At 47.3% G+C, this 71178-nt stretch overlaps 1 protein-coding gene and 1 long non-coding RNA gene across 2 annotated transcripts; one reads left to right on the plus strand and one right to left on the minus strand.

Moving 5' to 3' along the window:
• Positions 1-30113: 30113 nt before the first annotated feature.
• On the minus strand, positions 30114-32600 carry HES1 (hes family bHLH transcription factor 1). The gene is made up of 4 exons (XM_004003033.5): positions 32257-32600; positions 32022-32117; positions 31705-31792; positions 30114-31033 (listed from the first exon to the last, which is right to left on the minus strand). Exons 1-4 carry the CDS (start codon positions 32362-32364, stop codon positions 30483-30485), a joined length of 843 nt encoding a protein of 280 aa, XP_004003082.3. The 5' UTR covers positions 32365-32600; the 3' UTR covers positions 30114-30482.
• Positions 32601-33652: 1052 nt separating this feature from the next.
• On the plus strand, positions 33653-38150 carry LOC121816684 (uncharacterized). The gene is made up of 2 exons (XR_006056345.2): positions 33653-33805; positions 34954-38150. It is a non-coding gene; the product is annotated as an uncharacterized LOC121816684 (long non-coding RNA).
• Positions 38151-71178: the final 33028 nt, after the last annotated feature.

The following is a 71178-nucleotide window of genomic DNA, read 5'->3' on the forward strand; positions in this document are numbered from 1 at the left end:
CACCCTACCCCCCGCCCCCGCCTCATTCTAGGTAAATAGTTAGGCCACTGAGTTTCTTTGTCTCAGGACTCTTTGAGCCAAAGGATTGAAAGCAGGAGTTCCGTAAGACGAGCGATCTCTCCCTTTCTGTCCTGGCTTTAGAGAGGAATTGTGCTTAGGAGGAGGCCGTGTGGTAGGCTGGGGAGCAGAGGGAAGGGAAGCAGAGGAGAGGAGGGAAGAACTGGCTGGAGAGGTTCTCTCAGACCTGGAAGGGAAGCAGGTTGGGGTTCCAGGCCCTTACTCCCCTTTCTCTGAGGGCCCCAGGGTAGAGGCAGAGCCTCAGGGAGCCCAGTGACCCCCATCTTCTGCAGAGGCCATGGTTCAGGAGCAGGTGACCAGACAGCCTGCAGGGACCTTGGTCTGTGAGCACATCAAGTCCAAGGCTGTGACGCTGCTCCACCTCTGCGGCACCTAGGGGGGTGTCCTGCTGCCGCTTCCAGGACAAGCCCCATTCACTTACGACCGAATGGGTAAATCCTCCACCAGCCTAGTGAATGAGACTCTCCTAATCAGAATCTGGTTTTAGAAAAATCATGTGGTATTTATTTCATGCCCCTGATTATGGAATAAAACCCATTGCCGGCTCCATACCAACTCCATATAGAACACAATATCTAATAAATGCCCTTGGACAAAATGTTACATAAATAACAACACCTGAAAGAGACATATTCTGAAAGAACCGGTTGAAATCAGGAAATCACTGTCCTCTTTTTGCCTCTGGCACTAATAAGCTCTGTCCTTAAGTAAGTCACTTTCTCCATCTGTGCCTCTATTTATTTACGGATTAAATGAAGGGAATTGGACTAAATTCCTCGTCCATGTTACTGCAAATTTAGAAGGGATTTGAGAAACATGAAATAGTCATGAAACCATATTCTTAACTAAAGTTATAGTTTAGAAGCGTCTCCACTACTGTTAATTTCCACCTCAAAAAGAACTGACTTCAAAAATAATTGAGAATTTCTGCAATTGCAAATGACACTTTTACATAAAAAAGTGACATTACGTCTATTACCTGCTTAATCAAATCTTGTTCAGGCCCTTATGGTGTCTTTGCCAGGACTTTGGTCTTCATAGTAATGTGTACACGGGATTTTCATTTTAAAAAGAAAAGAGCCTTTGAAAAAAAACACCAGTCCTTCCATAACAGGCTCATCTTTCACCAAGGCTGAAATAGTGTAAACATGACCACATGAGGCTCTGTGTTTATGTTTTCTCAATGATTTCCAGATCAAATTTGCTGTGTTTACAAGATGGAGACACTTTTTCTAACTGCCAGCACTGCAATTCAAATGGGGGCTGGGCAGGGGGCAGGAGGGGCTGATGCCCTCACTTGGCCCTCTCTGCTTTCAGTTATCCTGTGTCCCTGACAACGTGTCCATGGATGCCCTGACAGGATTCGCCTAGCTCAGCAGCTCCCTGCGGACACTGGCTTTCATACTTAAACTGAATCAGGATGTCAAGTTATTATTACTATTACTACTACTATTATTATTATGTTAAACTTTATGGTTCAGTCCAGAAGTAGGATCCTGACTATGGAAGTATTATTTTCCTTTTTTCCCCCATGCTGCTGCTGCTGCTGCTAAGTTGCTTCAGTTGTGTCCGACTCTGTGCAACTCCCATAGACGGCAGCCCACCAGGCTCCCTGTCCCTGGGATTCTCCAGGCAAGAACACTGGAGTGGGTTGCCATTTCCTTCTCCAATGCATGAAAGTGAAAAGTGAAAGTGAAGTCGCTCAGTCATGTCCGACTCTTAGCGACCCCATGGACTGCAGCCCACCAGGCTCCTCCGTCCATGGGACTGTCGGGCAAGAGTACTGGAGTGGAGTGCCATTGCCTTCTCCGACCACTGCTTTACTTTTCCCTATACCTCCCTTGGTTCTTACTTCTTTGCGTAAGAATCTCATTTTGAAACTTCTCTTAATTCCCTTGAATTGTGAACAGTGTTAACCTGATGCCCTGAAATCCCTGGGTGATCATGAGGCTTGCCAGTCATCTGTTGAGGTACCCAGAGTGTTCTGTAAAACTTTAAGCACAAAGCCCTTGAAGGCCTTACTTTGAACAAATACTGCATCCCTTTAGAACAACCATTTCACTTAAATCCCCTTATATTATTTGTTTAATGCTTTTAAGACATGATACCCGCACCATGGAGCTGGTGCCCCAACTAGCTGTCACGATGGGGGTGAGTGGACAGCAGGATGCACTGTTCCTCTGTCACTGTCTGCTGCTTTTTCACCGAGGCCACAGTGTGGAGCAGAGAGAGTGGCCTTGCCTTCAGCAGTTTGATTCACAGCCAGAAGCTGATCCACCAGCAGCTTGACTTGAACAGAGTCGGACTTTCAGAAACCCAATTTTCTCTTCTGTCCTCTTGCCTCACAGAGATCAGCTGAGGTTCCATGAGGCGTACCAGGCATGAAGGAGTAATGTAACTAAAACACCAAAGCTGTAAAGCATTCCATGCCCATCAGGCTCAAGGTCCTTGGGGCAGTGACTAGGGATGAGGGGCTGCTGTCTGTTGCTATGTACCTGGGGATGTTTATAAAAACAAATCTAAAAAATTTTAAAAATTAACATCCCTGAAATTCAGACATAGGTTTTCTTGGACTCTGCCATCACTATAGCAAACTCCCTCCCTCCCTGGGTTCCCAGCTGTCCCTCTGTCAGCTGGAGGGATGGCCTTGGGGGTGTCTAAGGAGCCTTCAGCTCCAAAGTGCTACATCTCTGCTCCATGGATGCAGGAAGATGCAATGGGATTAGCAAGGAGAGAGGGAGACTCTCTCGTTATACCTGTATAGAAGATTTCTTTGGAAATAGATAAGCAAATGAAAATTCAGAACTAATTCAGTTCTAGTGACCGTCTTATTAGAGGTTTTGATTTCACTCAAAATCTGCATTCCCTGACCACCTTGCCAAGATCATGCACACACCATGCCTAAGTGTGTGCTTGGTACACACATTCTTATTTCTACTTCCTTTCCTTCTCTTCTTCCTCTCTCCCTCCCTCCTTTCCTCCTTCTTCCCTCCCTGTATTCCTTCCTTCCTTCCTTGTTTGATCGCAAGTGCCTCATTATATGCCATTTTAAAATTTTTTGAAAATTGAATAAGTAAAAATATTACATTTTTAAAAGTGGGAGAAAATGACTTATAAAGAAAGTAGACTGTTTGCCTTTGTATTTTCAGTACTGTAATCTTGTTCCTGCAACTCACAGAGCAGAGAGCTCTGCTGGTCGTTAATCAAACAACGCCTTGACCTGGATCTGGGGGCTGTGGGCTCTGATGTTGGCTGCTGTGTGACCTTGGGACTGTTTCTTCTCCTTTCTGGACCACAGCTGCCTCATTCAGAAAATGAAGGATTTGGACTAGATAGTTTTTAAGGTACTTCCCAGATGTAAAGTTCTCCATATAGGTGTCTCTCACTTTATAAAACCCAACATCTGAAACAATAAATAAAAGCTATCCTCCTCAAATACCTTTTTACTTATGACACAGGCCAATAAAGGTAAAACAATTTGCATTATAAGAAAAGAATTTTTAAAAATAGCTGTTTCACTTTAGAAATAATTTGATTTATGTGTAGTATTTCAAATTCTCTTATACCTGTAATTGATAAAAATTTGTCTAGTTGGAACATTTTGGAGATGGTACTTTATCCCTAGCAGCTGACCCTGCCACATCCATCAGACAAATTCCCAAGAAACACGCCTGTAATGTTCAGTTGAAATCTCTAATGGGTGTGATCAAATCAGGCTTAATGTTCGCTTTGGTGAACAGTTACTTTGAAAGCCTGAGTTACTTTCTCATTATCATTTTATTTCTACCATTAGCCACATTTAAAAGTATAAATCACTACTAGCATCTTTCAGAGTGAAGGTTAACCCTCTCCCCTCAGAGCTGATTCTCTTCGAGAGTGAGGACATAGGGCATCTTGAAAAGAGGAGGGAGGGTACATGTGACCTTGGCTAAGTCGCTTCTCTCTCTGAGCCTCAGTTTCCTCACATGTAAATGCTGGCTTGGTCTAGGTTACTCTGAAGGGCCCTTTGGCACAGATGCAGAAGGATGCTGTCATCATCTCAGCAGTTGCTGGACTGTTGTGTGTAAGAAATCTATCCCTTAAAGCATTTCTGATGGCTGTCCCCTTCAGTTTATGCTGGGGTTTTGTGGACCAACTCACAGCATCCTTTAAAAGAGGGAAATGGTTCCTCAGAAATCACCATAAGGGAGAGAAGTGGAGAGTCAGCAAAGGACTTTGTGAACCATGCCCTCTCTCACTCACTCAGCTCCCAGTTTCAAGTGCCTCCTGGTTGAATTGCCTTGGGACAGGGTTTTCCTGTTTGGTCCTCCAAGTATAGGGACAAATCTGTGAGTAGGTGACTCTCAAGATCCCCAGGAATAGCTGAAAAGACTCCTAAAGTAATGCTTTAGGGAGGGGCTCTCTTTTTAAGAATAGAAGTTTTTTTAAAAAGTAAAGTCTGAGATGGAACCCAATATATAAAACAAATGAAAGTGGTGTTTACCTGGTATAAACTTATTGGTGGTTGGTGGTTGCTAAGCCGTGTCTGACTCTTTTTAACCCCATGGACTGTAGCCCTCTAGGCTCTTCTGTCCATGGGGATTTCCCAGGCAAGAATCCTGGAGTGGTTTGCCATTCCTTTCTCCAGGGGACCTTCCTGACCCAGGGATTGAACCCATGTCTCCTGCTTGGCAGGTGGATTCTTTACCACTGAGCCACCTGGGAAACCCATAAACCTATTATCAGTGTTTAAATGGATGACATTAATTATCAACTCAACAAGAGGCTGTTTGTCTCGACTAACATAAAATCTTGAAATTGGAGAATAGTGGTGCCAGGTGCTGACTTATCAGCCTCTGCATCAGATAAATTTCCTTAATGTATTTTGTTACATCATTTCTGGATAACAAATGGGAAATTTTTCTGAGGGTGGTTTTGTGTCAAGGGACATGCCTCAAGTACGTTGAGAAGCAATTTTTAAGTTCAGCCCTAAATGAGTTATAGACTTCTGTTAATGGTCTTTGATGTGTTAATATAGTATAATTCCATGTATTAATAGAGTATAATTCTTGCTTTCATTAAAAATATTTCTAACTCTACTATAAAAATATAGATTTGCCCGTAGTGCTTGTAGAATTTCTGAATCACTTATGTGGAATGTCTTTGGGCAACAGACATGGAGAATTCTGGAGGCTTAAGACAGCCCTGCATGGGGCTATGGGTGAAATATGTTCTCTGTCACACAGAAGCAGGGAGAAAGGGCCCACAGTGACCCACAAGGTGCTAATATGTAAAGCTGTGCTTTAAAGCCAGATTTGAAGGACTCACTGGAACTCAGCTGCCTCTGTCCTGCGGTTTTCTGTTCCCTGGGTGGAGTCTTGTATAATGCTCCCACCTCCCCTCAGCAGGCTCCAGACTTCACCTGGAAAGATGGATGGGGCCACGGGTTAGAGGAAGTCCAGCCCTTTCCCGAGAGCAACACGGAGGTGGGAATGGTGGCCTTCAGGTCATTCCAAGGAGAAGGCGAGTCCTAGATATGGAATGAGGTTCCTTGGAGCTGCCTGCCCCAGAACCCCATCCTGTTCCCTAGCCAGTCCTCTTCCAGTGCCAACTCTGGAGGTTCTGGGCTTTATTTTTAATAATAAAGCCCACATTTCCTTAATATTCCAGTGTGCCGAGTTGTATATGAGGCACTGTGGGGACAGGGAGATGAATAGGCTCAGGCCAGGCCCCCAGCAGCCCCCAGTCAACAGAAAGGTGAGCTTCTGGGCTGGTTCACCTCAGAGAGAAGCTGGGTTCATAGTGTTACTCAAATATTATTTTCAACATCAACTCAGCTTGTCTCAAAGATCTAATGGCACTAATTCATTTCCCAAGTCCAGGGAAGATCTACTGAAATGTTCCCATTCTTCTGCCCCACCCCCGCTCCCACCTCTGTAGTGTGAGAAAGCAGCTTCAGGACGTCTGCTAATGATTGATGATGGCTCGGCTCTCTTTGTGTTCCTTGGCCTGTAGGTTTAGGTCCCAGATTGTTTCAAAATGGCCAGCAGCAGTCAGCATGTGGTATCTCTGGAATCTTAGAGACACCAGATCACATGCTTGTAACATCACACAACTGAAGAACTTAGCTTTTTTTAAAAAAAGAGTTGTCCTATATTTGCTAGTCAAGGCTGAAGACTTTACTTCTTGGGCAGTGAGGAATAGCATCCCAAGGAAAGCAATTTTGCAGATGAGAAAAATAAGACAAATCAGGAGTCCTGCCTCGCCTAAGCCTGTTTACCATTTCTCCTTTCTCGAGGGTCTCTGACAGTGCAGGGGACTGGGAGGCACCCTTAGCACAGATATCCACTCCACAGATCCACTGAAAATCCAACTGTCTGCCAGGTGAGGGCAGGAGACTTAGCAAGTGATTCTCTACCTCCGAGTCCACAGGGGGATAGTTAAATCTGTTCATGGCAGGGAAGATGAGAAGAGGTCTGTGAACAATTTTCAGTATTTCAAAGAGCTTGAGGGGAATTCTCAATTTGCTTGGATACAGGCTGTAGTCTCATGAAGATGCCCCCTTCCTTTGCTCCTGGCTGTGTCATTGCACCGAGAACTGCTTCATGCAAACTGGAGGCTCTGCTGGGCCGAATAGAATTGTGATGAATCACCTGGGCTTTGACGGCAGACAGGTCTGGGGTCACGCTGTGCTCATCCACTTCCTGGCTGGATGACTTTGATGAAGCGCCTTGATCTCCCTGAACCTCAGTGTCCTCGTCTGTAAAATAAGGACGATAATCACATCCACCTCACAGAGCTGCTGGGGTTGGTCCAGAGTAAGCCATTGATTAAAGGCAGCTGTTATTGTTAGCCACTTTCATTAATGAAAAATGAGAAACAAATTATAATGTAATAAAAGTAGAACATTGATATGCAAAAATCGTTCCAAACTTGTAGCTCATCGGGGTTTGACAAAAGTTTGAAATCCTTTATACTAGGCAACTGTAAGGCTTTTGACTGTCAGGGAGACAGTGGAATGGATGCATGTGCATGATTAAAATTTAATTGAGAGAGTTTGGTTTCATCCCTTTGGGCTGACTATGCATATCTTCTGGTGTCATAAAACAAGCCCAGGACCATAGTGCAGGCCATATGCCCCACGGTGACCTCTTTCTAAGCCACCCCTGTGTCCTCTGGATGGAAAACTGTTGATTGAAAAGGGCAGAACAATACCCTCTGCCACAATGTCTGCAGATCCCATTCAACCAGGACAGCATTCTGTTGATTCAAAAGAAACACACACACACACACACTCACACGCACGTCCCAGCTGGTGACATCAGTGACCTGAGGGATTTGAGGACAGTCTACCTAGCAATGAAGGTTTCAATCACACTACCACCCAGTGGCGGGTAGAAGGAACAGTGAAGCCTGTCCTGGGATTTTCCTTAATTCTCAATAATCTTACTGCTACTCATTGTTCTTAGCTGGTAAAGAATCCACCTGCAATGGGGAGACCTGGGTTCGATCCCTGGGTTGGGAAGATCCCCTGGAGAAGGAACGGCTACCCACCCCAGTATTTTGGCCTGGAGAACTCCATGGACTCTATAGCCCATGGGGTCACAAAGAGTCGAACACGACTGAGTGACTTTCACTCACTCACTCTTTGTTCTTAGAGGTCTTTCTTGGCAATATGTGGAGACCTGTGGTTTTTCTTCTTTTAAAAAATACTCTGAACCTAAAAGTGCTCTAAGAAACAAGAACTAATTTTTTGAAAAGTCTGTGAATTCCCTGACAGTCTAGTGATTAGGACTCTGCACTTTCACTACGAGGGTCCGGGTTCAATTCCTAGTCAGGTAACTAACATCCCACAAACCTGCAGCTTGGCATAGCCAAAAAAACAATTGTGTAAAACGATTTCCCTGGTGGTCCAATGTTTACAACTCCATGCTTCCACTACAGGAGACACAGGTTCAATCCCTGGGCAGGAAGCTAAGATCCCACAGGACTTGTGGTGTAGCTAAAAAAAAAAAGTGTGTCTGTACTGTGTTGAAAACAGTACCATGAGATATAAAATTTTGTTCCCAACTTTTCATGCTATTGTTCCATGACTGAAGGCTAGAGTTTTGTACCTAATAATATGATTTCCCTGTCTACTGAACTCACATGGAAATTTCTCCTTGAATGCCAACCCTCCTCCCCTCTCTCCCAACACACAGCCCTCCCACCCACTCACTTTGCAATGGATACTCTTTGGAAGAACTTTGAGGTTTTCTTTTTCATCACACAAGGATGTTGACATGCGTAACAAGGTCTTTCTTCCTAAAGTTGAAGACTACAGCTTTCTGACAAATGGGATAGATTCATTTTATTTTCCTAAGACACTTGAAATGTAATAGTTCTTTGAAGAGGGAAGGAGGAACCCATTTAGTTTTCATCTTGACTGGAATGGAGATTAACAGTTCAGAAATAGAGCTTGCTAATTAAAATTAACTACATTACACAACTTGCCATGCAGCCCACTAGGAATCGTTTCTCTCCTGCTTGACTATGATGATGAAAACTTACCTTTTACCAGGATGAAATGAAATCATCCTGATCAGAGAGAAAAACTGTTCCTTAAGACGGGCTGCAGAAGTATTTGTTTTTATAGAAGTTTTTAAACATCTAAAGTAATACATTAAAAGAAGTTATTCTCCGTACCTAACTTTGTATTAATGTATGTTTACATATGGGGAGAAATTTCTCACATACTAATCCAAATTTAATAAACCAAATGCATTTAGATTTCTGTAGTTGGGGACTTCAAGATTGTAAATACCTGAATAGGTACACAATTTCTAAATAATTCTGAAATTACTGAAGCCATGCTCTAAACGCACTGTGCCCTTATCACTTGATTTATTGGATATGGTGATTACCATGTTCTAGAATTCCCCTCTCCCCAGTGGAGATGAATATATTGTTAACATGGTTACTGCTACATAGTTATATCGATCTGATACTGTTACTAAGCCTGACATTGCCTTTTAAGAAGATCCCCCAGAGAAATAAAGTGATTCTAAAAGGAGCAGAGGAGTGGCGGGAAGTAGAACCACGGGCTTTAATTCTGGAATAATTCCAACTCTGCAACAGAAGAGCCCAAGCGTGCCCTAAGAGGCAAATTCCACTGGCTCAAGTGATGATGAGGGACCCTCTCCAACAGGGAAGCCATCTGCCCTCATCTCCCAGTGTTTTGCCCACCCCTGGCTTTAGGACAACCTGTTAGTACAAGAAAGAAAGGTCCTTTAATGTTTTAACCTCACTGCTTCTGAAACTGCCCTTCAGAAACCCTACCTTTCTCGTTCTCTCTTTTCTTGGCAACACTCAAAGTCCTTTGTAAACATTCTCCCAGGAAGTCTCTGTAGACCTGTCTGATAAACATAGAAAGGAAGAGAGTTTAAACTCCTGTCTGACAATAGATTGGATGGAGAGCTTAAAAGATTATTCCCCTTCAGAGAAGTAGCCGAAATCACCAAGCTTGGAAAGATGTCACGGAGAACTAGAAGTGACACAGCCCTGGTCTTTCTGTTCAGAGCTTTATTTCTCTCCCCAGACCCAGAGTTCTTAGGAGCTTTGTGAGGAGGAGAAAGGCAGGCCCAGGCTCTTGATTCTAAATGTATGAAACTGGGAAAGCCAAGACACTGCAGCATTAAGACATGTGCTCAAAGTTCGTTGGAACTAGCTAACATATAAACCACTCCAACCAAACAGAAATAGCCCATTGGGCCACAAATGCAAACTGTCTTCTTTTTTAAAAGAACTTGTCGGCAACTCAAGTCCGATTTTTCAAATCCATCTAATTCCCTTTCTCCCCATCTCTTCTCCATCACAGGGCAACAGACGTGTATCTTCTATTGAGAAGATACAGATTTCCTCCCCAATTCAAGATTCCTGCCAAATCATACTGAAAGAAAGGATAGGGATTCTGATGGCTTCAGGAGGACTGCTCTCTCACTTCTTCTTGTCCTCTTTCCATTTTTTCTTGTTGAAATGTAGCTGCTGCTGCTGCTAAGTCGCTTCAGTCGTGTCCGACTCTGTGCGACCCCATAGACAGCAGCCCACCAGGCTCCCCCGTCCCTGGGATTCTCCAGGCAAGAACACTGGAGTGGGTTGCCGTTTCTTTCTCCAATGCATGAAAGTGAAAAGTGAAAAATGAAAGTGAAGTCGCTCAGTCGTCTCTGACCCTTAGCGACCCCATGAACTGCAGCCCACCAGGCTCCTCCATCCATGGGATTTTCCAGGCAAGAGTACCGGAGTGAGGTGTCATTGCCTTCTCCAAAATGTAGCTAGTTGCATCATATTTGTGAACAGTAGGAGTTTTCCATCCCAGGAGATATGTCAGAGGGGAGTGGAACCAGAAGACCCCTAAAAGCTCCTTTCATTTCTAAGGCCCTGGGGACCAGTCCCTTAACCTATCCCAAGGGATCACTTGTGGTTCAGAAGTAATTGGTGCAAGTCTCAAGAAATTGGACTTAGATATTTACCTCTCCTCCCATTCAGATGATCCAGTAGCCAGTGCGGATGCTCAGTGGGAACAGCAGTACATTGGGAGTTTGCTGGACTAGATTGTAGAGGATGCTGGGCTTGACGAGGTTAAAACAAAATAGACAGACAAATGAAAACCCTTCTCTTCTAGTGGTGTCTCTTCAGTAAGACCGTGACTCTCTGCAACTGCATGGACTGTAGCCCGCAAAGTTCCTCTGTCCGGGCAAGAATACTGCAGCAGGTTGCCACTTCCTACTCCAGGGGATCTTCTCGACCCAGGGATCAAACCTGCGTCTTTCCTATCTCCTGCATTGCCAGGTGGGTTCTTTATCACTGTGCCACCTGGGAGGCCTTGTCTTTTGATGAGAGGTTCTTAATTTTTTGTGAAGTCAAATTTACTAATTTTCTGTAATGTAAATACTAGAGTTTTGGGGTTATAGCTAAGAAATCTTTGTCTAACCCTGGGTCACAAGGATTTTCTCCTATATTTCTTCTAGAAGTTTTATAGTTTTAGGTTTTATATTTAGATTCAGATCTGTTTAGGATTATTTTTTCAATGTGATGTGAGGTATCAGTCAAAGTTTTTTGTTTTGTTTTGTTTTGCATTGTTCATCCAATTTTGTTCCAGCACAATTTGTTGAATAGGTCTCATTAAATTGTTTTTGCCTGTCTTCAAAAATCGATTGATTATATATGTCAGATCTGTTTCTGGATTCTCTCTTTTCCACTGATCTATCTGCCCATCATCACTATACCAATATCACACTAGCTTGATTACTGTAGGTTTCAAATAAGTCTTGAGATCAGATACCGTAATCCTCCAATTTTGTCCTTTTTCAAAAGCATTTGGTTAATTCTAGCTCCTTTGCGTCTCCAAACTGCATGTAAATAGCTTAATGTAAGACACACAGAAATGAATCTAAACTTTTTACACCTCACCTGTTATTAATTCCTTAGGAAAGATGATTCAGAGATAGATACCTACACTCATTATTAATTATATCTTTATTTAGAAGTATAGTGTATAGGAATCTTGAAAGATAAGTGTTTAAGTAACTTGAAAGAAGAGAGGGAGGATAGACAAGTTTCATGAAAGAGATGAAATTTATTGATATAATTTTGATAAGTAGGGTGTACATAAGCTGAGTTAGCACCTACAGAGAATAAAGGGTGCTCAGCACAAATTCCAATTAGCTTGTAAGAAAAAGTGCATGAAGAAAGTGGTTTGTCTTCATATTGTAAGGGGTCTTGAGACAGTAACTGAGGAGTTTGTGCTTTATTCTCAGGACATTGAGGAGCCATGAAGGTTTTTTTCTGCGAGAGGGTTTTTAAGAGGGAGAGGACTGTTATGGCAGTTGAGCCAATAGCACTAACTTAAGCATTTCAAGCTCACATCCTTTTACAGATCCACTCATATCTCACCTGCTTGCTGTTGGAGTCAGGAGGAGGAGAGAGGGAGGGCTAGGACTTGTGGGAGAGGTTGATTGGCAGCCGGGCTTTAATTTCAATGGAATGTTTTCACGGGCATCGCCTTTCCCTTCCTGAATGGATGGATGAGTGGAGTTTCCTTGGGAGTGTTTTTCTTGGGCACTTTCATTGGGTTTCAACTAAAAACACAGGATATTGGTATGTATCTTCACGGTTTAGGTTGAATTGCAGTCCACCCCCCAAACTTCCTTGAAGTTATCTTTTATCCAACCCTTCTCACTGTTCCAATGCCTACCAAACAGATTTATAGAATGTCAAAGCTAGAAAGGACCTCTGAGAACATCTGAACCATCCTTATCCTCTTACTTCCTCTGTTCTGCGAAGAAATGAAAATCAGAGAGTAACTCAATTCCAATACCATGAATCTGATCACACCATTTACATCTATAAAACCTATCAGTGGTAGCCTGAAATCTTCAGCTAGGGTGACCCAGCATCCTGATTTGCCCAGAATGGTCTCAGTTCTTGCTTGTGTTGTTGTTGCCCTGGTGCAGTTATTCATTGTAAACCCTTTCACTTCCCAAAGTGAACCACCTTGAATGATACATTAAATGGTCCTCCTAAGTAATGCTTTCCAACAGTCAGGCTGGTATGGAGACAGGCATGGGGGTGGGTGGAGTCTCAGGGTTACTGAGGGAGTTCTGGATGCCCATCACGCTTATACAATTTCTCAATCAGCAGAGAGAAGAGTAAGACTATTACATTTTAAAGGTTCAAGAAGAATATTGGAATTTAGTATAGAAATCACTTGCAAATATTGGGACACAATGCCCTTCAGAATCCAGCCTTCCTTATCCAGCCTCCATCCTCCCCTGCTCATGTCCTAGTGCTCTGCTTCCCTCCTGTGGTCCAGCTCCAAGGGAGGGACAATTCATGATGCCCTGACTCTTCCGTGCTGGTCTGGGGCTCTGTGCTTTTGAACACGTTTTCCCTCTGCTGGAAGATATCTGCCACCAGCCTCAGCCCCTCTTGTCCAAGTGATGAAATCCCATTCTCCCTTCACCGCTCAGAGCCTCCACACGCCTGTCTCCCAAGCCACACACAGAGCAGAAACTCCCCTTCTTCTGAGCCTTCCCACGCCCTGTGCTCTCTCCTTCCTGCTGGTTGCTAACACTCCATATTGTCTGTATTTGTTTTCATGCTTGTCTCCCTCCTGGACCGTGAGCAACTTGAGGGCACAGTGGCTGGTGCAGTCCAGCCCTGTCGGGGAAAGGGTGTGGTGTGGCGTGAGCATGAGGGCAGATTTGTGCATCATGCTTGTGTGTGTGCATGAGTCTGTGTGTCTCAAGGAGGTTTCCTGGAACCTTGGGTTCTTCTCAGGAAGCCAAAAACACTTCAGAACAAGTCAGCCTTTTTCCATGCACCTTCTTTACGAATTAAGCTGCATAAATCTCTGATCTATTTAAAAACGGGGAAAGGGAAGTCTGTAGAGACAAAAATAACTTTTTCAAGGTCACTGACTTGAGTGGTTGGCCCCCTGGGAGAGAAGCCTTGTGCCTTGGACCCAGTTCAGCCCAGGGTGAGGGGTGCCGGTGAGCTCGGCCTGCCTGTCTGTTCCCCTGGGAGGTACGGGCTCCCAGCAGTGAGGCAGGCTGTGTGGGTGCCTATCTCCAGACAGGGGCCTTTTCCAGGAGCTGGTCCAAGGCCACAGAGGCTGAGCAGAAGACTGTGTGTGGTTTCGGGTCAGGAGGGTTCTGTTCTCAGTGGTTTACATGTACAATTCCTAGAGCAGGGGGAAGACTTACACCTGGCGCTGAAGTTACACCCCGGGTCCCAAGTAGCTTGGCAAATGGTAACGCAACCACTGAAGCCGAAGAAGATGGAGAGGGGCATGGGGGAGAGGGAGGGGCTGAAAGAGAGATTGAGATACTGAGATTCTTAGGCTGTGGGGAGGGACAGAGTCTAAGCTTTTGTTCTCAGAATAGCATAAATCACCCTCATTCTCTCTGTTTCTACCTCTCTCTGTTTCTCTCCACACCCACCACCCTACTCTCATCCCAATTCAACAGCTCTCCTCTCCCCAACTCAAAGATTCTCTCCTCTTTCAGTCAGAAGTTGCAATGCTTTTGGACAGCCCTGGGTCCCCAGTTCAAAAATTCTCCTTTCCTGCCTTCACCACCTCCTTAATTACATACAGGAACACTCTTCAGGAGCAAGAAAAATGAGATGTGGCTCCCACAGGACAGAAGGGAAGGGAGTGGCTCCCGCCTCAGAGAGATGTCACTCTCCAGGTGGGGCAGGGCCCAGACCAGCCATATCCACGGGGCGGGGATGAGAGGGGCTCACCCCAGCTTCCGTGAGGTAGGTGTTCTCCAGTTCTGAGTCTCAATTAGATTCCATAACAGCCCCTCCTGGGTCAAAGAAATAAGGAGCCACAGGGAGGGGAGAGACAGCAGCTTGAAGGTGGCAGAAAAATGACAGCTGCTGTCAGGTAACTCGAACCTTGACACCTAGTTGCGTAGTTAGTCAGGCCTGGCCAGGGGCCTCACTCCATTAATTCTCCCTCCTCCAACATGACTTCCTTCACAGCTTTGACCTTCCTTTGGGGTCCAGTGCCCCCTCCTCACGGTTTGTCATGCCCACATTTGCCCTTCCACTTCTTGGGGTCACTTATCTCCCTCATCTACACACCCGACTATCCTCGAGTGTAAGGAGGTCAAAGGGTCCGAAAAGGCTTTAACCTGAGAAGTAAAAGAACTGGGGAGAGAGTGAGAGGGAGGGAGTCTTCAGTTTTATTTTGAAAGGCTGAGCCCCTAGTGGTGGGATCCTGGGAACAGGAACTCCCCCTTGTTCTCCAGGGAATCTGGCGAAAATCCAGGAAATGGATGGCTGCTGCTGTGGGGGCCACCAACAGGGGGAAAGGGCCTCCCCAGAGCTCAGGAGCCCAACATCAAGTTCTTGGGACCAGCCTGACAGTGCAAGACAGCCCAGTCTCCCTTCCTTCTCTTCTTCTCTTTCCCCCTAGAAGTTCACTCCAGAGTAGAGCCGGGAGAGAAGGGTACTGGGTAGGCATAGCAGGTGCTAAGATGGTTGTTGAATCAACGGTTAAAACATGAACCAGACAAAAAGAAGGGTAAACGGAGACAAAGGTCAGAATAAGAACTGGGCAGAGATTGGGGAGAAGGGTGGAGAAATGAGCAACTGAAAGGGGCTCTGTTTCTGAGGGCAGGTTAACGTCGACTTACAACCCATGGACCACAGCCATCTAACTGCAACATCTGGCATAAACAGTCTCGTAGTTCACAGGTCCATAGGTATTGACCCTCATTCAGGGAGCAGGCTTACTGGGAGGGCAATTCAGGGAACCCGGGTCTCAGAGTTGGAGGACTCCTGGAACTGTAGGATACAATGTTGCCATTTTACTGATACAGAAAGAAACTGTGGTTAAATGAGGGCAAGTGACATTACCAAGGTCACAGTGAGTTGGAGCAAGATCCATCTCCAGGTCTGGTTCTGACTCCACCTGCACCCCTCTAGGGGATTCAAAGAGACAGTTTTTCTTGGACATTAAACTGATTGATGGCTGTGACTCATTAGCACCTGAAACTGGTCAGACCTGGCCTTTCTCTGCCTTCACCCTGGAAACCACACCCAGCCCTGGGGCTTCTTCTAACCTCTTCTCTGCTCCCTCTGCTCTTGCCAAACTGCCTGGACTCTCCAGTCTTTCAAAAAAAAAAAAAAAGAAAATAGTGCTCATTTTGCTTGAATCACCTTAGGGGGCCCCCTTTTGAAAATTTTTAAATTTGTACCTGAATTCTTCAGAGATGGAGAGACTGGCGTCTCACTCACTCATCTGTCTCTCCACAGTGACACAGCGTGAGGACACAGTAGGTGCTCAGTAAGGGTTCTTTTAGCGTTGGAAGGAAGCACGGAAAAGATGAAGACCAGATCTCTAGATAGCCTGTGGAGCCATGAGCTTTACAAACTTTGCTGACGGATTTCCTTAGAAAAACCCTGGAAGCCATGGTCTGGCAAGGAGAAGTGCCTTTATGTGCCTGTTAGACAAGTAAAAAGTACTATTAGACCTTCATTTATACTCAGATATATGCAAAGAACAGAAGTAAGTTCTCAAAGCAATTTAGAATCAAGTCGATAGACAAGATTTAGGGAATGGGGAGTCCAGCTGGAGCAAGCTTGTGAACCCCTCCTGGTCTTTTAATATTACTTTCCAGAGATGTAAGCACAAACTTCCTTCAATAGCAATTTATGACTTAATTCACATCCAGTCTATTTCTGGAGTTCATATCTCACATCTATAAATAGTCAAGAACAGTTGTGTGGACATGTGGACATCATGTGAATTTTGGGTTTGATGGCTCTTTAGGAGTGGGATCTGCAAAAATTACATATTCAGCTACTTAAATGTTTCAACCAAGACGAAAAAGAAAAAATGAGGAATGACCTTCAACTGTACTTCAAAAATGTCAGCTCAGTTGATCTTACAAGGTCATAACCAAAGTCAAGGAGGACTTTAGAGGTTTCCAGCCTTGGCTTGTTATAGCTCATAGAGTTTTTTTATAATTTCAAGTAATTTCATAGGTGGCTCAAGATACAATTAAATTTACTTTAGCTTAAATGTTTATGTACACACGTATCCCATGTGATGCCTGATTATGTACATTTGCCTTATATCACTATTGCTAGCAGTTGGCTTGCAAGATGATAACTACCAAGAAATCAAACAATAAGTAAACAACTCATATCCAAATGTTGCAGGTCCCTGGAATTACTTTAAAAGAAAAAAATTATCAATTGAAAAAATAGAAAACATTTTTTTTTAGAGAGAGGAAAATTACTATTAAAGGAAAGTAGTAAACGGAAACAAAATCCCAAAAGCTTTCAATGCTTGATTACAATTGCTCATAGTGTTTAAGGATATGTGTTCATAGTGCTTAAGGAAAATGAAGTTACATGACTTTCATTACTTGCATAAGTCACTGGTGTAAGTGGGATGACGTAGATGAAGCTGGGACCTGGGTTTTAATTGTGTCAGTGAGGGCAGTGGGAGCTATGGAAGATTCAGATGGGAGGAGGAAGAAGAGGGAGCTGTGTTTTAGCAGAAATATTAATAGTTCAATGGCAAGAGATGGACAGAGTTAGACAAAGGCAAAAAATCCAATTGTGAGGATGCAGCAGTCACTGATGTGAAAAATACTGATGACACTTGAGCTGGGCTTGACACTGAGATAAGCGATGGTCTGAGAGAGAATTATCTAAGCTCTGATGGATGATGATAGCAGGTAGGTGCTGGGGGAAGGGAGAAATGAAATAACCCTGAGCCTGGCTCTCTGGGGGGTGACGATCGTTAGACCTTCCCATGCTTCTCTGGCCAGTATGGTAGTCATGGGGCACAGGCATCTACTGAGCACTTGCAATGTGGCTGATCTGAGTTGAGAAGTGCTCTCAGTATGACAAAGACACCTCTGTCAAAAACTTCAGTTCAGTTCAGTTGCTCAGTCATGTCTGACTGCAGCCCCACGGACTGCAGCATACCAGGCTTTCCTGTCCATCACCAACTCCCGGAGCTTACTCAAACTCATGTCCATTGAGTTGATGATGCCATCCAACCATCTCATCCTCTGTCATCCCCTTCTCCTCCCACCTTCAATCTTTTCCAGCATCAGGGTCTTTTCAAATGAGTCAGTTCTTTGCATTAGTTCCCCTGAACAGAAAGTCAAATACCCCATTAATAATTTTGCACATGGATTATATACTGAAGTAATATTTTGGATATATTGGATTAAATATTATATTATAATTAATGTTTCTTTGTACTTCTAAAATATGTAGCTACTGGAACATTTTAAATCCCACATTATTCTCTATTAGGCATCACTGATCCAGTGGTTTCCCTTTGCTCTTAGGGTTGGACACAGATTTGGCACTGAGACCGTCAAGGTCCCCTGTGACCTGCCAGCTCTCCTGAGGCTGAGTGAGGGCCCCACTCCCCTTGGCCAGCATGTTTCAGACATGTTGTTTTGCTGTTCACCCAGCACGCCGCTGCTTTTTCTTGATGCAGGCCTTTCCCTACCATGTCCCTACCTGTCATGTTCTCTCCTGAGATCTTGACTTGCTGAATCCTCCCACCCTTCACAGTCTTCTGTAGAGGACATCTCCCTCCCCAAGGCTATCTCATGCCCTACTTTAATTTCCTCAGAAGACTTAATAAATACAGAAATTATCTTGTTAATTTCTTTGTGAAATGTTTTGTTGTCTCTTTCCTCCTGACTATAGCTTAAGTCCTTAGAAACCAGGGACCCCCTTCTGCCTTATTGTCCTTTGTAGCTCAAGGCCTGACACACAGTGGGTATAGAATACATATTTGATAAATGATTGAACTGACAAATACAGAACCATGGACAAAGACTCCTGGCTAGACCAGCGTAGGGTATTGGGATGATGGCTTTCAGCATATTTCCTCCTATATGGTTCACAAGCCATAGCTCTCTCTAGACTTATTTCCTTGAAGGCCTTCGCATCTGTTCACCACTACATCTCCAGGGTTCCCAGACCACCCCTGGGTGCAAGGTGAAAGCTCAGAAGATATCTATGGAATGAACACATGAATATAAAACCAAGGCTGGTGCTCTAGACCCCACATCTTCCTGCAGAAAACAAAGAGATTTCATCAGTTTTCTTTGAATCAGCTTCTACCTTGAATATTTCAGGTGCTTTGCAAACTGTGGAGAAGTTTTTAGTAACTATATTCATGAAACAGCAGCAAATGACATTGGTCCTCTTTGTGGCCCTGGGCATTACAGTCAGCCATTTACAGACCTTGCCAGGTCGGCCAGCAGAGACATTTGTGACCTTCACTGACCAGGTCTGCAAAATCAGGTTGGGTTTTTTGTTTGTTTGTTTTTTGGTTTAACTGGCCTTCCCCGCTTCAGGAGTCCGCTCCTCAGTGAGATGTTCCCTGATCATTCATCCCAAATTAGGCCTCAGGCACACTTCTGTCCCTTCTATCACAGCACTTGATTTTAGTTGCTTCATAGTATTTACCATGAGCTGATGTTCTCGCTTTCATTTATTTATTTTCTTTTTTGGTTGTCTTCTCTGCAGTGGGATGTGTGCACTCTGAGAGCCGAGGCCTGGCCGGTCTTGTAGAAGCTCTGTGTCTGGAACAGTGTTGGCACAGAGTAGGTGCTGCATGAATCCCCAGTGAATGACTAACTAGTCAGCTGCAACCAAGAGCTGCTTTGTGGTTCAGTGACCCACTGGTCCCAGACAACCCCTCACTTCTGGTACTGCATCCCGAGCTGCAAGTGAACTCAACAAACTCTCTCTTCTGAAGGAACGCCTCAGGTAATACACGCTCATTGCAATCTAACACTAAACTGGGATGAAAAACACCAGTGGTCACAAACAGGAAAGAAAAGCCCAAGCAAACTATACCAGGAAATTTAGCAACTGCTTTGTGGCTCGGCGGACGTTTTGCTTACAGAGACTGCACTGATCTTGTTGCAAACAGCCACATTGTCCTGGCAGCTGTTATGGTGTGGCCGCCTCCTTGGCTGGTACTTTGGAACCTTTTGTTACACCCTTAGACACTTATGCCCACTGGTTTCTCTGGGTCACGGTGTGACTCATTCACCTACTAAAGAATGACTCCTAAACCAGCCCACACAAATATGATCTTCAAAACTGAATACTTCTCCTCTTAAAGTCTAGGATTTTCCTATTCTCTTTTTAATTTTTGGTTCTGAGAAGTTCCTGGTAGTTCACTTGTGCTGAGAATCACTAAGCTTTACATGTAAAGAAAACTTGCCTTTGCTTGCATAAATTCTGTCACTCAGCATACAGGAGGAAGGAAGGGACTTGCGGTTCTCATGCCCTGAGAGACTCAGTTACATGTCTAAGACAGCAAAGCTGGAATGAGGACAACAGATTTCCAGCAGTTCCAAAGCGGTTCTGGCTATACATGTAGCAAAAGTGCATGGGCCGCGGAGACTAGATCTAGGTTTATTTTTGCCCTTGATAGTCAGCAGGGAAAGGCAACCACAGAGACAGGCTTTAGGAAGTACAGCCCCATTTCTGTCCATTTCAAAGTCTGGTCCATTTCTGCAGAAAATGAGGGAAGTGTGACACTCCAGCCAGAAGAGGAGGGTCCCAGAGACCCACCTGGCTCTCTCTAGCTCCACTTTGGTCAAACCATCTACTCCCTTTGAGATGAATTGTCCACATTTGCTACGAGGGTTACATGTTCAGTCCTACTTACCTACAGCGATTGGGGATTAAATGAGGATGTTTGTGAAACTTAAATTCAAATTATTCAAATGTAAGTTGCTATTTTTATTAATATCCTCTTTCTTATTATACTAGTAATGTGCACCTTCCTGAATGACTTCTATACAGCAGCCATTGATTGTGCCACTTACTACAGGTAGAGAGAAAGTATGTTGCTTTTGCCTCTAACAGTCACAGAGTCTGAGCTGGGGAGACAGATAAAGAAACACTCTAATCCAGTGTCATCAGTACTGTGTTAAATGCTCCAGGAGTGGGGAAAAGGGGAGGCAGGGATCAGAGTTAGGATTTGGAGGCCTCAAGATGGGCTTCTGGAACCAGGTGAATTGAGCAAAGTCTTGAAGGATGCATAGGTAGGAGGTCTCTGGATGGAGAAGTGGAGGAGGGCGGGGGCGGGGGAGTGGTGCTCATGGCACTGGGGCAGCTTTGCACGCCAAGGACATGTGGATGGGGTACTGACCTCTTGTCGGCAATAAGGCAGGAGGCTAGGCCAGGAGTAAACCATGTAAGTTTCTCTGGTGGTGGAGGCAATAGGAAGCCTTTGGAAGTGTTTTCTCAGAGATGTGGTTGTTTGGATGTGTGGCTGGAGTGTGTGGTTGATGGTTGGAGGGAGGCAAAACTGAAGGTGAAGAAACCAGTCTGAAGGAGATGAAAGCAACGAAACTCCTGCACAAAGGCAACGACCAAGCGGAAGCCTTATGGTTCCTTGTGCCCCACGGGAGGCAGGGAGGAGACTGGTGGTGGGGTTGAAGAAGACACATTGACTGGGAAAACAGAGGCAGGACACCTCACAGCCTAAGGACTGTCACGTGGAGATGGCCCACAGGCAGCTGGGTCCACAATCTGGAGCTCAGGGCAGAATCTGGGACTGAAGATACCAGATTTGACGGTCTTCATGCAGATGCCAGTGGGTCTTCACGCTGTGGGTGACGGAGTCATAAGAAGAAAAGGGCATGGATAGATTTTTCAAGGACAGTGACCTTAATGGGTGGGTCAAGGGGGAAAAGTCCCATGGTGGATGTTGAGAAGTCATCAGAGAGGCTGGAGGAAGTCCGGAGAAACATGTGCCACAGGGGTGTAGGAAGGAGGGAATTTCAGGATGGAGTCTGCACATACTCAGAACCTCACAAGTGTTGACGAGGAGAGAACAAAAGAAGGACCATCTGATTTGTTCCCTGAGGGAGGGGCACTCAGGAGTCTGGCTGCACAGGTAACAGGGAGAGAGAAAGGAGGCAGGGGGCTACTAGCTAGATTCTAGGGTGAACAGGGAGGCGAGCAGCCCAAGGTGGAGAGACGGGTGCGGGGTGGGGGAAATTGGCTCTGAAAGATGGTAGAAAAATGAATGTATTTATATACAGCAGGGAAAAGTAAAATGAGGTTGAAAATTTAGGAATAAAAGCTGATGTTTTGTGGACCACCTCCCTGGTGAAGGGGAACAGGATCCACAGTTCCTGTGAAAGAAGGGAAGGATGGAGCCAAGTGAAGGCAGGCCTAAGGGAAGGAGAGCCATCAGGCCAGAGGACTAAAGAGTGGGCGAGCCCACGGCGCCTGGGGAAGGGAGAGCCAAGGGTGGGCAAGGGTATGGGGGCAGAGCATAGGTCCTCAATTTCCAGCCCAGGGACCCACCCCCATCCTCATCCCCCTGCTGCTTCCCATCCTACTCACACCTGGGGTGGGCAAAGTGACGCATCATCCATCTAGTAGGCTCAAAAGAAAAGCAGAGCCAGGCAATGGTGGCCACAGGGGGTTTATTCAGACGCTGCAGGTAGAGGGGCATTTATTTTAAAAAGAACAAGTTTCCAGAGAGAACACTGGGAAGGCTGAGGAGGGACTCACTCAGAGGAGGGAAGCACAGAGCCAAGATCTGGACTCCCAGCTGGAGGCTTTACACTAAGCATGCAAACTCGATGTCTTAAAAATGTTTTCCAATTTTCCATCTCTTTTACCTGATGTTCTTTCGCAGGCCTTTATCAAATGTACTAGAAAAGCTTTTGTATACACATATATAAATGTATGTAAAACATACATATTTTAGAAAACTTATGAATTTGGGCCTAGTTGAAAATTTTATGACATTTTGATTTCACATGTTTGACTTAGTATGAATAGAATGCTAGATTTCTAATTAAAAAAATAGATACACAACAATTAACAGAGTTTTACTGTATAGCACAGGGAACTATAGTCAATATCTATGAAAAATAATATATATGTATAACTAAATCACCTAGCTCTGCACCTGAAACACTGTAACTCAACTACTCTTCAATAAAATATACTATGCTAATAAAAAAATTAAGTTGAATTCAACCCCATATCAGGTTAGAGACTAGTTGCCATATCTCCAAATGATCAATTGCTCAAAATCCAGCCTCTATTTTTAAACTAGTGTATGTATGTAAATATGACTACAGCCTCAGATTTTTTATTTAGGAGCTGTGCGAATATTTGAGGCAAGAATGACATGTTAAGTTATCCTATGAACTTCTCCCAGCATTAAAATGTCTCTTCTTTGGATAGATACTCACTATTTTAAACTTAAAATGCAGCCTCAAGGAGATCACAGTAGGTTTCGAGTTCTCTAGACGATCATAGTTTATGGTCCTTTCCCATCGGCCCTTCCCCCCAACTCCAAAACAGGAAAACAAAAGTAGACCAAAGGAGCCTGCAGTTTCAGAGGTCTTTACAGGCTGGCTCACCTCTATAAGGTGTTAATGGCCAATTCCACAGTTACTTCGCTACATAGTTTCAAGGGAAATATCTATTTGATTCTGCAAGGTTCTACAGTATTTGTACGAAAATAATCATATGGGCCCTAATTACGGAAGAGATACAGGGAAGAATAACTCTGTGTTGGAGACTATTTGTTCTTCACAAATGTGGTGTATGGGAAGCCTTCCTTTAGTTTTGTATCTCATCTCTGATCCTGAGTATCTGTTAGGTAGTCGCTAAAATGAAAAAATGCCTGGAGTACTTTACTCCTAAATGTCACACAGGATTCTGCTTCTGAAACCAATTTGATATGGCTTGTACCCTCTCCTGCCCCCTCAAGGAATAATATTCCTGTTCTACATTTTGATGCCTTATCGACACATTTTTATGGGAAAAGCTAATAGAAAAAAAAACTACGTTGTAGAAAACATGAAGTTTAGGGTGGTGGTGTTTATCTGTTGAAGTAGTTTTTCTCTAGGCTGGAGATTTTGTCAATTGAATTTATAAATTTCACTTCTCACATTGATGACTAAACTAGCAGAATTAGTTAACATGAAAACAGACTGCATTTTTTAATAACAAAATAGAGTAAATTACAAAGAATATTCCTTAAATAGCATCACTATCATTAAGTGATACTTGCAATTCTTAAAAAAAAAAAAAAAGAAGTCATTGATTGCTGCTTCACTAAAGGCAAATTACAACTGGAAATATATCCAGACATAGAATAGCTGCAGTAAAGCCTTTTATTAATTCAGACTTCAAGTATTTACTTATGCTGCAATCATGGCTCTTCTCATTCTTACTATAAAGGTTTAAGTTATAAATAATACTGTAAGAGCTATGTTTAACCTGCTTAAGAGAATAGTCTTTAAATGACTTTGGTGCATTAGTTTTATGAAAGCAAGTGGTTCTGTAAATTATGAATTCAGACTTACTACAAGTATTTGCCAAGTTTACTGTTTTTCCTTCTATTAGATATTTAAAATTCAGATTTTTCACTAATTTATGCTGATTTCACTAATTAATTCTTGTTTAACCAGGCTAATCCAGTAAGTTTAGTTACTTCAGTAAGTGTATTAGTGGAAAAACTCTAACCAGCTATGGAAATATGTTTCCTAAATGGAGAGTCTGATAACCACATCCTCTTCAGAAAAGAACTGGGCAAGTGAAAGGATTGGGAGGGAGTGGTAGGTGGGGGTTGGGGTGAGGGGGGGTGTTTAGGATGAAGGAGAAAGTGATGGCACTTTTAATTCTTGCTATTCTGTTTTCCAAGGAAGGTAACAAGATATCACAGCGAAGGATACTGTCTTAGTGGCAGATATGTAGGCAAATCCTGTCAGATGTAGTCTTCCTTTGATGGGTCTCACTAACACACAGGTCTCCAAGAACTCAATGTGTGGCCTATTTTCTTGCAATAGTGCAGGTACAGGGCCCATGCTTCAGGTCTGTTTCCATATCTTTAACTGCAGATGCAAATACTTGGTTATAAAACCACCCCAGGACCTTGGTTGAGATTTTGAAATGTGCCTGATAGAGGTTCTTGCAGATATAGGTTCCTAGAGCCCCAGTGCATGTGTCAAGTTATAGAGGCATATGGAAGCACCCCAAGGAGAGGATTACAGACCGTGGAGTTGAGAAGGCCTTCAGAGACTTCTGGTCTAAGCTTCTGCCTTGTGAGTGAGGAAATTAATGGCCAGAGACTCAGGAGGGCTTGCTCAGCATCTCATAGGCAGTGATCAATTTGGAACCAGAATTACCGAACTCCCAGTCCTTTCCTTGACCGTATTAAGATGACTCTGCACATTCAGAAGATAATAGTATTGTAAAAAAAAAAAGAATCTTGAAATTAGCCATTTGACACTAATCTTTCTTAGGTGGAATTTGACTAGTTCTCTTATTTACCACACCAGCCCTTTCTATGGTCAGAAAAATGTACACAAAGATTAATCATGATTTGGAGGCCCCAAAAATCACCCATTATGAAGTGTTACCTGTTGGTACCAATAGTGTACACTAATCCTCTTCTATGGCATTTAACACAGAATACTTAAATTTATCTATTTATACTGGTCTGTTGGGCCTGTTAGAGCTTTATAGCTACAGAGATCATGCCTTCCTTCTTCCTTTTATTTCCATGGTGCCTGGTTCAATAATTAATGAATGAGTACATGAAATTCAAGGCTTTCCCAGTGGCTCAGCAGTAAAGAATCTGCCTGTAATGCGGGAGACACTGGTTTGATCCCTGGGTTGAGAAGATCCCCGCAGGAGGGCATGGCAAACCACTCTACTATTCTTGCCTGGAGAATCCCATGGACAGAGGAGCCTGGAGGGCTACAGTTCATAGGGTTGCAAAGATTTGGACACGCCTGAAATGAGTGAGCATGCACACACATGAAATTCAGAACCTAGGGAAGAGGCAGTGGTACTTTCACATAGCTGGTGCAGTCACAAGCAGCTCCTGAAATCACTGGGCGAAAGCCAGGGCTGGCTTTCCCATTTGGTGACCATCCCTCACTGTGGTTTGCTGCTGCTACTGCTGCTAAGTCGTGTCAGTTGTGTCCGACTCTGCCCGACCCCATAGACGACAGCCCACCAGGCTCCTCTGTCCCTGGGATTCTCCAGGCAAGAACACTGGGGTGGGTTGCCATTTCCTTCTCCAATGCATGAAAGTGAAAAGTGAAAGTGAAGTCGCTTAGTCGTGTCCGACTTTTATCGACCCCATGGACTGTAGCCTACGAGGCTCCTCTGTCCATGGGATTTCCCAGGCAAGAGTACTGCAGTGGGATGCCATTGCCTTCTCACTGTGGTTTAGAAATCGTAATAGCTGACCTACATTGAGCTTCCCTGGTGGTTCAGACGGTGAAGAATCTGCCTGCAATGTAGAACACCAGGGTTCAATCCCTGGGTTGGGAAGATCCCCTGGAGAAGGAAATGGCAACCCACTGCAGTATTCTTGCCTTGAGAATTCCACAGACATAGGAGCCTGGTGGGCTACAGTCGATGGGGTCACAAAGAGTTGGACACCAATGAGCAACTAACACACATTGGGGGCTTATGTGCCAAGCACCACTCCAAATGTTTTGCCTGCATTTACTCATTTCATCCTCACAACGCTATGAAATATCACCTGGGGAGGTACAAATACCACCCTATGGTACAAAGAAGGTGCAGAGAAGTAATTTGCCTGGACTTACAACCTCAGCATCCTGAAGCCAGATCATGTGCTTTGGCTCTAGTTTTTGGCCTCCAAGCCAATTCATATACCTGAAAATTTCAATACAACCATGGCAAACTTCCTGGAATTCCCCCAACTGGACTTACACATTTACCTCTCTACGTTTCCCTTCCCATTCGCATCTCTTCTCTTCCTTGACCGCATCTGTCAGGTCTCCGCTTCAGGTGCCAACGCTCTGAAGACCTTACCTGGCTTACCCTCCAATCAGAATCCATCTCTCTGTTCTTAGGTGCCCTTTGTTGAAACTTTTCTGGCACGTCCCTCATCAGGCCTGGGATGAATCACTTGGATGTTTGTATATCTCCCCAGCTAAACTGAGAGCTCTGGGAGGGCAGGGGGTGGGTGGGTCTTAATGTTATCTTTTTAGCTCTGGCAGGGGGCTTGCTGGGCACTCAGTAGGCACTAGGGTTTTCGGAGATGAGAACCATTTGTTTTATGGAGTCGCGAGATGCCCTTGGGCGGCTGTGTCTTGTCTGGGACGACGGTGTGGGCTGAGCCGCCCTGGCCCGGCCGTTCTCCCCGCCGGCCCCCACCCGCCCTGGCCTGGCTTGCCGCTTGGCAAGGCTCCGGCGGCCGCGAGGGCCTCTGCTGCCCCGACACTGGCCTCGGCCCAGTTTCCCGGCTTCTAAATGCGGCCCGGAGCTACCGGGGGGACTGGAAAAACACTGGCAGGCGGCCCCACCCCCGGGCCCGGCGGGTCGGGCGGCCGCGTTTCTGCGGCTAAGGGCCTGCTGCTTGGGAGGCGCTGGGGCCTCGGGCGGGGAAGCGGGGGAGGCGGCCGGGCGCGGGCGGCTGCCTGCCTGTCAGCGGGAGCGGGCGCGGGCTCGTGTGTCAGCGGCTCCCTCCTCCCTCTCCCCCCGCCACCGCCCGCCGGGCCTCCCGGCCTCCTGCCGCCGCCGCCGCCGCCCGCTCCCCCCGCGGCCTGGCAGGCTGCCGGCTGCACAGGCGGGGGTTCGCGCCGTTCTCACGACCTCTCAGGTTGCCTGAGCTCATCTGGGAGCTATTCATTTCCTGCCAGAAAGCAGCCGGGCCTGCTAAGCAAACCACCTTGGCCGCAGGGCCGCCGGGGCTGGCCCGGCGTGGCCGCCCCGGCCTGCTCCCCGCCCGGGCCGCGAGCCGCGGCGGCCTCCCTGGAACCCCCGGCGGCCCCGGCGGGCGCGCGGCGGGGGCAGCTTGACCGCCCATCTGGTTGCACTTAGGAGCCGGGGAGGAAGCTAGCAGCGGGTTGTTACCGGCCAAGGGGTGTGGGAAAAGTTAATTGACTTTAATGACAGGTTTCCCGGGACGGCGGTGACGATGAGGGGGTCCAACTTAACCCCTAGGTCCCCACTCCAGCAACACGTGGGGTGGAATGGGGCGCGCGGAGGGGGAGCTCCTCCCAGTTGCGGCAACTCGCTACTTAGAGAAGGCTCCCGACTCTAGACCTAGGAGAGCCAGCCACCCCTCCACCCCGCGACCGCTCCACCCCCCGCCCCGCTTCCAGTTCAGCGCCTTTCCAGCTCCGGATGCTGCCGGGCACGGCGGGGGGCCCGAGCCCGGGAGGGTCTCCATTCAGAGGCTAATGCAAGCGGCTGCAAGGCTGGCGGCCCGCATCCGGACGTGGAGATTGGAGCCGCGCCTTATCGGGAGCCACCGGCACCGCCCCGGGGCGGAGGAGAGGGGCTGCTGGGTGCGACTCAAGATTGTGTAGTTAGTTCTGGCCCGAAGGATCCTGATGTGGGCTAGACTGAAGCTTCTCCTCTCCCCCAGCTAATTACTGCAGAAAGAGCCTGGGTGCAGGGGAGTACAGGGCCTTAGAAATAAACACACTCCTTTCACGGACTTGGAAATGTCCCGGAGAAGGGAAATGACTCACCCAAAGAGATACTGTGAGCTCGACGGCAGAACCGGCATAAGAGCCTGAAAATCCCCACTGGGGCCTAGGGTACCCCCTTTCTTTTCGTTTTGTACGGAAATGCCTCATCTACTAGTTTAAACCCAAATTTCAGGGAAAAAAGACCACTTTCAAACTACAAATTATTTTCAAAAGAACAAATGTTTACGTCTTCTAACATCATCACTCCCCTCAATATGTGTCCTTTTGATATTAATAAAAATCCTCTTTTTTCAGTTGTTCCCCTTCAGCACAGGGAAGATGAAGAGATTGAGTTTTGAGTTGATTTAATGATTGCAGTGTGTGTGTGTCAATTTTTAAGAATATAAATGCGTTTTTATAAAAATGAGATTCTGTTGTCTCCCTTATTTCTGCCAGGAGGCTTCCGGTGGAGCCAGAGGACAGATTTACCAAGTGAAGCATTTGAGCTTGGGTTGTGTCATAAAAGAGCAATTGTTATGATGTCTGTGTTTAAACAGGAGAGAAATGGCAGAATATGATATGATAAAGAAGAGTGTGTGTGTATGACTATTTCTTTGGTGGGAAGGTATGTTGAGCACCTTTCACAGAGGCAAAATGAGGCAAGTAGGAGCCAAAAATTTTAAAGCATTTTTTAAACCTTTCGCTCTAGATCTGAAGCTGGATGGAAGGTATTTGAGTAGAACACTGACTGCTGTCTGCTAGATCATTTCAGTGATAGAGCGGCTCTCCACACTGGCCTGTGGGAAAGGCCAGCCAGGCAGGGGAGAGGTGAAGCTTTTGAAATAAGACAGAAAATCGTTGGCTTTATCTTTGTTAGGAAAGCTTCAAAGATTGATCTCTCCCGCCTCATCCTTCTCCTCCCAGAAGCCCTTCTAAGAGAAGGGGTGGGGGTGGGGGCGGTAAGAGGAGGCTGGCGGGAGGGGCCGGGCCGGGAGGACGACTGGCCGGCGGTGCGGGAGGAGGGCGCGCCCGCCAGACCCACAGCGCGGCTGATGTGTCTGGTCTCGCAGCGCTCGTGGTTTTCATTTCCCCAACACCTGGATGCAGTCAAACACCTGGCCAAATCTGACAAAATCTGACAAGCCTTTGTGATGGGATTTGGAAGAAATTCCCTGCAGATCCTGGCACAGTTTAAAGCTGTCCGCTTTGAGTTAGGACTTGTTAAGGAGGGTTATGTGAGCTGAAACCCGAGACAACCCTTTTGCTTCTATCTGGAGCCCACATCTTGCCTGGAAATGGGGCATGACCAAGCAAAGGGGTCGCTTGCTGTTTGTATTAAAAGGGGAAGATGGCCTGTGTGCTTGCCAGGACGGCCTCCACATGCTTTCTCTATTAGAGCCAAGCACAGAAACTTATCAAAAACATATGTCTGGTGTTAATCATCTGGACTGGGGCTCCACTTGGGAGTCTAACTAGCTGTTCCTTGGCAGAAGGAATCTGTTGACCTTCTCAGCTTGCTTGAAGAGGGTGCAGAGAGGCATTTCAAACTTTTAGGTGCTGTTACAGAAAATGTCTAGCTGCAAGGATTGACTTTAATTAGAGAAAGACTCCAACACTTGAAGGCTGGAGCTGCAGCTATGAAGACTTTTTACTCGGATGCTGGTGAGATGCCCTAGGGCACTAGTGCTGCAGGAGCCACCCTTAAATGTGTGGCGGGCACAAAGTACTGGATTGATTAACTTCATGAACTCAGCCCCCTTCCATCTTCCTCAGAAGGAGCCAGTATGAGAACCAGGACTGAATGACTTTAGTTGCAGGTGGGTAAAAAGGGTTTTGAAATCTTTTAAGAGACTGACCACAAATTGATCAAGGAAGCCATAACAGATGGGTTCTCACAAATTAAATGGAATTTAGCTCAAGGAGCCATGGTAAAAGGCTTGATGGGTTTTTAAAATGTTCTTTTAATAACAAAAGGAACCAATTCCTGAATTCTCAGATTATGTGTAATTCAAATTCTGCCAAGACCTTCATTTTTACATATTCTAAAAATAATTCTAAGTCATAAGAGCCTTCACTCTTTTTACTTTTATTATATTTTCTCAAATAAACTTCCCAAAAGGAAGATATTTTAAGAGCATTTTCAAACATCTTTGGCATCACATAAAAAAGAAATCTCGTGTAAAAAACGAAATGTCATCTGAACTTTTATCATACAAAGGCGCAATCCAATATGAACATATAAAATATATACAAATATAGTGCATGGTCAGTCACTTAATACAGCTCTCTACAAAAAAGTAACTTTAGAAATTAAAAAAAAAAAGTAACCACTTAATCTCAAAAGTCCTCCCTTCTCTCTCATGGTCCAAGTTCCTGTTTATCGTCCGGAGGGAAGAGAGATGGTTTGGGGAATTTAGGGGGAGGGATGGCCTGAGCCCCTCAGTTCCGCCACGGTCTCCACATGGAGTCTGCCGTGAGAGAGGGGCCGCTGGAAGGTGACACTGCGTTGGGGCCCACCGAGGTCCCGCTGTTGCTGGTGTAGACTGGGATGACTGGGCCGCTGTGAGCGAAGGCCCCATTAGGGATGAGGAACGCAAACTGGCCGTCTGGAGCCGGCACCACCTGGAAGCCGCCGAACACCTTAGCCGCCTCTCCAGCAGGGCTGCCCAGCTTGCAGGGCGCGCCGCCGGGAGGGGGCGCCGCACCCCCGGGGATCGGCACGAGCGGCGGCGGCGGCGCGAACGGCGCGTGCTGCGGGCCGCCAGGTCCTGGCGGGGGCGGCGGCGGCGCCTGCAAGGCGGGGTGCGGCTGCCCTGGGTAGGTCATGGCGTTGATCTGGGTCATGCAGTTGGCCAGGTGGCCGAGGAGTCGGGTGCGCACCTCGGTGTTAACGCCCTCACACGTGGACAGGAAGCGGGTCACCTCGTTCATGCACTCGCTGAAGCCGGCGCGGTACTTCCCCAGCACGCTCGGGTCTGTGCTTAGCGCGGCTGCGGGCCAGAAGGAGACGGATGGGTCACCGAAAGGCCCTGGCCCCGAAGCCATCGCCTCCGCCCTGGGAGGTCCTCGCGGCGCGCCTCCCTGACCACCCGCCCGCGGAACTGCCTCTGGGTAGCCGGCTGGGTTTAGAAAAACCCTCCACCTAGCCACACTAGCTTGGCGACAGACCCCGAGACGCTCCCTCTCCATTCCCTGTCGCTTCATTTAACCCGATCTGAAGCCTCAAATTTGCCTCCTCCCCACCCCCGCGCGATGTGACCTTGGATAGTGCCCTTCCCCCTCTTCTGCACCATCCGAGCCTTATTTCCCCTTATGTAGCGGGCGAGGAGGGCGTGCTAAACTAGATGACCCCAAGCTCCACGCAGCTTAAAAACCACCACGGTTCTAAATCCTTTCACCCCCCCCCCCATCCGCTTCCCCCACTGCCAAGCCGCCCGCCGCCCGCCGCCCTCGCCACTACAACCTCTCTCCCTCCCTTTCCGGAACAGTAACAACTTGGAGTTGTGGCTATAAATAAGCCCCAGACCGTGGGAACGCAAGAGTGAGCCAAGGCAGTAAAATGTAGCTGAATGCCTCTCACAACCACGGGCGGAAGTCTGGAAGAAATCACCGCGGGGCGAGAGAGACGCCCGCAGAGGGGGACGCGGCGAGCCGCTCTCACCCGTCATCTGTGCCCGCTGCAGGTTCCGGAGGTGTTTCACTGTCATTTCCAGAATGTCCGCCTTCTCCAGCTTGGAATGCCGCGAACTCTGCACAGAAGAGGAGGCAAAGGAGGAAAGTGAGAGCCTCGCCAGAGGTTTCGGAATGGTGGGGGTCCGTCCCTCCCCCTGGCCATGGCGGCGACAGCCCTAGACCTCGGCTAGAGGGGCCCAGCTCTCCCGCCTCTGAGAATGCAGTGCAGGCAGGGAAGACCCCGCAGGCAAGGGGATTTCATTCTTAATACCTGGGAGAGAGAGAAAAAAAGAATTACCCACTTACATCTTTTTTAAGAGCATCCAAAATCAGTGTTTTTAGCTGGCTCAGACTTTCATTTATTCTTGCTCTTCGTCTTTTCTCCATGATAGGCTTTGATGACTGTAAAGAAAATTTTTAAAAAAGAGCGCTTGAGTTCCCATGGGACCTGCCATTTCTCCCCGCGATTTTAAGGGAGAAAAGAGCCCCAACCCCGACTTAATTTCTTGGGGGTGCAGGGAAATACAGGTACTGCCCTTACCTTTCTGTGCTCAGATGCTGTCTTTGGTTTATCCGGTGTCGTGTTGACACTGGCTGGGGTAGCAGCCACCGGGGACGAGGAGTTTTTCTCCATTATATCAGCTGGCATTTTCTTTTTCTTTTTTTAATCCCTAGAGAATTTTATTTTTGGAGTTCTTCACACACAAAAAAATTGTCTTGCTTATGTCCCTTTTACTTTATACTTTCTCAAAACTACTGAGCAAGTGCTGAGGGTTTATTATAATATCTTATGGCTACTTGGTGATCGGTAGCGCAATTCCAGGACCAAGGAGAGAGGTAGACGGGGGATTCCGCTGTTATCAGCACCAGCTCCGGATCCTGTGTGATCCCCAGGCCCTGGCGGCCTCTATATATATCTGGGACTGCACGCGAACGGCTCGTGTGAAACTTCCCAAACTTTCTTTCCCACAGTAACTTTCAGCCAATGGGAGGAGGAGACACGCGGCACCGCTCGTGGACCGCGCCCCCCCATTGGCCGCCAGGCACAAGGCCTGGCGGCCAATGGCGCGCGCCTGAGCCCGGGGCACCAGAGGCTACAACGTCAATCAAAAGGATTTTAACCCTTTGCTACTCTCCCTGCTGGCCTTTGCTTTAGAAAGGATTTTTCCGCATTGGGTTTGCTCTAGTCTAGTTTATTTCTCTTGGGGCTTCGGCCTTTGCTCTTTATTTCCTTTCATATGTAATAGAGCTGCTTTGCCAGTAATAAGTTCATTTGAAATATATATTTTTAAAGGTTTAGAAGGACAGGGATTAAAGGTTATAAATGCAGTGGTTAGAACGGGGGAATGTAAGGGTGTGAGTTACGAAAAGATCTAAGTGATTTCCCTCTCAGACTCCGCACGTTCGGGGGAGGAGGGGGGTGAAAGTTGACCGTGCAAAAAAGGGCAAAAAATTTTCCTTTTGCATGCAGAAAAGGAAAATGTGCCTCCATCTTATATTTGCAGGTTTTTCAGAGCAAGGTGGTTTTCGATCCCCGCACCCCTCCCCCGGTCCGTCCCTCATTTTTCCTCTGGAGTTGGGGGCCTCGGACCCCGCGCTTCCCCAGGAAACAATCAGAATAATTTCCAACTGAGCAGAAAGGAAATGGAATTTCAAATGAAAGGTTAACAAGGGGGACTTTGATGGCAATGCCTCAAGGACGCACGCACGTCCTTGCCAACTTTTCCCTTTCCATCCGCCCCCTCTCGGTTCTGCAGCGCGCCGAGGCGGCCTGCCGAGCGGCAGCCTCTCCCTCCTTCCCGCCCCGCGGGCGGCCAGGGCAGCCTCGGCACCCGGCGCGCGCGGGCCCTTTAAGAGCTACACCAGCCGAGCTGCAGTTTGACATCAGCCGGCCGGCGAGGGCGCGCCTGGAGCCGGAGCACGTGCCAGGATGTTTTATTGCCGCCGCGACTGCGGCCGGGCAGGGAGGATGTGTGTGTGTGCGTGCGTGTGTGAGTGTGTGCGCGCGCCCCGGGGGCAGGGAGGCGGGGGGCGGCGGCGGGCGGCGGAGCGCGGGGGCTGGTTCCTGGTCCCCGGGAGAAGCCAAGAAGGTAAATAGCAGCTGCTGTGCTCGAGCCTGGGAAAACCCCGCCCCCTGCGCCTGGCCTGGGCTCATTGGCGCGCGCTGCGTGTGGGGTGTGTGTGTGTGTCCCCGGGCCCCCCCCTCTCCTCCGGCCCCCGCCGGGCCTGGAATCCGAGGGGGCGGCGGGCTGGGAGCCTAGCCCAGGCGCTGACCAACCGCCCCCACCCCAACTACCCCCGGGCCAAGGTCAGCCCTTCCGGGCGGGGAGCGCACGCCCTGGGGTGGAGAGTGGGGAATTATTCCAACCCCCCCCTCCACCCCTGATTTCGGGCTTGAGGTTTTAACTCCGCCGAAAGCCTCACTTGCAACAGCCCGGGGGAGGGGTGGGGACCTTCTTGTTTGCTCCCTGCCCTGGCCCTCCCTCCCCCCGCGGGGCCCCCGGCGCCCGCCGTGGTCACGAGATGCCTGACCGCACTTAGGAAGCGGCCGGGTCAGCCTCCTGCCTCCGCTCGGCGGCTGCGGTTAAAGCGGCTTCGCGCCGCCCGCCTTCTCTCCGAGTCCAGGGAGGCCGGGCAGCTCCCCCTCGCTGCACCCGGGAGGCCGCCGGCGGGCGGCCGGGAAGAGGCGGGCGGCGCGGGCGGCTGCGTGCTGCCGGCTGGCCGGGCCGCGCGCCGGGAGGAGCCGCCGCCGCCGCCGCCGCCGGGTGCCACGTGGCGGGCGCCGGGCCGGGAGCGCCAGGGCTCTGGCGGCGGCCTCCCTGGGGGATTTGCCGCGCAGGGCGGGCGACGCGCACTGTCCCGGCCGGCCGCCGTCGCCCCCGCCGCCTCCCTCCCGCTCGCCCGCCTGCCCGGGTCGCCAGCCCCCGCGCCCCCACCCCTTCCGCCCTTCCCGCCGCCCAGGAGCTCGGGGAGCTGCTCGGGCGGCTTGGGGCAGCCCAGGAGCCGAGAGCGCGTCTTGTTTGATGTCGGCCCCCACCCCACCCCCTCCCAGTCCTCCAGGCTTAGAGGCCGCCGGAGGCCTGGCACACATTTCTCAGTCACTTCATTCCTTCCTTCCTCTGAGCTCCCCACTGAGATAATGTTGTAAATGATTTCACCAGATCTGGTCCCGGATGAGATTCAGCGGTTCCTGGCTCTGGGTGACCTTGGGCAAGCCCCTCTCTTCCTTTCATTACAGGACGCATGCTCTGTGCCAGACACAGTGTTAAACCCTGGGATTACCACGAGAGATATAGTGGCAGCCTGCAAGGAACTGATGGTCAACTCTGGAGGCAAGCAGAATGATTTTCTGATTGATGACGGAAGCATTCCTCTATTACTATTCTTTTCTCTTAGAGCTTGGGTGATGGCCCAAGAGAACAGGAGAACCTCAAAGAAACGCTGAACCACTTCTGTATGGGCAACACTATTGCTTGTCTATATGGGGGAGAGGGACAGGGATGAATATAATATTAATAGTTCTTGTCCACAGGAAGCCTAGGGCAGAGAGATACTGTACTTTTACGTGCAGCTGACATCTGCCTATTTTCCCATATACTCCTTTGGTAGATCCTAGGCTCAAGAGAGACAGTTATGGGTCTAGATAAAGGAAAATGCTGTGAAGGTCTAGGATAATTGATTGACTCATAAATTGGGGTATCCTGAAAAACTTCCTGGAGGAGGTGGGCCTGTGCTTTGTATATTGAAAAATAGGTAGGATTGGGGCACTGGAGATGTGGTGAGTCATGGGGCTGGAAAGGATGACAGTACCTATGGCATCAACAGCCTAGGCTTTGAAACTTGAGGTCTTTACTCAAGGAACACGGTCTGGAGCCCAGGCTGTGTGACAGGCAAGAGTGTAAGAAGCCACTGGAGGAGGAGGCTTGAGTCTGTTAAACATCTTGCTAAAGACTTTATACAATGGAGAGCTGTGAAATGCTCTTGAGCAGAAAAGGGACATCACAGTTCTCCTTTAGGAAGATGGTTCTGGCAAAAGAATGGAGAGTGGTTTGCAAAGTTTGAAGGCAGAGGGCCCAGTTAGGAGGTTCAAGGCAGTAAAGGAGGTAAGTTCCTAGGTAACAAGTGTAGACTGACACCTGGAAGCACCTGCCTAGAACCAGCTCACCTGGGCGTTGACTGCACGTTGTCCAGTGATCCAAGTTTTGCAGAAACCTGCTACCCTTTGCTGCATTGTTCCCCCACAACCTGGAATCTAACCAAGAAATCGTTGTGACTGGGACCTTATTTACCTTCCAAGCCTCATTTTCATCTTCCAGAATAGCCCTCAAGTCTGCAGCCAAATCTGTACCTCATTGCAGGCTGAGTTTACTTACTCTCGCCCCTTGGGTTCCTCTCTGGGATTTGTGTTTGTGTGTGTGTATTCTTAACACACTGCAGAGTGGGCTGTGTCCCATCACATTCTGAAGAAATGATGAACAATGCCTCTTTTGTTGACCTGCAACCTGGGCCAGTGGGGTAGGGCTTTTCTTTCTTATTTTAAGCAGATGGAAAAGTGGTGATGACAGAGAACTGTCTGTTGCTTTTGAAAAAGTGGAGTTTCCCTGTGTGTTTGACATCTTCTTGGTGAAAGGTGATGAGCCTGTGAAGTTACCTGGCTTTCTGCTATGCAAACTTTTCAAGCTTCTTAAAATGCTTCTGCTCAGCATCTGACTTTTTAAAAACTGCATAAATACTCTGACCCAGATTCTTCCAAGGAAAGAAAATCTTCCTTGGGAAGCTTATTAACCCTTTCTGGCTTCCCTCCAGATCTATGAGAGCCAGTGACTTCCTCTATTAAACTCTTGTATGACATTGAATGCTGTTTGCTCTTGGGCCCTAATTAACTAACCGGGTATACCACCCACTGTCCCTTCCAGCCTAAAAACCCTTTTTTCTCTCCCATTTTCTTTCTTCTCCTTGGGATTTGGCACCCTGAAGGTACGTGGAGAATGTTGAACATAGTCAAGTTATGGTCTCACTGCAGTGCCTAAAAAAGCCTCACTGGTCAAATAGTTAATCAACAACTCGTTTATTGCCACTTTAGGAGTGCTTACACTGGTAGAATGAGCAAATAGTTTAAACACACACACATATTTTCGGGTAGTTGGTCAAAATTTTGCCATGAATTTGTTTCTAGGGCAGATAAACAAACAAACCTATGACATCCTAGCCCTCATCCCAGTCATTCAAGAAGAAAGTCTCCTTGCAAATGGGCTCAGAGACTTTTTCAGCATCTTTATCCTGGGCAGTGAAAATAGCACCAACGGGAGACTCTCTACACCTCAAATGGGAAATCAAGTTCCTACACTCAAGAAGAACCTTTTTGGTTTGGAAAGCTCTTAGAAAAAGTCTTCATTTTTCCCTCTTCCTTGTCTCCTCCCCCCTCCAAAGCACAGAGAAAATTGAAACTTGTTCATCAGAGGATGTCACTTTTTTGATCCCCCTTTGAGACAAGCAAGACACAGGAATCTTGCCCACTGTATCATGCCCAGGGGCATCACAATCAGGGGCTGCCCTGATTTCAAGGGTTTGTCTCCTTCCTTTCTGCCCCATGAAGGGTGATTTTTCTCCATCTTATTGCATCACCTGTTTGCTTTAAACCATAAAACAAATAACCACATCTCTAGTGAGACTCCCCTTTGTCCCTGGGTATCATAATGGTCTGTGGGTTTTGTTTAAAGCTAAAGAAAGGAGAAAGAGTGAGAGAAGAAGAAAAAAGGTATTTTGCCTAAGGACTTGAAGCTTTTTTTCTCCTCTCTTTTCCTCCGCTTGACTGACTTTCTCACACTCAGATTCCCTGCAGCCTGCCAGGGACGTGGTAGCTGCCCTGCCAAGGGCTATCCTGGGAAGGCTATTGAAAGAGCTTTGAGTAAGTACACACTAGGCGGATTTTCCCCTCCCCTCCATACTTGCTCCGCACCTGTACAGGGAGCAGTCTCATACCTATCACCTGATCACAGCCCTTTCAGAGACCGTGAGAAAAATAAAGCCCAGGATAGAAGAGATGTTTGTCTCTGTAGGGCTGCAGCCAGCTCCCTGCAGTCCAAGTGCCCAGAAACAGCACATTCCTGGCTTGGTGTGCTTGCGTGTTTGCCCGTGAGCGTGCTAGGTGGGGGCGCTGGGAAGGGGAGGGAAGCCAGGCATCACCCGCATAATGTAATGACTCCCTGGGCGCCTCTGTCTTCTGGCATCTGCCTGACTGGTGGTTTTGCGATCCTTTACTAGAATCATTATGGTACTTCCAGATAAGAGTCCATATGCGCACACGGTGGCAGAGCTCACCACAGGGATTTCTGACCTTAAGGTTCAGGGATGAACCCCCCAGGGAGCCTGTGAAGGCCCTGAATTGGAATTCTTTCCATGCAGAAGTTTAATAAATACTTTTTGAATCAATGAGCAAATGCCTCATTTTTTTTCCCCCCCAAGGAGAGTGTCCATAGCTTTTAGCAAAATCTCAAAGTTTTTTGTGACCCAGAAAGGTTGAGGAAACTGATCAAGGCAATCTATGCCTACCTATAAGTGGGTACTCTTAAGGCCCAGAGAGGGCCAGACCCTGGCTCAAGGAACACAGGGCCAGAGCTGGGGCCAGAAGCCAGCTCAGAGCAGCATACCACAGTGAGGTGGGCACTGGGAAATTGGTGGTGGGGTTTATAGGACCATCTGTGATCAGCATCAGAACTTGAATTTAAATTAGACACTGTAATAAAGATACTTTGAATGTCCAGCACATTTCCCCCCCCCCTAATTCTGAGGCACTTGATGCTCTGCACTCAGCATTTGGATGGGGAAAGGGATAGGCAAGAAAGCCAAGTGTCTACCCATAGAAGAGGATTCAGGCATGCTTGCAGGGCGAGTCCCGGTTGCCGTGCAGTGGCGTTTGAAACAACCGTAACTCTACATTCCATCTTTGATAAAAATAAGTTGCTGCCTCTCAACAAAACTGCCCAGTTGGTTTCTGGCCAAGCTAGGACCTTGAACTGCAAACTAGGGGTGAAGATGGAAAAATAGAAGCTTTCAGCATTTGCTCATAATGTAATACTTTATACCACCCCCACCCCGGACCCCACCTTGGAAAACTTGACTACAGCCAGCGGGACCAAGGGAATGTGCACTTCTCTAATGGGCCCTGAAAGAGGATGGTTGCCAGGAAAGCCTTTCCCAAAGGGTGGGGGCTGGGCTCTGGGAACAGCTTAACTCCTGCATTTGGCCTGGCCTCCCACAGCAGTCATGGCAGGCAGGCTCTAAATGTGCTCTGGGCTAACCTTTTACCCTCTGAGCAGGGCTGCAGTGAGGCAAGCCTTCAAGCCCAGGGATGAAGGTGGGCATTCCCGAGGGATGTTATGGATGCTGACTTGCACACTTGTGTGTGAAAGGCTCAGAACTACACAGGGCCTGATGCCCCTGGGGGCCTCTGGAAGGTTCAGGAAGGTGGGATGAAGTCTTAGCCCCTTTATATCTGGGATGTGCATTTGTTTGGCTTGCTCATGCTGTTCAAATTTTGACATCAGATCAAATTCCTAAAAAAAACAAAACCAATTCAGCTAGCCAGGAGAATCATTTGATAAAACTTAGGGCTAGATGAATGTATAAGGCATATTTTAAATCAAAGTCACTGTCATTATTATCCTTGCTTGTTTTCCTCAGCTTACAGAGAGGGTTGAGGGAGATAAAGGAAGAGAACTAAGAGGTGGCTGAATGGGTCCACTGACTGAATGCATGGGAAAATTGGAAGAAGTGACTGGACTAAGGTTTAACAGCCTCCCCAGAAAGGGAAGAGAAAGCCAGAATTAGGCTCAAGTTTCCTGCTCACCAGTCCAGAAACCTGCCCTGCTATATCTGTAAGAATGTTTTGAAACATCATCTACAGCAAGCGACTAACGTTACCATCAGAGACGAATTTTCTGGTTGAGAACCAGAGCTACCTGCTGGTGTGCGGCCATTCGACAGACTATGCCCAGCGCACAGCATTGTTAAATGCCAGGCTTGCTGCACTGTGACTCCTTCTTGAATTTGCTCACCACCCTGTGAGCTCCAGAAAAGAAGGGGTCTTGATTTCTAAGTTTTAGGAGACAGAAAGTCAGTTGCACAGGGGCTACACAGACTAGCAGATGGAGAGGTGAGAAAAAAAAAAGAATTTTTCCCAAGTGGTAGAGAGCTGGTGAGGGTTTCCCAGGCGGCACTAGTGGCAAAGAACCCTCCTGCCAATGCAGAGGATGCCAGAGACTCAGGTTTGATCCCTGAGTTGGGAAGATCCCCTGGAGGAGGAAATGGCAAGTCACTCATCTTCTTGCCTAGAAAATTCCATGGACAGAGGAGCCTGGCAGATTATAGTTCATGGGGTCACAAAGAGTCGGACACGACTGATGAACTGAGTGCGCGCGCACACACACACACACACACACACACACACACACACACAGATAGTATTTGCATGTGAAATATATACTTTCCTTTTAGATATCAGCCTTAGGGAACAAGCCTTTTAACACTGGGGGGTTGGAAACTTCTGGTCTCTTCCAAAGAGTTCCTCACTTGTCCTCCTGCCTTGTGGTACTTGACAGTGGACAGAGCACTTTCTACTTCACTGCAGCATTTTGTCCTCATAGAAGGTCTTGATGGAAGGCCCATGGAGGGAGACAGAGAGAGGATTCAAGGGGTTAGTTCAGGAGACCATGGCCTGTTGGAGGCAAAGGTTATAGGATAGACAAGCTTCCTGGAAAATAGTGCCTCTGAAGAAACGGCAGGGAGCTTAGAGCCCAGGGAGAAGAGACTACCTTTCTCAGTCACTAGCAAGAATAAGATGTCCAGAAACTGGAACAGAGGGGAGAAGGGCAATAACTGTCAATTCGATAGAGCAGAGCAGTAATCCGGAAGGCAAGGAGCAAGGGTATTTTCTTGTGGCGGAAAGCCATTGGGGATGAGGTGAGGGGAAGGAACCCACTTAGCCAGAGGGTGACTGAGCAAGTTCCGTAAAGGACACGGATAGCAGATGATCGTAGTGTTTACTAGACTGAGGCTGTGCTGGCTAGTTCAACATCCGAAACTTCCCGGAACATCTCAAGAGACTGGGTCTGTGACTGAGGGCCTTTATAGAACTCTGGAACCTACATCACTCTTCCTCGCTAGTTATTTGTTCTATGCTGTTTGTATTGCTATAGGCGTAACATAAGTGCCCACAGACTGGGAAAAGTGATGGAACTGTTTGGGGTGATGACAGGGATGGGGGCAGTACCGAGATGGCAGCCTACTCTGTAGCCAGTCTGAGGGTGGTGGTCCTGGAGAGTAGGTGGCGGGCTGATTCAGAACAGAGGGGGAGGCAAGCACGTCAATTTCTTGTAGCACCAGGGAAAGAACCAAGGACCCAGGCTTCATCTCCAGCTCTCTGCCCGTGTAGGCAACGGAGCACATATCAGTGCATTCTGGCTCCCCTCAGTCCAATTCTAGGGGAGACATTATGGGAAGTAGAGGAGAGGAACTTTCCTTTTGCCTGACTGGACTTCCATAGGCCCCTTGCCTGACGGACAGAGGTCTCTTGATAAAGTCCCCGAGTGTGGCTGCCTCCTGGAGCATATTGCCAAACTGTGCAGGTCTCATCCATGGATCTACCTGTGGCCATTTTTGCTCCAGGCTCCCACAGTCATAGAGGGACCAAGTACTCATGTTTGAGTATTTGAGCTCCTTGTCTTGGCAGGGGAGGGCCACTATTCAACCCTTTCCACCTTCCTCACCGACTCTCAGAGTCCTGGCACCTGGGACAGACCTGGATTGGTGTCTAGAACCCCATCTGGATGGAAGGTGGAGTCCCAGTTTGCCTTGTTTGTATGGAGCGAACCTGTGTGGATGGTAGTCAGACAAACCAGCCAGGGGTTAAAACCCTCCAATCTCCAATTGCCTGTTTAACTTAATTCAGGTTAATGACTATTAGTGAGCACCTACTATGTGGAGGGGCTTCCCTGGTGGTTCATTGGTAAAGAACCCACCTTCCAATGCAGGAGACTCAGGTTCAATCCTTGGGTCAGGAAGATCCCCTGGAGAAGGAAATGGCAACCCATTTCATTCTTGCCTGGGAAATCCCATGGACAGAGAGAGGAACCTGGTGGGCTACAGTTCTTGATGTTGCAAAAGAATCAGACAACTTAGTGACTAAACAATAGCAACTGTGTAGAGGGCAGAACCTCACACCTAATTTTTTTCAAATTAAATTTGGTTTTATTTATGTATTTACATATGCACACCTATTTTGACAGCTACTTCCATCCCTGCCTGCTATTCAAATGCTATTCATCTGTGCAGAGGGATGGCATCCTAGGTTTATATTATAAAAGTTGCCCCTTTACTTCCCACATTTTTCACTTCCATTGCTTCTCTGATAAAGAAGTGAAGAAACTCCTTATGGCATCTGGTACAATATCTTTCACAGAGCCAGCACTCTGAAACACTTGGAGAATAAATGCATGAATACACTTCAATGTAAAAAAAAAAAAAAAAAGTTTTACTGGTGATTCAATGGACCCCTGAGAGGGTCAGTGTATTTTTCTAAAATTTCCTTGGTTGCTGAGTGCAAGTGCCTCCGGGTAAGTGCCTCTAGGCAGCAGGGACACCCCTGTGGACAGCTCTCCTCTGTTGCAATCAGGTGGATTGAGAGGAATCTGCGGCTGTGCTTTCCCAGGCCTATCTTTATTGATGGTTATTAAATACACACCACCACATGGCAATACGAAAGTACAAAGCAATTCCCAGGGTAAGGTACGTGGGAAGGAGCGAGATACTGAGCTCCCAAACAATTCTACAGTAATCGCAGTCTGCCATATCTACGTATGGTTAATAAGTAAGATGTAAGCAGGCAAGTTCCATCACTGGGGAGCAGATGGAAAGGAAAAAGGCCATGGGAGAGATCACTAGACCTGCTGGAAAACTGGCAAAGAAAACAAGAATGATACCTGGGAAAGGTGAGTCTGGTGGGCCATCACCGGGAATTGTGGAAGCCTACACCTTGTCCCCAGGATGGACCACTGCTCACATCCTCCTGCCTCCCTCTCCCTATGCATGCCAGCCCCTCATGGAAGATTTTGTGTAACCAAGAATATATAGGAATCACAGCCGGACACACTGGGTTAAATGTGTCAATACAGAGCATGAAAACACCTGTTTTTACAGAGTACCCCCCACACACCTGTTGTTTTATGATGCTGAGTGTTATTGATAAAGGGGGCTATAAAGTCAAGGTCTCTCATATTTAAATAGCACCTTCCTTGATATTTTACAGCTGAGATTTGACTGTGATTATTTCTGTTAGGAATGTTGAGTGCATATCTCTATGTATGTGCAGGGTGGCTAAAAAAGCAAAGACTCTGGAGTCCAATTGCCTGGGTTCCTGTTCCAGCTTGTTCACTTTCTAGCTATGTGACATGACCATTCTATGCCTCAATTTACTTGCCTGTTAAATGGGGAAAAATTCAAAGTACTTACCTTATAGGATTGTTAGGAGGACTAATGTATAGAATATGCTAAGAACAGTACCTGGTATATTGTAAACACAAATATAAATTCTCAGCTGCTTTTACCATTCATTTATATGTATATGCCATATATTGCTATATATATGTCATGTATTTATATCTGACATATAAGATAGACACTCATTCACTTAAAAATATTCAGAATATGTTAATATTCTCAAAGAAATGGATGAACAACTACTGTGATAAATTGGTCCGTGGGTATTTGGCAAACCAAAAGCTTCAGCCAGTCTTTTATGAATCACAGGCTATGCGACCAGGAGAAACCTAAAAAGTTAGCTGGCTCCTTCTTTTCCAGGAAGGAGGGTCTCTACCACCTGAGCACTCTGGTTGTGGCTTTGTTTGTGGGAAAATGCCAACCTTGGGGTAGTCTTGTCTGGAATAATTAGAACCTCAGGCCTGTAGAGGGGCTTACCTGTTAGCTCAGCGGGTAAAGAATTCACCTGAAATGCAGGAGACCCTGGTTTGATTCCTGGGTTGAGAAGATCCCCTGGAGAAGGGATAGGCTACCCACTCCAGTATTCTTGGGCTTTCTGGGTGGCTTAGACTGTAAAGAATCCACCTGAATGTGAGAGACCTGGGTTCGATCCCTGGGTTAGGAAGATCCCCTGGAGGAGTACATGGCAAGCCACTCTAGTACTCTTACCTGGAGAATCCCCATCCACTGAAGAGCCTGGAGGGCTACAGTCAGTGGGGTCGCAAAGAGTCGGACATGACTGAATGACTAAGCATGACACAGCACAGGCCTGTGGCAAGGAGAGTTCTGGATGGAGGCAGGGATATCGTCAGGGACCAGGCACACAGGATGTATGGATGACTCACTCCCCCTCCCCCAGCACTGGAAGGATGAGGAACGGCTGTAGAGGGACACTCCATCCAAAAGAGTAAACATTGGCAGGCCCTCCCTGGATCCCAGTCACACTTCCATGAGATAAGCTGGGTGGGAAAAATGAATACCTGGGACCTTTCTTGATCTAGCAGATTCTTATAGATGACTGTATAATTTATGGTCTAAACTGGAACGCTTTAGAGAGTGAAAGCTAATGCTATTGACAATTATGTCAGGACAATTAGCATAAAAAATGGGACATGTGGCCATTGTAATTCTTTGGGTCTATGATGGCAGGTCCTAGATTGTTCATCTGTCTATTTAGGTATCTTTTATCAGAGAAGCTTCCTAAGAAGAAATTTTTTTTGGTCCCTGCTGTGTGGCTTGTCGGAGAAGGCAATGGCAACCCACTCCAGTACTCTTGCCTGGAAAATCCCATGGGCAGAGGAGCCTGGTGGGCTGCAGTCCATGGGGTCGCTAAGAGTCAGACACGACTGAGCGACTTCACTTTCACTTTTCCCTTTCATACATTGGAGAAGGAAATGGCAACCCACTCCAGTGTTCTTGCCTGGAGAATCCCAGGGATGGGGGAGCCTGGTGGGCTGTCGTCAATGGGGTCGCACAGAGTCGGACACGACTGAAGTGACTTAGCAGCAGCAGCAGCAGCAGCACTGTGGCTTGTGGGATCTTAGTTCCTGACCTGGAATTGAACCTGTGCCACCTGGCAGTGGAAGCTTGGAGTCCTAACTACTGAACTGCCAGGGAATTTCCAAGAAATGTTATTTTAAGTCGCTAATGTTTTAGCATTTCTCCATCTTTGGAAGGTGATGCCATTGATCTGCCTTCTATACAGGGAGAAGCCCCGGTTTTGAATCTAGAGGAACTCTGTTGATGTTGTTCAGTTGCTAAGTCATGTCTGACTCTTTGCCACTCCATGGACTGCAGCACGCCAGGTGAGGCATGTTTGACATGACTTGGTTTCTTCTTTGACAGAGCAGGTATACTTCAAGCTTCCCCACCTGTGAGTTTACATCCAGGTTACAGCTACAGCATAGCAATGCTGCGGGGTACTCTTGCACTGACCACCCATGGCTGAGAACATCCATTTTTTTTCTTGAGCACGTGAATGTGGAAAAAAAATGAGTGCTGCAATCTGAAACTCAGGCCATTGTTTGATGGCTGAAGGGAGACTCCAAAGGAAGAAACATTTTTCCCACCTGAAATATTTGCCCTTTTCACCTTGAATTTGACTCTTTCTAGGGAAACAAAAAACACAACCCTCCCCCCAAACCAAAGGCCAAACAAACAAACAAAAATATCACTTTTTTTTTAATTGAATAGGTCATATTCAAGGTTTGCTCTTAAAAAAAAAAAGAAAGAAAGAAAAGAAAAATGGCTCCCTCACCCAAGTGTTCTTATATGTGCCTATTTAATGATTAATAATACCTTGTGGTCTATTGTTTGATGTGGCCTCTGCTGGTTTGAACAGGAGAATACTGAATCACTCCTCAGGCATTTATGAATCACAAGTGTTTACTCTGAGACAATAAATGAAAGGGGGAGATTAAATTTAAAAAAACACCCAAATATGCTGAGTTCTTTGAGTAAAAACTGGAGATAACGTGGGCTCTCAGTCTTTGATACCCTGTGCGGGGCCCCCCGCTTTCTCTCACAGAATAAAGATTGTGTTGAGTGGCCACGATCGGGCCTTTTGAATTTTATAGATTTTTTCCCTTTCCCTGGCTGAGAGGTCAGAGGCAACTTGCCCCACTCCATTTCCATGTTGTGTGCCTTCGTTTTCTTCCCTCCTGATTGGTCACTCTTGCCAGTGGTCTGCAAAGGAGTCTCTATGAGTTTTTAGAGGCTCCCTTTCTCCAGAGTCCCACACTACCTTCTTCTGGTTTTAGCTGGTGCAAGGGAGTCCCTGGCAGAGGAGAAGTTAGAGATTTGCCTTCATTAAAGGAGGCCTGGAGGGCTGGGGAGAATTAAGAAATTCAGACACCTGACAGGCCTTGGGTCATGGTGGGGAAAGAGGACTCAAAAGATGACATGCAGTGCTGTCCTTTGAACAACAATTCCAGTTTTAATAATAACTTCTAGATTTATTTTCATTTCTTTCTCTGTCCAAACCTAGTGTTCAGTGAAAAACAACTGCCAGATTTGACCGTGATGAGCCTTAGAAAATTTTTGAGAGAATTTTAGGCTTACAGAAAACTTGCAGATATACTACAGCCCTCCCTCTTACACCCCTTACCTGGCTTCCCCTCTGTTACCCACCCTACCTTGGTGACATGGTTATCTTATATAGCCATGGAACCATCATCAAAAAACAACCTTGGTACAATGCAATCAACGATAGATTTGTTTCAGATTTCACCATTTTTTCTACTCTTATTTTTTTCTGTTCCAAGTTCCCATCCAGAGTCCACAGCACATTTAGCCCCACCAGGGCTGGAAAGACTGAAATAAGAGCCTTACCCAAACCCCTGCAGAGCTGGGACTTGTCACTTTATCCCCTTCACTCTGTGACAGTGCCTGTCTGTCACAACACTCACAAGAGTACTAGTCAGTTGCTACAGAGAGTTTCCTTCACTGGTGTCTGTCTGATGTTTTCTCACAAATATATGGAGGAGCTTTGTCACTGAGGAGAACTGCACAGGGCTGGCGAGCCCTTCCCAGGGCAGCATGTCAGGCGTTATGTGACACTGCTCTATTTCACTGCTATTGTTGACCATAATTGTGATCACGAGGTGAAGATGGTTTCGACCAGAACTGGCCATGGTATAGTTAGGATTTTTCCTGCCTGCCAATGCAGGAGACATGAGATATGGGTTCGATCCCTGGGTCTGGAAGATCCCCTGGAGGAGGGCATGGCAGCCCACTCCAGTATTCTTGCCTGGAGAATCTCATGGACAGAGGAGCCTGGCGGGCTATAGTACGTAGGGTCACAAAGAGTTGGACGTGACTGAATAGACTGGAGCTCACAGGCTAATGGTGAATTCTTTTTATTTTAATTGGAGGATAATTGCTTTACAATGTTGCGTTGGTTTCTGCCATACAATCCAACACTGAGAATCAGTCATAACTCTATGAATATCCCCTCCCTCTTAAGCCTCTGTCCAACCCCTACACCTTGAATTTTGATTTCTCTCATTTCTTCTGTATTTATTAATGGAACTGTTCTTAAGAAGGAGCTGCATGATGTTACAAGGTATTAGAGCAGAAATTTAAAAAAAAATCCATACTCTTTTGGAGCATACATTTTAGATGGAGAGATAGACAAGCAAAATGAATAAATGGATTCCATGGAATATTGGAAGGTGACAAGCACTGGAGAGAGAAATCAAGCAGGGATGGGGAGAAGGCCATGCCAGGAGGTGCAGGTTTAAATGGCACAGTCAGTGAAGGCCTTTGAGAGAAGACTTGGAACAGAGGAGAGAGGCAGCCTATGAATGTCCAGGAGTGGAGCTTCCTAAAGAGAGGAAACAGCACGTGTAAAGGCGCTGAGACAGGACCACATCTGGCTTATGTGCAGTAGGAAAACCAGAGGGCAGAGTGATTGCTCTAAGTGAACCAAGTGGGAAGGGGAGGGAGTGGGAGGAGACCCAGAGAGTGGCAGGGCTGGATGGGGCAGGCTCTGGGGGCTGTTCAGTGGCCTGGCTGTGGTCTGAGGGAGGCGGGAACCACTACAAGGGTTTGGGGAAAGAGGTCACATGATCTCCTTCATGTTATTAAAGGATGGCTTTGGCTGCTCTGTGGTAGGCAAGGATGGAGGCAAGGAGATCATGCTTAGGAAGCTATGACATTCATCCAGGTAAGAGATGGAGGCTGTTTGGACCAGAATGGCAGCCAAGAGTTGATCGGAGTTCAGGTGTATTTTTGAAGGTAGGGCTTCCCTGGTGGCTCAGAGGTTAAAGCGTCTGCCTCCAATGCAGGAAACCTGGGTTCGATCCCTGGGTCGGGAAGATCCCCTGGAGAAGGAAATGGCAACCCACTCCAGTATTCTTGCCTGGAGAAGCCCATGGACAGAGGAGCTTGGTAGGCTACAGTCCACGGGGTCACAAAGAGCCGGACACGACTGAGTGACTTCACTCTCACCTTCACTTTGAAGGTAGAGCTAACGCTGCTGGGAAAGATCTCCTGTGTGGTGAGCAGCCTCTGGCTGCCTCCTGGTCCTCCCAGGGAATGTACCGTCCTCCCTCGGCCTTGAAGTGAGGCTTCAGGAGCAAGTTTGAGAAGCCCTGGCTGGCCCCTCGTCAGAGCCTTCTTCTATCCACCTTCCTTCTGTCTGTCTGCATCACTCACTTCCCTCTACCCCATTCAATGCTTGCTCACAGGCGCCTCGCTCAGTGCTCTCTGTCAATCGAGATCTCCCCATTTTCCAAAGCTCAGCTCCACCCCTGCCCCCAGCCTTGCATTCTGACCTCCTCCCCTCTTGGTCCCCAGACACTAATTAGACTCAGGTTCAGAATACAGCTCTTGGGGACAGATGCCCCTCAAACACCTGTGCAGCCTCAGATCCTTGAAACAGGGGAACTGCCACCAAATGATTCATTAGCCTGTTGGGTGGCTTGTTGGTATATGGCGTATCATACAAATGAAAATATTATGTTTCCTGTTAATCATCCAAGTACATCTTGCATTCTACTCTGTGTATATTCCTTTCTTTTAATATAAATGTAATATATTTGTTCCCTCTGCCCAGTCTGTTCCAGATTTCCTCTTGTTGGGCCACTTTGCATACCTGTGAGGTCCTGTTTGGGAAGTTAGGAGAGGGGAGCAGGGAACAGGCAGGCATCGCTCAGGGTTTATTTGCTTCTAACGGATTTCTCTTTAATTATTTATTGATTTAACTAAAATCATATGGTTAAAAATTTCAAGCAGTACAAAGGTCCTGAAAAGTAACCTTTCTGTCTGTGGCCCTAAATCCTGCCCCAGAGGTGGTCACTCTTACCCATCCCTTACATACCGATCCAGGGATCTCTGAAGAACAACCAATGGCTGGTAGCAGCTAGGAACTACCCTTTGAAGGTAAACCAAGGCACTGTGAGAACCAGCGCCCAGCACTCCGCTTCCCTGGGCTGATGTAGTTCCCGTGCAGAAGGGCCAGTGACCGCCATTGCCACTGCAGCCAATCTGTTATTTTTATTGTTGTCTTTGATTTAGACCACATGGGCGGGCGGGGGGTGGGGCGTTGCAAAGGTTCCACATTGGGGTGGAATTGGGGCATTTGGTGTTATCCTCTTTGGCTCTGTGCCATTGAGATGTCCCAGATTGGCTGTTTTCTCTCCCTCCAAGTAGTCAGCCAGAGGGAAGGGCACAGTGGAAGGCAGCCAGGCGGGAAAAGGGGCAGAGGAAGTCTGCCCTGATCGCAGTAATACCTAACCTGCAGGGAGATTTCAGGGGGAGTTTTGCCATCCCCCTGCTCCTCCTTGGGCCTCCCAGGCTCACCTGAAAGGCAGTACTCTCTGTCTACCTTTCCCGTGGGAATTCAGCACAGCCAGCAGAACCCCTGAACTCTGCTGGGCTGCTGCCAGCAACGTTTAAGCCTTTCCCCCAGCCGGTTACAGTGACATGATGTCGTTTTTATTGAGGCAAGATTAGATTTTTTTTTAAAGTTTTTAGAAATGTAGTTCACATGATCTCCAGTACTTTTCCTGTCGCTGGAAGACTACAGAGCTGCCAATTTCAATTTGCTTCAGCTTTTATCACTAGAAGAAGCTTAAGAGAAAAAAGAAAGGGGAGAAAAGCCAGATGGAAATATTCCACTTGGCCCTGGCGGTTAACTTCAGGGTGGCAGGGGACACACGCATCGTCCCCTCTCTCATGTGTAACTGCTGTGATTAGCAAACTGAAGTCAGGCCTAACAGCTGGACAGTACACCATGTCCCAAGGGTTTTCATGCCATAGCCAGAGAGGAAATGCATGACTGGAGTCATTCATGGAATCAGGAAAATATTAGAGGGGATGCTGAACTATTGGGAGATGGATAAAATAAACCCATAGAATAGTGCTTCCTCCTCTCAGTTCTAATTGGACTCATTCTCTTCTTTGGAGGCAAGGTTCCCCATTCATTCAACCATTCATTGAACATATTTATTGAGCATCTACTGTGTGCGTGGCTTGGCTGAGAATACAAGGAGATAAGGCTGTGTCATTCATCATTTTTAAAGGAAAATTTAAGATTGCCAGTTTGCATGGATGATGGTTTTTTGGGTGCCAACTCAGCCTTCAAAATGGGTGATGTAATGAAAAATCTGAAAAAATGGGAGACTTAATCACATTGTTTTGACATCAGAGAATGATGGCTAGAGGAGAAAAGGACATGCTGAAGAAATAAACGTCTCCCATTCAACAGGAGTCTTAGGGTAGAAACGGTATTCCTGTGTCCCCACCACTGACAGCCTCTCAGATCCCTGCTGATCTGCTCCTCACAACAGCCTAGGAAGCAGAGAGAGGAAAAATTTACCACAGCTCTACCTAGCACTGGTAGATGCTCAGTGTTTGTTGAATAAATGTTGAGTAAACCCTCAATTTACATGGGTGAGGCAGGTTCAAGAGAAATCAAGAGATTGGTCCCAAGCCCCAGTAGTAAGTGGCAAAGCCTGGACTTGAACCCAGAGGTTGTGAATGTACACATCAAGGCTCATGATTACTCCTGGAGGCGCTACTCTCTGCAGATTTCTCCAAATGACCATCCTTCACTTGACTGGTGGTAAAGTGACTCTGGACCCAACTTCCTCAGAGGTTGCAGTGAGTTTTGGGGGAGTCATTTTAGTGGCTGGAGGTCATACTGACCTCAGAGGTAGACAGGGCACCTCATGAGGAGAGCCTGCATCCCTGGAAACTTTTCTCAGGGTTGAGTTGATTGGGCTAAGAACCCTGGGTATTGGGTGTTATTCCTTGAGCATGGACTTCTACACAGTCTCAAATGGAGTTGGACATATTTGGGGGGCTTTCCTTTTAGAAATCTGTGCATCTCCCCAACTTGCATTCTCTCTGTCAGTTATGTGGATCAGAAAAAGACCATTCAGAGCAAACTTGAGGAGAAAGAACTTCCCATTTGTGTCTCATGAGTTTTGATTTTCCTCTTCCATAAAGGGATAGGGTAAGTAAGTCCTAGGTAGCTTAGAAAGTGCCACCAGGTTCACAGGGAAAGGGTGCCTAATCGGAGCTGCAGTATCACTGGTCTGGAAGAGACCCAAAAAGTCACTGAGTCCCTTCCCTGCCTCTGGGGGAAGAGAATTACAGCACATACCCAGGGGCAGGTGCTGGATATGTCCTTGCTAGGAAATGCAATGTGGCATTTCCTAGCATTTCCTCAGGCAGAGGCCAGAGGAAAGGAGAGTCTATGTGAATGAAAAGGGAGATCCTGTGGTGTGAAACTCCCTCTTCTTGTTCCCTTCACCCTGAAAGCGTGAGGTAGTGCAGGAAGCTTTACCTTGGAAGTGAAAGAAAGATCTGAGTTCTGGTCCTGCCATCAACTCATGTTGCTGAACATGGTGTTCATTGCTGGCTTTCTGGGCCTCTGTTTCCCCACTGGTAGTCTAATGGTTTTCAGACAATGCCTGGGGAGGTGTTGCTTCCCAGGGAACTCAGAGTCAGAACCTGTAGATGACACTGAGCCAGACGGGCTCTCCCCAGCCCTCTTGTCCATCCGCCAGAAGGATCTGGCTTTTGCCTGTTCACACATTTTGAACATGCAATTTTTCATCATACAATTTTTGCAAAGAAAATATTCCTTTTTTTTTTTTTTTTGAGTTCAAGTTCGAAGCCATCAACTAAGATGGTCTCAAAAATCCTCTCCAGCTAGAAAATCTTATGAATCTTCCCCTGTGATTCCCAGGTTTTTGGATTTTGCCTCCTTTGACTTGTAGCACACTGTCCTTTAACCACCTGTGTGCTGGGTTTTGGAGAAGGCTTTTGAGAGTCCCTTGGACTGCAAGGAGATCCAACCAGTCCATCCTAAAGGAAATCAGTCCTGAGTGTTCATTGGAAGGACTGATGTTGAAGCTGAAACTCCAATACTTTGGCCACCTGATGCGAAGAACTGACTCATTTGGAAAGACCCTGATGCTGGGAAAGATTGAAGGCAGGAGGAGAAGGGGATGACAGAGGATGAGATGGTTGGGCGGCATCACCAACTCAACAGACATGAGTTTGGGTAAACTCCGGGAGTTGGTGGTGGACAGGGAGGCCTGGCACACTGCCGACCATGGGGTTGCAGAGTCCGATAGCACTGAGCAACTGAACTGAACTGATGCTGGGTTTTCTCTGCTCAAAAGCTCATTGCATCCCAGTTCCGCAAAGGATTATGGGCATGGGGAAGCTGTTGCATAGTGCTGCGGGCAAAGTACTTGGCCCTTAAACTGCTCATAGTTCAATGGGGTAGGCTGGAGACAGTGGAATGAAGAATTACAATAGTACCCAGTGTCTCTCTTCTAATATTCAGCATCAATTACTGGGACTTTGTCTTACTTCTTTCACCCACAGCCAGCATATGTAGATCACTTAGTAGATGCCTAGTGAATATTTGCTAAAAGGATTGATTGATGAATGGCCTGTTCCTCTCTTTGGGAGGAATCACCCATATATCTGTCGCTAAGGGCCTTCCCAGGACTGGAGCTATATGGATGCTGTGGGCTCTGTTTTCCTTCTATGAGCTGAGCTGATTACAGCTATTGGTGGTACGGTTTAAATTGTGTCCTGTAAAAATTGTGTTGAAGTCCTAACCCCCAGTATCTCAGACTGTGACCTTATTTCGAAATGAGGATTGTTAGGGGTTTGTTGCTGATGTCATTAATGAAAGTGAGGTCATACGGGACCAGGGTGGGCCTTTAATCCAAAATGACTGGTGTCCTTCTAGGAAGAGAAGAAGACAGAGACAGAGACATGAGGAAGAAGCTGGCCGTGTGATGATGGATGCAGAGACTGCCGTGATGCCTTGACAAGCCAAGAACATTAAGGAATGCTGACAAACACCAGAAGCTTGGAGAGGCAAGCAAAAATTCTCTTCTCCATGACAACCTAGAGGGATGGGACGGAGTGGGAGAGGGAGGGAGGTTCAAAAGGGAGGGGACACATGTCTACCTAGGGCTGATTCATGCTGATGTATGGCAGAAACCAACACAGCACTGTGGAGCAATTATCCTCTAATTAAAAGTAAATAAGTTAAAAGAAAAAAAAAAAGAGTTCTCCTCTGTAGGTTTTGGGGGGAGCATGGCCCGGCTGACACCCTGATGGCAGAGCTTCTAGCCTCCAAAACTCTCATGATCCATTTCTGTTGTCTCAAGCCACCTAGTTTGTGGTTCTTTGTTTTGGCAGCTCAGATACATTAACATACCACCCCACCCCTTGTGTTATGCCTGAAAAAAATACAGCTACAACCTGTTTTTCCTTTAACCTCTAGGAATTGGTCATAGGAAAATATGTCTGGTTTGAACTTACTTAATAATTACAGTATCTCATTAAAATATTTCATTTTAAGGATCTAGCACCTCTGTATGTTGGGTCATATGTGTGGTGTGTATTGGGTAGAAACATAAACAAATCCAAAAGTAAATAACCTCCCCTCAAATAACTCCCCTGCCCTCATCTTTTCAAAAAAACAAATTTGCGAGGCTTGACTGCCTCTTTTGACCTGAGAGTTTGTACATTCGTTCAGTCTGAGACTGAGTCTCACTTTCCCTCCCGTCTGCGAGCAGGGCATGACTGTCTGGGTTAAATATGATGAGAACAATGATTCATCTTTCTTCAGAAATGATGCCACTTGCTTCTGAGTGTCTTTCTTGCCTTTTGTTTCATTCGCCCAACCTCCTGGTTTCCAGCTCTGGCCTCTCCTCGGGTGGCCTCGATCAAGAAGGCACAGCTCCTCCCCCTCCATCCCCAGGGAGATTCAGGAATTTGTGGGACCCACCTCATTTCTGGTTATTGAATAACTGATAGGGCACTGAATGTCAGGACTGAGAAAACAGAACGGCCTACCTGTTGGACCAAATGACCTCATCGCTCCGGCTGTTCTCATGGTGTCAGCTTGCACTGTCTCAGTGACTCTTTCACCACAAGCCACACTTACATCAGACTAATCATGGTCCCTGTGCTTCCAACACAGGTGAAGGACAGCCATTTAAGGTTCTGATTAAGCCTGGGGCAGTCTTGCCAAGGGAGGGGATCTTTTTTTTCATTGAAGTATAGTTGATTTATAATGTGTCGATTTCAGGTGTATAGCAAAGTGATTCACACACACACACACACACACATATGTTCTTTTTCAGATTCGTTTCCATTATAGGTTATTATGCTGCTACTGCTGCTAAGTCACTTCAGTCGTGTCCGACTCTGTGTGACCCCATAGACGGCGGCCCACCAGGCTCCCCCGTCCCTGGGATTCTTCAGGCAAGAACACTGGAGTGGGTTGCCATTTCCTTCTCCAATGCATGAAAGTGAAAAGTGAAAGTGAAGTTGCTCAGTCATGTCAGACTACTAGCGACCCCATGGACTGCAGCCTACCAGGCTTCTCTGTCCATGGGATTTTCCAGGCAAGAGTACTGGAGTGGGGTGCCATTGCCTTCTCCAACAGGTTATTATAAGATACTGAATATAGTTCCCTGTGCTATACAGTAGGGCCTTGTTGTTTATTTTGTATATAGTAATGTGTATCTGTTAATCCCAAACTCCTAATTTATCCCCCTTCTCTTTTTTTTCAGCCTTAAGAAAGGAAGATGTGAATGGGGAAGGAAGAGGGGCTTATTGTGCTTTAATTCAGAATTCACTGTTAACCTCTCCACCAGTATTTCCAGCCCAAGGCTTCCCTCAGCAATAGAACTGGAGAAAAGCAGCCTCTCATCCTCCCACAGATCTGACCTGGCTGACATGGCTTTCCTGCAGGGAAGGGAAGCTTCTGGCACCATTTCTCTAGCATGGGTACCACAGCAGCAACGTGGTGGATGTCTTTGATCCACAGATCTTTGATGTGGAAACGACATTCTCTCTGGGCAGATGACCAGAGGGCTTCTTTCAGGTTGTATTTGTGGAACTGCTTTTCTCCTCTGGTGCTGGCTTCCCAGTCAGTGCCTCTGAGAGACACTGCCAAGGCAAGGAGAACAGAAAATGACCTTTTATTATTTTTAATTTAAAATGAACTTGTAAATAGATGTGACATTAGTTATTTTTTTAAAATGTTCTCCTATTGTTCTTTATCTTTAAATTTTAAAATTATTTTTAGATTGACATATAATTGATGTACTGTATTATATAAATTACAGGTATACAATACAATGATTCACAATTTTTAAAGGTTATACTCTATTTAGAATTATTGTAAAACACTGGCTATATTCCCCGTGTTGTACAGTCTATCCTTATAGCGTGATTTATACCTAATAGTTTGCACCTCTTACTCTTCTACCCCATTGCCCCTTCCCACTTCCCTCTCGCAGCTGGTAACCACTAGTTTGTTCTCTATGTCTGTGAGTGGAAAATGGTCTCAAATAGCAAGTCATGGTTTCCTCAAGTTAGACTTGAAAAACTAGGGGAAAACTGAAAGGGAGGAAATTATTCTGTGGTGATGTTAATGAATGTTTATTCATTCATTCATTCAACAGACATTTCCTGCACACTTGCTCCAGACCACGTAATATGTGATGTGCTGGGGAAGTGTCACAGCTCAGTGATACTACTGTGACTTGTGCCTGAGGAGAAGACGTCTGCCCGAGGGGGCTGAGGGTCACAGGGGAGGAAGAGAGCTCAAGGAGTGGCGGGGAGAAGGGGAGGAGAGTTTTATCCTGGAATTAGAAGAATGACTTTCAAAGCAGAGGCCTTAGTTTCCCTGGTGGCTCAGATGGTAAAGAATGCATTTGTCAATGCAGGAACCAGGGTTCAATCCCTGGGAAGATCCCCTGGAGAAGGAAATGGTAGCCCACTTCAGTATTCTTGCCTGGAGAATTCCATGGACAGAGGAGCCTGGTGGGCTACAGTCTGTGGGGTTGCAAAGAGTTGGACAGGACTGAGTGACTAACACTTTCACTTTAGACGCTAGACCTCAGAATTACCTGCGGGCATTAAAAATGCAGATTCTGGGCTCCCATTTTCAGCCTGACAATCCAGAGTTTCAGGAAAGTCCTGAGTTTCTGCATGTGGATTCTTATATACTGAGTCGGAGAGGTCTATTTTAGGATTCTGTGTCAAAAAGGATGTTTCTAATGAGAGCTGGGGGCTTCCCTGGTGGCTCAGCAGTAAAGAATCAGCCTCAAATGCAGGAGACCTGGTTTTGACCCCTGGTCGGAAAGATTCCCTGGAGAAGGAAATGGCAACCCACTCCAGTATTCTTGCCTGGGAAATCCCATGGACAGAGGAGCCTGGCAGGTTATAGTCCATGGCGTCGCAAAGAGTCAGACCCGACTGAGTGACTGAACAACAACAATGAGAGCTGGAGCCAGTGGATAGACAAGCATGTAAGGAAGTCTGGCCTGGCCCAGAGCTCCGTGTACGAATAATTCATTTACAATCGAGAACAGAGCTGATGCAGAGCTGAGCAATAGAGTGCCTAGGACATCTTTCTGCAAGACGAAAGGAGAAAGCCCTTTGTCCCCTAACTGATTTTGTCTCAAAACTTTAGAAAATCTCCTTTCTTTTGCTGTTTCCTCCCGTCATTTCTTTCTTTCTCTCTCTTTTTTTTTTTCCTCCCGTCATTTCTAAGGGAATTGTGTTTGGAAGTTTGAAGACATAAGTACAATTCCAAGGACATGGTGAGGGGGTGGTAAGGTGTGGTGGAGGGATGAATTATTTCTGTTGCCTGTTGCTCGATAACCTGCTTGGGGAAAACCCACATTTTCCTGAGGCTCCTTTGGTCAAAGGCCTGCTATGGCTCTTGCTTAAGTTGTCAGGTCATATTCAGTTGAGGAGAAAGAGGCCCACCAGCTATGCATAGTTCTTAGCTCTTCATAACAACTGGGGGAAAGAAAGGGCAGAGAATAGCAGGCTGCACAGCACGGCCTGTGATCTGCCGATGTGTTCAGTGAGTAACCACAGTTGGAGAAAGTCAAAACCAGAAACTGGAGTCCCCTGCCATCCATTCATTCCTTCAACAGAAATCTTCTGAGTTGGTGGTGTTGGGTGATTGCTGGAGTCTGGGAAGAATACGACAGACACAGCCCCTGCCCTCATGGTGTCTGCAGCCTAGAAGGGAAGAGAAACTAGTGAAGGATGCATCGCAGTGAAGTGTGGCGAGAGTTGTGCCATTTCTCCCGTGGTTCCTTCGAACCCTGAGTGGCCACGCCGGGCCCAGGGCTGGATGGCTCATTGACATCATTGATCTGAGATGTCCTGTCTTGCGTTGGTTTGTTCCTTCCATCTCAAGCATTTTCTGAGCCCTAATCGTGTGTCGTGCTGAATGAGTTATGTCCCAGACTCTATGCTAATAACCTCAGAGGAAGATTTAATTAAAAATGAATAAAATGTAAAACCTTGTCCCAAGAAGCTCAGAGTCAAATGAGGGGATCAGATGAGTGAACCAATTGCTTTGAGACTGGGGTCGTGATTCCCGTGAACAGCTGTGGCCTGTGCCTTGTCACAGGGCTCTGTGGGGTTAAGGTGGGGGGTGGTGAGGGCAGAGTGATTGGCAGGGTCCACTGAGCTGGACCGGAAGCACGTGTAAGAGTTTAGTCTCCCTTCAATACTTCCCACAGAGGTTCACAGATGTCTATTTCATCATGCAGTTACTCGGTAATGATCGATTGAGTACCTATGATCAATCGATGATCTTTGATTAAGTACCTATGATTAATCGATGATTAAGATGATCTTAGAGAACCAGCAAGGCAAATCATTAACCAATCAAACCAACACCTCATTGGTCTCCTGGCAGGTGACAAGTTACAGCAAAGCCCTGGGGACTAAATAAAAAAAGTAGAAGTCTCTGTCTCTTGCTCAAGGAGTCCACCACTGAACTGAGACAGCCACACATGCTCAGTCACCGCCAGCACTCCTAGTTTAGAAAAAGACAGGTCCTGCCCACCGGCAATAGCGAGTTTCCTTCTGAGTGTGACATGCCCTGTTACCCGGGTGAGGCAGTAAGTACAGCTCTCAGCTTTTGTAACCAAATGCCAGCTCTGTCGTCTGCCAGACTGGTATCAAAAAGTAGTAGGATCTGCAGACAGCTAACTATACACATTGATAATAAAGTTCATTTTATTTCCAGCTATAATATAATATATACTCTTTTTAAAAATAGAAAAATACTGAAAAGGTGAAAGAAAAGTCATTCTTCTTATTCGATATTTTTCTTCCTTTCCTTTTATGATTTTACACGATTATGGTCATGATCATTGTAATACACCATTTTATAATTCACTTTTGCTATTTGCCATGAACTTCACTTTGAATGACTGTGTGATCTTTCATCATTGATGTACCATGATTTACTTAATACATTTAAGCATATGACTTTAAACATTTTTTATTTTTCTTAAAGACAAATTCCCACAAGTGGAATTGCTCAAAAGAAGAGCCTTATTGAGCATTATTAATATCTCAATACATATTGCCAAATTGTCTTCCAAAGGGTCATATCATATTGATTTTTTTGCTTGTTTTTCATTTACTTAATTTTTTAACTTAATTTGAAATTCAGTATTTATTTTATATGGAGCATAGTTGATCTACAATATTGTGTTAGTTTCAGTCATACAGAGTCATATCAGCTTTTATTTTGGCAGTATATGAGAGTGCATGAGTTTAAGTCGTCTGCTGTTCATCTCTTGCCGAAAACCTGATTGAAATATCGAATTAAACTCCATCCTTGAATGTGATTGGGTCAACACAAAGAAATAAGTTTGAATTTCATTGAATTATAAATCAATTTTACATTGGACTATAAATCAATACACTCTCTTGACTTTTATTATGGGCTATTACAAAACAACAAAAAAGACACTTTGGCATCATCTGCTAAACCGTCATTGACAACTCTTCCGTTGTGTTACTCAATGTCCCTTATATCAGGACACAGCCCTCTTTAAGTTCAGCTCTATTTCCTTTTTTTTTTTTAATCAAGAAATGATAGTTACTGTACTATAGTTATGATAGTTACAAAGCTCATAGTCCACATTTGAGTTTGATGGCAGTACGGGCTCTAAAACCATCTCTGCTCCTCTCTTGAAATGACTGAGAGCAGGTCCTAGGACCATTGGACAAATGTGCATCAGTATCATTGATGGCAAAGCAAGCTTCCAAGCCTGCAGCTTGTCTTTTACCCTCTGTATCAGGGAATGGGATGAGCCTTCTTGCTCCCTCCCTCGGCCTGACTTTGGGACCTCGGTGTCCTGTCAAGTAGAAGCTGAGCCTGCTTATTCCAGCCACTGCAAGGAAAAGATGACAGCCTGTTTCTAGAGGATTGGGGAAACAGAAACAGCTGAAAAACGGCAGCCCATCCTGCTGGGTGGTGGAGGGGGAGAGGGGTGGACAGTGAGGAGTGATCCCCTGTGCAGATAGCTCATCACAGAAATGGGGGGACACAGACAGCAGGAGCTTGTCCTGCTCTGATGAGACCATGGAGCACAGTGGCCTCGACCCAGTGACCCTCATCTGGTAAACGTGACCCTCACCCACCTCAGTTGTTACTCCTCCACTCCAGCAGGAGGGAGATGGGAGAGTCCCAATCTTCTCCTTTTGAGGGCTGAGGAATACACATTTCTCCTCTACCGAACAGCAAGGAAGGGAAAATGAGGATTATCCCCAAGGGGACGTAAATGCGGTAACCAGTTTAACCTAGGTGTCTAACATAATAGTCCTTTTCTTCCATCAGTTTTGTTTCTGATTTTTTCCTCCGTTTATATCTTGAGCTTTGCTTTGTCTTTAGTTTTTAATTGTAACTTGATTTTTTTGTATCATACTATAAGTGAAGTGAAGTCGCTCAGTCATGTCTAACTCTTTGCAACCCATGGGGTTGGACACGACTTATTGACTGAGCAACAATAATATCAGTTCAGTTCAGTTCAGTCACTCAGTCGTGTCCAACTCTGCGACCCCATGGACACACCAGGCTTCCCTGTCCATCACCAACTCCCGGAGTTTACCCAAACTCACGTCCACTGAGTCGGTGATGTCATCCAACCATCTCATCCTCTGTCATACCCTTCTGCTCCTGCCCTCAATCTTTCCCAGCATCACAGTCTTTTCAAATGAGTCAGTTCTTCGCATCAGGTGGCCAGCGTATTGGAGTTTCAGCTTTGTCATCAGTCCTTCCAATGAATATTCAGGACTGATTTTCTTTAGGATCAATAGGATCAATATTTTCCTTTAGGAACAATAATATACAAGTACATAACTGGAGGCTTGGAATTCTAAGGCTAATAACGTACAAGGCACAGTGAACAACATAATACATTCTGTGGGTGAGGCCTAAAACACTAGAGTCAGTGAGAAGTTGAGTTATCAGGTATGACTTTCCTATGAGTAGCAGAGCTTGAGCTGAGTTTGACCAGGTGTGAGAGTTCTGAGATCAAAAGCAGTGCTAGAGATGAGAGTAATCGTAACTATATATGAATAATTGTCATTCTTCTAGCCCCTTATGTTTGTAAAGTACTGTAAGCCCCATTATACCACCTAATCCTCACGCCAACCTTACGGAGTGGATTTTATGATCATCTCCATTTTACCCATGGGGAACTGGGCTTAGAGAGGTCAGATGGTGGATCTGGGGTTCATACCTGGGTCTTCTGGCTCCAGTTTCATCTTCGTATCTTCATCTCCCATACCCTTCCCTACACTGTCTGAGCTGCGTGAGGAGAACAACCTGACTGACGAGGTAGAAGTGCTCTCAAATGCAGTGGGAAACTATGATGCTGAGGCCAGGCCAGGTCAAGAAGGCCCCCCCGCCCCCTCCAGCACCAGGCAGAACTGGCTTCCTGCAGAGCAAATAGGGAGCCAGAGAAGGCTTTTGAACACAATTCAAGGAGTGAGACCAGTCAGCCTGAGGGCTAGCATTCACAGAAGACTGGAAAGAGGGAGTGTGGGAACAGGGATGCTGGTGAGGGGGCTTCAGGAGGAGCCCCGAGTCTCCGGATGATATTGGCTTCTTTCCTGGAAGTCAGCCCTGTGCCATGGAAACGGAAATGTTCCATCATTCACTCTCTTCATGAGTGAGTCCATAGCTCTGAGCTTTGGTCCGTGTTGTCAGCTTTTCTGCTTCTCCTCACCTCAGGGTCCTCTCTCTGTAAGAACGGTTGTGATAGGAACAATGCACGGACAGTTACTGCGAGTTGGAGCAAACGTGGACTTCTCTCATATTTAATGAATATTTACTGAGAACCCGCTCTGCGCTTGGCACCATGCAACATTCCTCTACTGGAGAGACAGAAAGAATGTGTGGCGGGGCAGCTGGCTCAGGTGCTCTGGGCTGAGGCAGGGAGGAAGCGGGGAGAGAGGGCTGGGGGAGGGGAGGGGGGAGGCGCTTAGACAGGGACACAGAAGATGCAGGAGAGGGTGGCCCAGGCTGGCTCCTTTCCTTGCCAGGAGATCAATGATTAGGCATGGGTCCATCCACAACAGGGACTGTCCTGCTTGGAGGATGGCCCTGTCGTGTGATCAAAGGGTGTCTTGGCAGTGCCAGCACCCCAGCCCCGGGGAACCACTCCTTTCTGCCCTTTGGTGACCACAATGGGCCCTCTGGCACCAGCTGCTCCCTAAGGAGCTGTTGGGAGCCGCTCCCCTCCCCTCCTCCACCCGACTGCGGCCTGCTGGGGCCTCAGCGGGGAGCCCCACCCTCAGGGGAAGTCTGTGCTGTGAGGTGCGACAGGACACCTGAGGCCAGCCCCCACTGACTCACTGTGTGCCCCGGGGGCAAGCTATTTCTTCTCTTTGGTTCCTTCCGCTTTCAGAATTGGAGCAGCTTCTCTTAGCTCTGAATCTGTGAGGGTGATTATCACCGAATTGCACCGTGTGCATACGTGTGTGTGTGTGTGTGTGTGTGTGTGTGTGTGTGACTGGCTGTTTAATAGGGTGCTAAGACAGCAGGGGGCTGTCGTTCCCGCCCCCCAGCCCCACACGTGTGGCTCTCATTACTGTCAGGAGGCCTTAAGTCGGCCCCACGGAGATGAGAACAGACCCCTTAATTAGGCATAGTTCCCAGAGCCAGAGAGGGACCAGCCTGGGCCTGGCTGCCCTGGCGTCGCGGGGAGCCTGCCTGCAGGGCTGGTGTGGGGGAGGGGAGGCTGCGGCCAGGGCATCTGAAGGACTCAGCAGTTTACACTTCGCTGACCCGATGGCTGGCTGAATGGGGCCCTGTCCACCCCCACGGGGGTCTGGAATCTTCAATTATGGCAATTACATCAACGGGGTCGGAAGGCAGCACTTTCCACTGAAGAGGTTCGGGGCTTAAAAGAGAAATCCTAAAGCCACTGGTTTTCTTTCTTTCTTTCTTTTAAAGGGATTGGGTTGATGGAAGAAAGCCCCCATCTGCAGTCTAATTGGGCTGTGGGTAGGAAACAAAGGCACGGCACATATTGGGGGGTAAAATCTGGCCGGCACGCGCTCCCCCGCCTCTGGACCTCTGGCTCTTCTCTCAGACCACTTTGTGTCCTGCTGCACGTACATCTCCCCCGGCACCTTCCCAAGCTTGAATGTGATGCCTTCATCTCTGAACTCTCCCAGCACACAGTGCAGAGGGTGGCAGTTGAGGCAGCACTGAACTGGCGATAGAAGAGCTGGGTAAGACCTGGGAGGAGGCACTTAGTCTCTCTGATCCTCAGTTTCCACATCTGTTAAATGGGCACAATGCTGTCTCTCCTTCCTCAGGTTTGAAGAAGACTCTACTTCCTGCTACATACTCCAGTGAATCAGGCATTTTCTGTCTCTCAGCCGACCTGCTAGGTTGGTAGCACCCCACTGTGACCCTTGTGCCAGCAGCCTGGGTGCACCTGGATGCTTGTTAGAAATGTAGAGTCTCAGGCGCCACCCCAAACATGCTAAATCAGAACCTGCATCTCCCCAAGCTCCCTAAGCTCACCAAGTTCCTGCGCACATTCAAGTTTGAGACACACTGCTCTAAACTGAAACTTACACACAATAAACATGAGTTAAATGAGTAAGTGAGAGGGAGCCTGTGGCCTTGTTCTTATCTGTAAAATGGGAATAATCATCTTTGTTCTTCCCATATGAGGGATGCTGGGAGGACCAGATAAAGCGAAAAGTGAAAGTGGAAGCCGCTCAGTCGTGTCTGACTCTTTGCTACCCCATGGACTATACAGTCTGTGGAATCCTCTAGGCCAGAATACTGGAGCGGGTAGCCTGTGCCTTCTCCAGGGTATCTTCCCAACCCAGGGATCAAACCCAGGTCTCCCACATTGCAGGCGGATTCTTTACCAGCTGAGCCACACGGGAAGTCCAAGAATACTGGAGCGGGTAGACTATTCCTTCTCCGTGGATTGTCCTGACCCAGGAATCGAACCAGAGTCTCCTGATTTGCAGGAGGATTCTTTACCAACTGAGCTATCAGGGAAGCCCCAGATAAAGTAGTCATGTGTAATTGTAAAGTCGTGTTACCCAGTCACTCACAAATTCATTCAATAAACATTTGCTGAGCAGCTTTAAAGTGGGTTTGGGATTTAGAATAAACTGTGGAAAATTCTGAAAGAGATGGGAATACCAGACCACCTGACCTCCCTCTTGAGAAACCTGTATGCAGGTCAGGAAGCAACAGTTAGAACTGGACATGGAACAACAGACTGGTTCCAAATAGGAAAAGGAGTCCGTCAAGGCTGTATATCGTCACCCTGCTTATTTAACTTATATGCAGAGTACGTCATGAGAAACGCTGGGCAGGAGGAAGCCCAAGCTGGAATCAAGATTGCTGGGAGAAATCTCAATAACCTCAGATATGCAGATGACACCACCCTTATGGCAGAAAGTGAAGAGGAACTAAAAAGCCTCTTGATGAAAGTGAAAGGAGAGTGAAAAGTTGGCTTAAAGCTCAACATTCAGAAAACGAAGATCATGGCATCTGGTCCCATCACTTCATGGGAAATAGATGGGGAAACAGTGGAAACAGTGTCAGACTTTATTGTTTTGGGTTCCAAAATCACTGCAGATGGTGATTGCAGCCATGAGATTAAAAGGTGCTTACTCCTTGGAAGGAAAGTTATGACCAACCTAGATAGCATATTAAAAAGCAGAGACATTACTTTGCTAACAAAGGTCCGTCTAGTCAAGGCTATGGTTTTTCCAGTGGTCATGTATGGATGTGAGAGTTAGACTGTGAAGAAAGCTGAGTGCCGAAGAATTGATGCTTTTGAACTGTGGTGTTGGAGAAGACTCTTGAGAGTCCCTTGGACTGCAAGGAGATCCAAGCAGTCCATTCTAAAGGAGATCAGTCCTGGGTGTTCTTTGGAAGGACTGATGATAAAACTGAAACTCCAATACTTTGGCCACCTCATGCGAAGAGTTGACTCATTGGAAAAGACCCTGATGCTGGGAGGGATCGGGGCAGGAGGAGAAGGGGATGACAGAGGATGAGATGGCTGGATGCCATCACCAACTTGATGCATATGAGTTTGGGTAAACTCCGGTAGTTGGTGATGGACAGGGAGGCCTGGCGTGCTGCAATTCATGGTGTCGCAAAGAGTCGGACATGACTGAGCGACTTAATTGAACTGAACAGAACTGGGATTTAGAAAATGTGTTTTTTGCTTAGGAATAATTTGAAGTATTCTAAAAGCCTGATTTTTAAAAGAGATAAGTACAATAAAGTGTGGTAAACGTTGCCAAGTAGCTATCCTCAAAATAGAGGATGACGAGGAGGGTACAATCAATTCTCATTGAAGACCAGGGCTGGGCAGTCAGCAGAGCCTTCACCAAGGTGGTGGCCTTGAGCTCATGTCACGTGGTGTGAATCAGACAGAAGAGGGAGAGAAGGCACTTCTAAGCAGAAGCTTGAGTTTCAAAAGAAGCGGAGGTCAGGGTGGCTGTCAGTGTAACAAGAGCGACCAGAGTGACAGAGTATTTGCAGATGGCCTTATGACTTGATTGGTAAGTGTGGACAGGAGAGGTCTTGCGGCCTGTTTCATTTCTCTGGGGGCCCATCGCCTGGTTTATTTCAGTTTCCAGTTCTAGGTGAGGCCGTCAGCCTGAGTTATTGTCCTGTCTATGCTGTCAATTGCCTAAGAGGAAGTCAGTGGTTTTCTGTGTTGTTTTTTCTTTACTTTTTGTTTTTCTTTTTACTCCTCATCTGCTGTAATGATCAAGGTGTATTGCTAGCAGCAAGATCCTACTTCCTAAGATTTTAATGTAACATTGAGTACTGGGATTTAGTTAAGGAAGGAAGGTAGGTTTCTAGATTTGCCATTTATTTTCGTGACAGCTGGATAGGCAAATTGGCTCCTATGATAATTGGGAATGGAGACGTTAGCATGTTTAGGAAATGGCCAAAGCCCTCCTGCAGCACCTCTGACCTCTGTCACTGCCCTGCTCCCCTGCTGCCACCCTGCTGTGTCCACAGCAGTGGAGGACACAGACTCAGGGCCATGTGGCTTGCAGCCAGTGGGCAGACAACAGAGGCTCAACCACCACCAAGGCCCAGGGAGCAGAAACCCTGAGACACATGGAAGGACCCGGAGTGGGTGTCAGGGACAGCGGGTGGCATGTGCAGAAGCAGGCATGAGGTAGAGTCTGAGTTCTCCTGCAGGTCAGGAGACGTGCACGTGAGGGTCGCGCTCTCACTAGCTTGCATAGCCCATCAGTGTACACGCCCTGGGCCTGACTGCCACTCCCTCAATGGAGAGGGTTGGGAAGAGAAGGGCCCCTGGACTGGGCTCCTGGGCATGGGAGGAAGCAGCCTGCTGCACTCTTGGGCTCCATTTGCTGATCTCTGAAGCTAGAGGCAAAAGGACTTTGTCTCACTTGTATGGGACAGCGCCCTTAGGTCCTGAGTTACTCTTTAACCAGAGTTGCAAATAAGGGTTATCTGTCTCTGGCAAGGACATTGGGGCAAGTGGCTTTCTGTACCACTGCCCTCGGTGTTAGTGTTCATTCTCATTGGCAAAGGAGTGAGATAGGATCTTCCCTTTTCACTGGTCCCTTAAAGTTCTCTGTTGATGGAGGTGACCGACTTTTTAAAAATATGACTCAAGGAGGTATGGGTCTTCATGATACACTTGGGAAAAGTAGCAGCCAGGGAGGGCTGGATTCAAATTGGGCTCCTCCGCTGATGAACTGTGCTGCTTAGGAAGGCACCTCATGTCACACCTCAGTTTCCCCACCGGTACCAGTGACCAGCCCTCCTCGCTGGGTCATGTGGACTGAAGTACGCAGCACAGTGACAGCTGCTTTGCTGGCTGGTTTGCTCGGAATCTGAGTGTGACTTTCAATCCCCAGTGGTCTAGAGATGCATCTGTGGTCAGAAGGCTTTCGGTTCAAGACCATTTCGGTGTCAGAGCTGGGGCCAGCCGAGGAACTCATGTCAACCCTTCATCAGCCGGAAAAGGAAACTGCAGCCAGGAACACCCCACCCTGCAGGACCTCTGTGGCTGCCACACCTACCCTCAGACCCACACAAACACCACGGCAGAGGGAGCCCCAGTGTCCTCAGGCTTCCTGGTCCTATTCTCGGCACACACTCTCCCTCCACCTGAGTTGGCACTTGCTTTCCCAGCTTCAGTTGTGTTGCCTTTTGGACTCGATCCTTGCCAGTTGCTTGCCATGACCTTGAATTTACTCCAGAGGCTCTGATCTCACACCCAGCACATCAGTTCTTCTGTCTCTGGGGCACGTGCCGCTCTTTCCATTGGGGCCGGGAGTGTAGTGTGCTTCAGGAGGATGGTCTCCTCTTTTCTGGGTGCTGTGCTGGTTTCTATGTTTGCATTTCTCTCTCCCTCTCTTTGGTTTTTTTTTTTTAGCTGTGGGGTGCAGTCTTTAAGGATTTCTTTTGGTGAACAGGCCATATCCCCGCTTCATCAAGCATTAAGAATCTGTAGGAGGAAAAGGTATGCTCTTAAAGTGACATGAGGAAAGCAAGAGGGCTCTCTGCTTCTCCTTCAGAGGGCAGAGGGAAAATCCTGAGCAAGCCCCTGACATTGATGACTGAATCCACCTCTGCTAGATGTCATGAGGTGTCCTGAAACATTCATCTCCCTACTCTGAGCCTTTGTTTTTTTTTCTCTGAAGTGGGGGTAATAATGATTCCATTCTTAGCAACTTCATCAGATTCCTTTCTGGATCAGATGTGGAAATACTTGGTAAGCTTGGTAAGCCCCATGCCCTTGACAGTGGGTTGCCCTGTTAGTTCTCAGCCTCATTCTGGGCTGAGGTCTGTGGCCCTCCATTAGGTCAGCTCTCTGTAGAACCCCAACCCCGTTTCCAGCCTGGCAGAACAGCGACCATGAGTTCCATCTTCTCCCTCCCCTCAGGTTCTTCTCCCAGAGTGTGCCTTGTGCTGCTAAGGAAGCTCAAGGGATTCTCAAGGGTTACTTTGCTGGGAGTCTCCAGATGGGAGCTCACGTAGCAAAGATGCCTAAACTGAGGACTCCGATTCCCATCACCCTCAGAGATAGCAGTATTATTGTCCAGGGACACATGTGGGGCTTCATGGGTGATCCTGTATTCCTGGTAGGCAGGAAAAACGCATCATAAAGGGCAGCCTTTGCTGATTGGATAGTAACCCAGCCACCAGTGGCATCTGCCCAGAGCAATTACATTCATCGTAAACAAGTCAGGAGAACTGCTCACAAACCTCTCTCAGAGGAGCAACATCCGTCTGGAAATATTTGCTAGCACATCCATTTGGTCATTTGTTCAGATATTTGTGTATTTCTTCAACTATGCTGTCTTTATCAAGCACTTACTATATGCTGAGTCCTACATGCACTGTGTCTTGTATTAGTCAAGGTAAGTTTATATAATGCTGTGATAACAAACAATCCCAAAATCTCAGTGGCTGGAAGCAACACAGGTTTATTTCTTACTGATGTTACATTCTCAGTACAACTTTTTGGGGAAGGAGCTGCTCAAGTTGCCAACCTGATGGGTACTCTACCTTCCTCTGACACCACAATTTCAGCTTGAGTCCTTAGGCTTCACTGCAGCAGGGGGAGGAGATGTGAACTGTGCGTCAGCTTCTAAGTGATTCTGTCTGAAAGTGACACCTACCGCTTCTGTCCACGCTTCACTGGGCAGAGGCCACCATATTGCCACACCTAACTTATAGGGAGAGAAGTGTCATCCTTCCCTGGGTCTTAAAGAGAGGAAATGTGGAAATTAAATGAAGGAAGACGGCAGAATACAAGGATGTGCACTTATCTTTTCCAGCGAGAACTCCAAAACTGCACCTCGCTCTTCATCTCTACCCCATTGCTAACTCCTACCACAACTGCGGACATCGTTATTATTCTGATTATTCATACGATGAAACTGAGGGTAAAAAGGGTTAAGGACCTCCTCCGGCAAGTAAGAAGGAGATGTGGAATTTGAACTTGGGACAATCTGGCTGCAAAGCCTTTGCCAGTTCCTTTCTGTCTCTCAGTCACAGGCATGAAATGGCTCCGTGACTAGGTGGAAAACGTCAGCCGACTGGCCAAAGAAGGACAAGTCTGTAATTTTAGAAGAGGGAGCGGTCCCTTCCAGCTGGGGAAATCCAGTAAGCCTTTACTAAAGAGGTGGCTTCTGCCTCCAGGTTTGAAGGAACGGGCCGAATTTCGACCTTCAGAAATGTTCATTCTTTCAATCGGTTATTCATTCTGTGTGTTACACTCACATCTGGCGAATCTTTATACAATTCATTTAGTTCACACTCTTAGCTTGGTTCACTCTCTTCTTTCACAGGAGGAGTTCCAGAGTGGTGGGGGTGGAAGGGAAGTAGTTCTGAACTGGCTTTGAGGAACTTCCCTGGAACAAGCCTTGGGGAGAGATCTGATACAGCAGGTCAATTAAGAACTGAATTTTATTGCAGATTTATTGCAGCTTTCCTTCCTTCTTCCCTCCCTACCCCCACTTCCTTCTTCCTCCTACCCTCCCTCTCCTTTAGTCCTTAGTGCCTGCTCTCTGCCTGGGCAGGGCTCAGGGCTGGGGCGGGGGTGGGGGGGGGTAGGGGGAGCTAACTCTGACAAAGTTTTTGGCCCCCTGGGAGTCTCTGTGTTTAATGATGGGAGGGATAAGTTTGCATGGCTCCAGGGTCCCAGTGTTTGCCTAGAAACTCAAGAAGAAGCCCCGGTGTGGGGCCCGGTGACCCCACTGAGGGGTGTGGGTAACTGGAGTAAAAGAAAATAAGCCAGTGGAACAGAGCAGGGGGAGAAGCTGCAGGGCAGCGGAGGAGGAAGTCCCAGGCCGTTGCTGAGAGGCCCTGAGTGAGTCAGGGCCGAGCCCTGCTCCCTGACTGGGGAGGGCAGCTGGGCCCTCAGGCTCACCCAGAGGCCACTGCTGCACCTGGCCTTGCCTGCAGCTGTGCTCCGGCCTGCGGCCCGCCTTTGTCAGCACAGCCAGAAGAGAGCTCCGCTGCTTCACTGAGCTTCTCCTGCCTACCACGGCCCACTCGGGGAAAGCCAGTTTCAAGGACAGAACTCTGCCTACCTACATCAGGGATGGCTGGGACAACCACAGAGGAGAGACACTGGGGGACCTCTTTGCACACACACAGAGGCCTGGCTGTACCGGGTTGCCTTCCAAGATTCACAGGCTGCCAGCAAAGTCCTTGAGTTTTCTCCTTGAGAAACCGAAGTTCATTCTTGGGTGCCCTGTAACTGCATCCTCGTTCTACCTCCAGCTCTCTTTTCCCACCATCAGAAAGACCTCAGGCCTGGAAGAGTCTCAGAGCGTAGCCTGGCCAGTGGTTGCTAAACTGCTGATCTTCACCTGGGAAACTTCTGAAGACACACATTGCCAGGCTCTGCGCCTGGATGCCCTGACTCAGTAGGTCTGGGCCCGGTCCCCGTCCAGCTGCTATTCTGTGTGCCCCACGCTCAGGGGCCCAGAGAGTACTTCCCCTGCCTGTGCTTGGCAACCAGTCTTTCCTTGTGAATTTATCGTTCTCATTAAGGGAATGGCTCTTCAAACCCGCTGAGAGGACCAACACTATTGTGTTCCCGATTGCCTGAATGCTGCCGGGGCCAGGAGAGGGTTTCTGCCCTGGCTCAGTTCCCTGTCATCAGGAGAAGGAGCCCTTGCCTGTGGTGGTTGCCTTGGGAAGCGTCCCCTGGGCAGTGTGGAGAGCTGGGCAGCGAGACGACCCTCACCAGGGTCCAGGTCTGCCAGGCCGAGGGGAGGGGCTGTGGAGAAGCACAGCTGAACTCCCACCCACTGCCCTCCCACTCCTCATCAACACACCCCTCAGGCCACTGAAGAGTGGGCTGTCCTCTGAAGGAATCGCGACCCTGGGCATGACTCTAGGGAAGCCCTTGAAGTTTCATTTCTAAATCCCAAGAAGTGCTTGGCAAAAGGATAACAGTGATTTTGTTCCATGGGCCCAAGATGTACTCACGTGGGCCCTTGTGTGCTTCTTGTAACCGTCCTGGGAGGAGACGAGACAGGATTACTTCCCCCTCCCCTGCCCTCCCCACTCCCCCAGCAGAACAAGCCAAGCTCAGGAAGGGGGTATAGCCATTAAGGCCTACGATGTATGCAAGGTGCCCTTAAGTTGTTCAGAAAGAAATTGTGTGTGTATCTATATCTAGATGCATATAGATATACACAGAGAACAGCTGATGAAATAAATGGGGTAAAATGTAGCAATACAGGTGTTACTGTACTAATTTTGTTTTACACAATTTGGAAAATTTAAATTTGTATTCAAATAAAAGAGTTTCTTCATCAAGGTGATGTGATTTATTCAGGGACACAGAAAAAGTTAATAGTGAGACCCTGTCCACAAAAGGCCCACAGGTCACATCTCATCATCTTTTTTATTTATATATTTCTTAGACTCAAATGCCAGGTCTTGAGTGAAACTTCCTGGGCCTCCTAGACATGATTGTATACTTTTCCTACCACTTATGACAACAAGAGGACTGAATTATTTTTAATTTAGTGCCTTTTTCTCTTGCTGGACTGGAAGCTCCATGAGGGCAGGTCTTGTTGGTGCTTTATCCCTAGGGTCTAG

Source organism: Ovis aries, chromosome 1 (genome assembly GCF_016772045.2).
Source record: "Ovis aries strain OAR_USU_Benz2616 breed Rambouillet chromosome 1, ARS-UI_Ramb_v3.0, whole genome shotgun sequence".
Classification (NCBI taxonomy): domain Eukaryota; kingdom Metazoa; phylum Chordata; class Mammalia; order Artiodactyla; family Bovidae; genus Ovis; species Ovis aries.

Bases quoted from the DNA above. Each gene is read 5' to 3' on its own strand.
- HES1 (XM_004003033.5), bottom strand. From the start codon at position 32,364: ATGCCAGCTGATATAATGGAGAAAAACTCCTCGTCCCCGGTGGCTGCT. The intron at 32,118-32,256 runs GTAAGGGCAGTA...TTTTCTTTACAG, and splicing joins CAGCATCTGAGCACAGAAAG to TCATCAAAGCCTATCATGGA. The intron at 31,034-31,704 runs GTGAGAGCGGCT...TCTGGCCCGCAG, and splicing joins GCAGCGGGCACAGATGACGG to CCGCGCTAAGCACAGACCCG.